Genomic DNA, 68,946 nt, shown 5'->3' with positions numbered 1-68,946 from the left:
AAGAAAGCCCAGAGATTGATTCTGACAAACTAACAGTTCTTCCCAGGAATGTGTGTTTATTTCTTCCCTCCTTCCTCTTCTCTAATCTCCTAGGGCAGGTGACAGTCTCTGAGGACCAGGTTTGTGAGACAAATCCTGACAAGCCACGAATCCGATCTGGGGCAAGTTGCTACCCTTTTCCGGGCCATCTTGCAGGCAGCCAGTGTTTTTCTGCCCTTAGGATGAGCTCTTTGAAGAACACTGAGTGGCACAAGGACCTAGTATCCTTCTGTGCCATATAACTTGACTATGTGGCTGGAAATCAGTGGAAGGGGCTAAATCTGAGGCTGCCACAGAGATGCCTAGAAGGTAGAGTAAGGCTTGGGCTGCAGGAGCTTTTGCCAAACAGGGGCTGTGGTGCAGTAGGTCTGTGCCTCCCCTGGGGTTTACTTGCCTTTGTACTTCAAGTGTGTCACAAAGTGCTGCTGCTAGGGCTGAGGCTTGCTTGGCCGGGGCTCAGAGCCCAATCTCAAACAGCTGACCGTTCAAGAACTTCTTGGAGCTCAAGGGCCTGGGGTAGTAATCTCCCCCACCCCCCATGGCCCAGGACATCCCCTTGGCCTTCATCATCCCTCACAAACATTTCACTGTCTTTGTGGACTACTGATAAGTATAGTTCTATTTCAAAAGAGAGAAATATTTTTAAGTTTCAATCTTTTTTTTTTTTTTGAGACAGAGTCTCACTCTTTTGCCCAGGCTAGAGTGAGTGCCGTGGCGTCAGCCTAGCTCACAGCAACCCCTGCCTCAGCCTCCCGAGTAGCTGGGACTACAGGCATGCGCCACCATGCCCGGCTAATTTTTTCTATATATTTTTAGTTGTCCGATTAATTTCTTTCTATTTTTAGTAGAGATGGGGTCTCGCTCTTGCTCAGGCTGGTCTCGAACTCCTGAGCTCAAACAATCCGCCCGCCTCGGCCTCCCAGAGTGCTAGGATTACAGGCATGAGCCACCGCTCCCGGCCTAAGTTTCAATCTTAAGGCGCAAAGAATAAATTATAAAATTTTAGTAGGATTGCATAAATAATTGCCTATCTCTCTGAACTCTAGCAGTGGTTTTACCTTTCTCATAGACATTACCATTTCATACTGTTTGTTACGATCAGTTGTGACGGGTCTCAATCTTTGAGTGCCAGTAAGTGGTGGAGGTGTGATTCTAACCCCAGAGCTCTGACTTCAGACCTATGTTCCTAACCACTATGCTGTCCTCTCTAGTCCCTTAAGATCTCTGAGGGCCCCTGTGATCTTCTGTGCCCTTTAGCACTCAGTGGTCCCTTGTGCAAATCCTTCAGGCAAGGCCTGGCCCAGAAGAGGTGCTCAACAAATGTTAGGGTTTGCAGATAACACCCATCCCTTTATTCATGGCTTGATCAACCTGAGGGATTTAAATCCCATCTCCCCGATTGTCCCCTGAATCCCTTGTCCTTAAGCATGGTCCCTGTGCTATGTAAGAAGTATTTTTTCTTCCTTTACAGCATCAACTCTGTTGACATCAGGGGAGAGACCTCTGTTACATTTCAGAGAAATCTCTTCTTTCTCTTTCTTCTCACTCTCCTCCGTTTTCTTTTTAGAGACAGAGTCTCACTATGTTGCCCAGGCTGGTCTGGAACTCCTGGCCTCAAGAGATCCTCCCTCTTTGGCCTCCCGTAGTGCTGGGATTAAATCTCACATTTATTATGCTGTTCACTTTTGTTCTTCTCCAGAGTGATCTTTTCGGAAAAATGAATCCGATCCTGTTCTCCTTTAGATTAAAACCAGTAGCTTACAGTTACTCAAAGGGTAGAAATGAATTCCTCCAGCCTTTACAAGGCTTTCCATGCACTGTGCCCGCAGCTCACTGCTTCGGATTCCTGTCGCTGCACAGCTTTTCTCCTGTCAGAGCTCCCTTTCTGGTTCCTAGTGGGTGTCACACCAGCCTGATCGTGCACCTTCGCATGTGTCGCCTCCTCCACTTGGAATAACCACCCCCACCCCCTCAATCACTGTTGTACGTTTCACAGCCCCGGTACTTGCCCAGCTCCATAGTACTTATCACAAATGTGATTAAGTTTTGCTTCTCTACTAGGCCCCACATCCTGGCTCACAGTAGGAATTCAAATAGCTGATAAATGAATTCAGGAGCTTTTAGCATTGGGAGGCTTCATGCAACTCTGAAATGGTCTATAACGAGAAACATGGTCTTCGTGAATAAAAGGAATTTTGTGCCCACAACGTGCAATTTCTCATGTAAGAAGGTGAAGTTTAGAAATAAATACATTTGTTTCTACTCAACAGTCTTCTTTCATTGGCTGAAAACTAACCCCTTTTCCAGTGTTTATCTACCTCGGAAGGGTGAAAGGATTTTTTATCTTTTATGTGATGGTGCAAGGCTTTTTCTCCTCATATAAGAAACTTACTTCACTATTAAACTGTGCTGTCCAATACAGTAGCTACTAGCCAAATGTGGCTAATCAAATTATAATTAAGTTAAAAAAATTTCGGTTTCTCAGATGCATTAGCCATATTCCAAGTACTCAATAGGCACGTGTGGCCAGTAGCTACAAACTGGACAGCACGGATAACACTTCATCACTGCCAAAAGTTTCATTGGGCAGTGTTGACACAGAACTCTCTCGCAGAATCAATCTAATTATTTTTGTTCTGCCAATGAGATAGAAAACAAGACACATTAAAAACTATGTTAAATTGTTCAGAACCTAGCACAGAGGCCCACCAGAGTCTCTGGTGAACCAGCAGACCTGCACATATTTATTTCTTGGCTCTGCCCAGTGGTTTGCAAATCAATCACAAGGAAATCTCAGTGGCTTTGCCTTATTTTCCCTTTTGTAAAACAGGGACAGTCCAGCCTCTCTGGGTAGTACTGAGCCTTGTGTATTTTAGCACTGGTTGGAATGTGTGCGTGGACAGGTTAACCTCTGTCGACTCTCATAGCCCATCCCCTCAAAAAGGGAAAATTTTTGCTTCACCTGTCAGGATTAAGGATAAAATATGTGGGGAAAGTACTATATAACTATAGGTAAAATTTCACATGTGGTCAGAATTTACATGTCAGTGTTTATAATAAAGCTTAAGTAAGGCCGAGTTCATTGTTTAATGTGCTTTATAAGGATCTAAACAATGATAACTGAAATATCCATAAATCTTTTTAAAAATTCTAGCAGACATACTTTACTGCAAAATGCTGTCACTGCTAATCAGTAATCAGTAATACCTTATCTGCTTCTGCTCAGAATACTATACTTCCCTTCTTTGAGCCAAAGTCTAATCCTAGCAGAGTATTAACACCTTGGGAAGAGAGACCTCTTTCAATAGCTCATAAGTGAATTTAAATGAATATTTTTTAAAAATTAAAAAAGGAATATTGGGGAAGGGAGCTAATTAAGCAAAAATGTACATTTTTTATACTTGCCAGAAAACTATTAAGTCAAATTGAATCAACCTGATAGGCCCTTCCAGCTATTCTGGCTCAGCCTTTTCCTGATGCGGGGCTTACTTTTATCACTACTAATCTGGGTTTGCGAGCCTTCAAACTTTTCTCTCAATAACTAGCAGCTCTAATTATTTAGCGAAAACGAGCCTGACTGCCAGCTGTAGCGTATTTAGCAGTGTCTCAAGATTCTGGCTAATTTCTCACCACCTATTACTGAAGCCATATTACCTCACTAAATCTTTCCTTCTCCACCTAAATTTCAGACATGCATTTGTTTGAATTTTGTAGCCTGAACACAACTGGGAAAGAATCAGAAGATGCCAGTTATAAAAATAACAGTCACACAAACACAAAAAGATACTTAAGTGTTAGAAACGTTTATTTGTCCAAAAAAAAAAAAAAATAAGTGGGAGGAGTGGAGTAAACAAGGCTAATTTCAGCTAATGCTGTACCACGATCACAGGTCAGACATAAAAGAAAACAAACAAAACAACAACAAAACCCCCAATGGTCCTAACAATTTCAGAAGATTAGCTTCAATGTTAGAGTCCAGAGCTAACAGAGAAGAGTAAAAGGCTGCTTGCCCACTACATGGTCGTTTTAAAGGGAAAGGAGATGCTGCCAGGTAGGCAGGGAGAAGGGTTCAACTCCTAGGGAAAGCAAGATGAGAGGGGTTCCACTGCACAGGAAGAAGGGGATGCCAGCGTAATCCTTACCTAGGGCTGCTCAGAGGCCGAGAATATAAGGAGCAGAGTGAAAAGCTACAAAGACTAGTATCAAGAAGAAAGAAAAGTCAACTTAGGAGAATTAAATTAAGAAAGAAAACATAGTTGGTCACAAACTCCTTTGTTTACTGAAACATGAAGCAATGGAAACATCCCGGCAAAGGGGACCGCGCGGAGCAAGTTCTCATATATGACCGCAGCCCGAGGGTTCAGTCCGCAATTATCCTACCTGAAAGAGAGCACAACACAAGAGGCTTACACAATGCCTGGAGAGCAGCCTGGCTCCGAGTACAGGGGCCCTGGTCTCGTCCTGTATTCCAGGGAGGGGGAAAAAAAGAACAAAACAACCAAGTCAGACTGGATCAAACTTATATTGCATGTAATTACCCCTAGGAGTCTACCAATAGCTATATACAGGAATCTACTTATAGCTAAATACAGGACAAGATGCAATCTACTTGGAGGATATTATGTTGGTGATAAATACATCTTTCTCATTTTCTTACCCATGTTTTAGGCCAACAAAGGGCACACACACATTATTAAGAACCACAATTTAGTTTTTGGGTCCAGGAAAAGCAGAAGATGCTGAGATCTCATATATGGCCAACTGCACTATTCTAAATGTATTTCATTTTAATCTTTCACAGTAAACAAGCTTTCAGAAATGACAGTCACAAAGGGTAGGGTATCAAGGAGCAGCTGATCATTCACCCATCACTAACACACCTATGTGTCACACTGTCACAGATTCAGAGTCACAGTTCCAGTGATTCCCCTAATTGACCAAATCTCCCTTGCCAAATCAAAAGAAAAAATCACTCCTAGAATTCTCTAATTCTTCAATTGATGGGAACTCCAGACACCAATGGCTGAGGGGAAAAGAAAGTTAACTCACACCAAGTTCCTCTACTTATTATAGACAAAGGGCCAAATCTTGGTCTTGATCTGTGCCAATCGACTTCAAAAGCTGTGACGTTCTTGGATCAGTTCTGCTAAGGTGAGACCCGAATTTGGATCCCCAATAGTTCTGGAGTATTTCATCCTGGCAGCCTCATTAACATCAGGCTCCTGGGACTGCAACCAACTCAGGGTTATTCAGTCCATTTGAGGTTCACACCTGGAAGGTAAGTTTCTTTAAAAGTCATCACTAAAAAGAGGTTAGTTGAACAACCACTGCTTGTAGTCAAAATTCACTTTAAAATGCCCTAGCAATACCTTTTAAAGACCACAATATACTAATTTAACTTTGAAACATATTTGAGAGAAATAGGTTATCTGACAGATTTATACCAGCTTACTTCAGGGCATATCCCACCGTATGGCAGATCCCGCTACATTAAAAGTAAAAATTAAGGATAAACTCCGCAAGTTGTAAGATTACCCACTACACACACACGAACACATGAACAAAGACTTGCTGCACAGTGGTCTCAGGAGATCCCAGCCTTGCTGACAGGGTCACATACAATATAACATCACAGGTTCATGCCATATGTGCTTCTCGGTTCACTTAAAAGAACAAATTCCATGGCTTTGCTTTCTTCTACATATATACCAAAGGGATAAGTGAGGAACACTTGGGTGCGCAGTGTAGCTCATTCAGATGATACTCAATTTCAAGGTACAAGGAAAACCATGAAAATATAAAGTAGTCACACTGCCATTTCCATTCCGATGAAGACATTTATCCATCTCTGGAATACTCCTAATTATTCTTGGCATTCCAGCACCTTTAGTACACACTTCCTAAGGTAGGAAACACTAAATTTTCATAGCCTATGGCATTGGCTTTCACCACCTATGGGATTTTATGCTATGCATGTTAGCAAATTACCTGTTTATCTAATTCCTTAAATGTTCCTCCCTTAAAAAAACAGAACAAAAATTGCTGGAAGAAATGGAAAATGTCAGGCTCTAAATGACAGCATCTCAGGCTATGAAGAATAGGGCTTACGTGCCCATATGGGACAAGATGCTCTGGATTACTAGTAAGAAAAGGACTCCATGGGACAGAGCATCAAAACATTCAGCTTTCAGGCAAATATTTTAGATGAAAACATTTAAAATGTATAGGACTTTATCTGGCATGTAGATATATTAGAAGGGTTCCCGGTTTCCTTTGATAAAGGATAATGACCCAAGAAGTAGTTTTATCAGCAAACTGGAAGCCTGAAGTTACAGTTCAAATCCTCACTGTGTTATTACTAACTCCTGAACCTGTACTCTCAGGCTACCACCACTGTACTTTTGTAGTGGCAAGAGCATGGGTTTTGGAGTCAGGTCTGAGTTTGAATTTTGACTCTACCTATCATTTACCAACTGACTTTGGGCAAAGTACTTAACCTCTCTCAGCCTTAGTTCCCCTTTCTGTAAAAGAGGAAAATAGCTCAAAAGCTTATTGTGTAGATGATACAATATACACAGAGGGCACATAACAAATGTTAGTTCTCTTAAATATTCTTCTGTAACCCAAATCTGCTCACAACTGATTAAAGAACAATATTCTCACTAACAAATGGAGTTTGTTGTTCTCTCAGAAGAAACAAGTTGGTTACAGTCACACACTAAAACCTCAGAAGGCCGAATGAACCTCTGGCCTAAGCTAAAGAAATACTGAAGACATGTAATTTGCACCTTTTAGATACTGTCCCAACAGCAAACAGGTGGCTCTCGCTGCCTCTATAAAGCATAGGTCTCTTTCGAGGGAACTTAAACAGAATTTCTTAACCACACCCACCCCACTCTCACCTCCAGTTTTTAAAAGGCTGAGTACCGTGCTCGGTCCACATACTGCTCCCGCTCATACCGGGCCATGTCATACAGAGAATTCCGTGCAGCTGCTGAAGCCTGAGACAACTCACTCTCTGGCCCATAGCCGTAGCCCTCTCCGACTGTGGGGAGCACAGCTGCAGCACGACGCAGTGGACTCCTGTCCCTACCATAATAGGACGAAGTGGTGGCAGCAGCAGCAGCCATAGCGGCTGAGGTGGCAGCAGCGCCAGAGTTCGGCAACAGGTGTCTGTCGTAGGGATCAACAGAGGTGGAGTTGAGGTGGCTGGTCACTGCTGTGTTTTGGACTTGAGGCAGATGGGACATGGTCTGATCTGCGTAGTTGTATGCGGAAGCTGCTGCCGCTGCCGCCACCGCCTCATAAGAGCGAACACGGTAACGCTTATAGTAGTCGAATGCTCCATATGCATCGTTGTAATACACGGATTCCCCGTAGCCCATGGTGTAAGGCGTGCGAACTGCTCCATACTGTTCATTATACTGCTCGGTAAAGTCCGCCACTCGACCTGTACGATCTACTGGGCACTCTTTGGACCAGTGCCCCTCTTTCCCGCACCGATAGCAGCCGCTCTGGTCTCCCATCCCAGGGGCAGTCCGAAGCCGGCTGGTGGACAACTGCACGTGCATTCTTTTGCCTTGAGGGAATAGATGTAAGAAGATTTATTATAACTCACTGGCATTCTTTATCCTCTCCTAAATGAAAGTAAACTAGTTGGCAGAAGACACATACACCTCCTGTGACCCTATTTCAGCAATCCCCTCAAAAAAGTAGTCGAAATGAAGTTTTAATACAGATGACAGCTAGAAAATGTGAGTCCTCAGAGCCAATTTGGGTTAATATTGTCTACTGAGACCAGCAGTAGAACAGACTCCTTCCCGCTTCTGTCTCCACACTTCCTTTTCCCCCAAACACAAAAACTGAAAAAGTTTCCACTTCTCACTGGTAAGAGTGTTACTAATTGTAATGATTCAAAACCTGCCAGTACTTCCAAATCAAATAATCTGGCATAACCTCAGTTATGCCAGATTTGGAAGGGATCTTGTCCACCTCTCACTGATTGACTCAGGGCCATGTAAGGCCTGAGCATTTACCATAGTTTAAAAACCACAGCAATCCTTTGTCCATCTGGTTTCCTCCAGCAGTTTTTGCAGGTGTCATCAGAAGGCTCCCTACGTTGGGTACACAGATCAACCCTGGCTCATCATCTGCTTCATCTCCAGTGCCTCTGGAAGTTATAAGACCCCCCAGATTTCAACCCACCCCCACTGTTTTCCCACAAAGGTGAATTCATGCTTACTGTGGAAAAGAAAACTACTTGTCCAGGGTCTCTCAACAGCAAGTATTAGAAAGATCTTGAAACAGTATGGGTTACTAAAGGACAATGTGTTTCCATGTAATGGAATGATGAGCATTTCATCCTACCAGGCAGCTTAAAATCCTTTGTAGGGGATTACCTACTTGTTAGAAAAATACAGCATTTGCCTAAAGGCCTCTGGGAACCCATACAAACGGGTCGCATCCATACTCCCAGGAAATGACCAACACTGAAGAACAGCTAAGAGACGAAACAATCTTTGCCCAGGGCTTGTGTACCACTAAACCCAGGGACCCTTACTGATGAAAACAGCTGAAGTCTTTAAAAGCAGTTTAGGAAAGAAGTAATTGTGGCAGTAATTTAGCCCCAAATTGCTTAAGATTTTTGGAGATCAAGTTAATGCTTTTCAAATTGTAGCCAAAAGAAATAGCAGCCAGTACACACGTAGAGAACAGGAGCTTCTCGTCACTCTTAAGGGCTGATCAGAACAATTCCCCCCTCCACGATCAGCAGTTATTCTCTCTTTAACAGACCTTGTTCTGGATGCAGCTATGCGATAGGCCTCGTGGCTCCACCATCCTGTTGGAAACAGCCAGATTCAGGACGGCAGCCAGAACAGCGCCATGCACTGCCCCTGAGAGGGGAGCGGGTTAGTGCAGTAATATCACTTTAGTCAAACTCAGTTCTGCCCACTGTCTAAGTTCTGCCCATTGTCCTACCACCCCAGTTTCTGGTATTTGCCACCTCCAACTTAAAACCCCTTCTTTCACATAAACAAAGGAGCTCAGGCTTTGTACCTCCAGCTGCTAGCAGACAGGCAGCATCCACCATCACCACTGATATAGCCAACAGATACCAAATGGCAATAATTCTCTGGAAGGTGCATTTAGACATCCCATTGTTTTCAGAGATTTAAACACTCCCATTCTAATTCTTAGAAGTTATTAAGGGCCACAATGCTAACTACACTGAGAGAGATTTCTGCTCCAATTTGTATCTCAAATGTAAAGTTCCCCATAATTTAGACTAAAGGATTACAAATTACTTGGCTTTCAGACATGCATGGTGACATTAAGCTGTGTGACAAGACACAAACTGCTCCAATTCTAAAGTCAGAGTAACCATGCCAATCTAAAAAGCAGCCAATCCAGAGACCTAGAAGTAACATTTTTAAAGGAAAAAAAAAAATCAATTAAAGTTGCACTTTTATAGATTCTGGGTTTTTTTTTTTTTCTTCTTTTCTTTCTTTCATCTAAAGATAGGCAATGAACAACTGGGTCTGTTTTTTTGAGAAACAAAACCTAGTTAATTTTACCTTGATGTTTCTGTTACTAAATCCAGTCTTCATTCCTGCTTTTTTTTAGAGGGTGGGAATGCAAGTTTATAAACATTTGTAGCAAAGTCCACCTCTGTGTAGTTGTGAAAAGGATGCAGATGAAGGTAACAATTTTTTAACCTAGAACTAAAAAATCTATAATAGAAGTGATGTGTTTTTATTTTTAAACAGTCTTTCCAACGGTTATAACTAGGCTTTTAATTTAAATCCTCTAAAGCTCTCATAATAATTGAAAAATACTGTGCTTCTCTACTACCTTACGGAACCAGGGCAAAGAAGATTGAAAGAAGATTAAATTCTTCCACTCTACTACACTTGGACAGGCCAAAAGCTTAAAGATTTTCTGAGACCTTCAAAAGTTACTGAAATCTGCTGCCAACATTTTCCAGAAAACCAGCCCAATAAAAGTATTTTCTTTTGAAAGCTGGAAGAACAAAGAATATTAAAATGCTGAGGTGAGAAACTTGGGGTCCTAATTTCTCGGGTCCTAATTTCTCGGTTCCTATCAAGCGCCAAGATTGGGAGAGGGATGGGGATGTAGCTGATACACAACAGTACTCTGACTTAATACTTGTTTACATATGGGGGAAAAAATGAGACACCTGAACTTTTATATATCCTTCCCAATTCAGCTGCCCGCGTTGTTACCTGGGAATAGCTTCTTTAGGGTCTCCCGATGCAAACTGTGTGTGTTAAGTGAACAGTGGTTCAGTTCAATGCTGTTTGTGAAGAGGAAACACGCCTGAAAGAGTCAGGTAAACTCGGATTCTGCTGCTTCCTTTTCGAAGTCATATCTAAAATGACTTGCACAGAAGCCTAAATGGCAGCCATTAACATAGAGAAATAAAGGTTCAAAAGATAGCTAATGTGGTACTTTTAACAGGCTACTTTCACTAGTAGATGACAGAAAAGGCGTCATTAGTAGATGACTGAAATGAAAAAATATGTCAAACTGGTATCTAGACTGTATTTTCTGTAAAATTGCAATCTTTTCCCCCACATCAGATGGGTAACATGCCCATGTCATAACAAAACTTGTAGAACAACTTGAGGGAGGCACATCTCACACATGCGCATGAACGCCCAATCATCACGCTTACGAACTACAAAGGGATCTAAAAGTGCAACTTATTATCCAACACTAAACTTTCCCTTGTCGTGTGGGGGAAAGAAAGCCAGAGCTAGTTACAAAAATGTCTATATGCAGCCCTCAGAGAAGAGGGCTCTCTCCAGAGGAGCCAGGCTGAGAACATGGAAACCAAATGAAGAATTTTTCTTTTTCAATTTATTTTATTGTCTACGCTTTCTAAGGAAGTGATGTTTTTAAAAATCTCATGGCTCCCCGAGTTATTCAGATACCCGCTTCCTAAAGTAATTACACCTGCCTTATTAAGACTACTCATCCTAAGCCAACTCCTCCCCAATTAACATATATGTGCCGCTTTCCTTTTATTCGGTCGTGTATTAAAAAGGCAAGGGCATGCTGTATTACGTGACTAGAATACCTCTGCAGAGTTTGTACCTGACTTTATATTCTTTTACATTTTGCTTGTTACCTGCCAAGAGAAAGCTCTTCCTTTCCCAGTCTCCCACCATGTTCTCCTCCCCCATCAAATGAAAATAATTAAGAATACTTTTTAAAGTTGAAATGCAACAGCATTCCAAAATAATTGAAGAAAATAACTAAAAAAGTAAATAAATAAGGAAAGCTTCACTGTCACATTTTAAATAACCAGAAGAGAAACACCATAGTTGCCAACAGCACTCACCTTTCACCATGTAGTGCTTTTACTGTCAAAACACTTTCACAGTTATTACCACATCTAGCCTCACTACCATCCTGCAAGAGAGGTATGGCAGGGATCATTCACTCTATTTTATAAGTGGGGAAGATGAAGCACAAAGAGGTTAAAACACTTGTCCAAGGTCATATGACTAGTTAATGGAATCAAGTATCTGCAACTTTGGCCCTATGCTTTAAAGAACAGTTAAAGGCCAAGGCTGAAGCCAGAGATGCTTTATGGTGTTCCACTACCCATCTCTACTATTTGCAAGCTTTCTTATCCTTTTCTGGTCAAGTTTTCTTCCTCTCCCATTATTTGTTTTCTCCTTCGGTTTTCTAGGTTTAGCAGAGGACCCTTAAGTACTTCATAACAACCGCATTAATGGCACTCAGGAAAAGGGGTGTTGACTTAGGAACCACAAAAGTGACTGTGAACATGCGTCCACAATGATACTGCTAACAAAAAACTTGTAGAACAACTTTAATCAAAAGGTCTCTCTATGATGATGGAAATGTTCTATATCTGCGCTAATATGGTAACCATTAGCCTCATAAGACTACTGAATGCTTGAAATGTGTCTGGTAGAACTGAAAAATGGATTTTAAAATTTTACTTAATTTCAATTAATTTAAATGTATTAACTGCATGTGGCTACCATATTAGACAGCACAGTTCTAGAGAATCTTCAGGCAACCTCTTTGTGATGTTAATGACAATGCATGTAACAATATTATTGGCATAAATAATATGACACGACCTATGATGCCCTTACTGGACTCTCTTCAGAAGCAGGACTATCATTCCCATTCAATCTGATACCTTTAGAAATTTCCTTTTTTTCCCATTCAGGTTAAATAATAGTAGGTGGAGCAGAATAGTCCATGGCATGTTTTTAGTTTTTTTTTTTTTTTTGACTCTGCTTGTTTAGTCCACAGACTGAACAAATTTGAGCACCCAAAAGAGACTCCCCCAAATCTATATTATAGAGATTTCTCTAAATGTCTTTTTTACTCTTTCCCACCACTACCCATCACCCAAAGCGGTAAAAAATATAAGTGCTAAACATTTAAAACCTCAAATATAAGGCTTCCAGGTCATAACAAAATAAGCAGGTAAGCCACAGACCTTTATCCTCCCATCTCCCATGAGGTACTCATTTGCCCAGGCAGATTAAACTTCTGACAGCACTCAAACAAAATGAATGAAGCCTGCAGGATAAAGTAACCCACAGTTTGTGATTCTACACAGTTGTTGAGGAACACCTTAGCAAACCTGAAAAGGAGAAGTGTTTGCTTCCCCCAAAGTAAATTATACTTAGGAATGGTAAATGTAACCTATTATTTCCATCTAAAGTAGAATGGAAGAGACCACCCTGCCAGTCCCATGGTCTTGTATTCTTGCCTGTCTTGAGCTAGACCCCACTCAATTCTGCCACCCAGGCCCCAGAGCAGTTCACCTTGAAACTCTGTGTTGTCAAGGCCCCTGATGGCCTCCACTGCATCCTCTGCCCGCTCCATGTGTACGAAGGCATAGTCTTTCACGATGTCACATTCGATGACTGGACCATACTCCTCAAACTTGGCCCGAAGTTCTTGGTTGGTACAAGTGGGACTGATGTTGCCCACATGCAACTTGGTTGAGGCTTTGCTCTTATTCTTGCTGGCTTCCACGTTGATGTTCACCCCATGAAGCTTGTAGTGGTGCAGGTTGCGTATGGCATCCTCGGCGGCTGTCTTGTCCTCTATGTGCACAAAGCCATAGTTCTTGATGATGTCACATTCCAGCACCTTCCCATACTGCTCAAAGAGTGAGCGGATCTCCTGCTCTGTGGCCTCCCGTGGCAGGTTTCCGATGAAAAGCTTCACCATCCTGACAAGAGCCTGGAAGAGAAAAACAAGATTTCAAAGTGGGGTGGGAAATTTCAGTGCACTGCAGCATTTTAGTTTAATCCTCCAAAGTTCTTGGCACGTTCAAGACCCTCACTCACATTGACGTTCATTATTCTTCCTCAATAGAGGAAGAACGGTTTGTTCTTAAGGGGAAGCGTTAGCCATGTGTGACATGCAAACAGGAGGTCGGGGGTCAGCACGCATAGCACAGTCCATCACCTCGGTGAAATGGAGCGCATTTAAGTAACAGGATTAGCTGTTTCCTGTCTTAAAATAGGGAGGAAAGAGAAAAGCCCAAGTAGAAGGCAAGAGGTATCTATCGGAGCGCCTGGTAACAAGATTTTGGAGGGAAATCTGTGTATCTCTCTTCCGGGCGATATCGCCTTTCAAGAGACTAAGAATAAAAAGGTCCCCTTCGCCCCAAACCCGGACCCTCCCCCGCCCAGCGGCCCAACCTCCAGCTCCTTGGCCCCAACAAAGACTCGACCCGACCCCTGCCCCGCCCCCTTCCGGAGACCCGGCCCCGCCTCCTCCCGTTGTCTTCCCCGGACCTCCCGCAGCGAGAGGAGAAACGCAAATGCTGGGCCCTCCCCGTCCGCGGGAGGCTCGGCTTGGCCTGCCCCCGGGCTCCCCAGACACACACACAAGACGCCCTCTCACCTCCGGGTGGCGGCGGCGGTGGCGGCGGCTCCCGCGTCAGAGAGAACCCTACAAAATGGCGACGGCCGCTCGAGCCTCGGCGCGACCGGGCCCTTCCTCGCGCGCCAGCTCACGCACGCGCGAGTGCGCGCTGCCTCCCTCCCCTCCCCCTCGCGGGAGCCGGGCGACCAATCCCGCGGCCGCAAACAAATGACTGCCCGCACGGGGGTGGGGCCAGCTGGTGACGGCGCTGCGGAGCGGAGGTCAGCCCGCCCCCAGCCCGGACTAGCCAATCACCACCCTGGAAGGGGGTGGCCACTCATGCGTCAGAAGGGCTCTGGACGTAGCCACCGTCCCGGGGCAATGGGGAGCCCGAGGTCGCTAGCCGTCACAATGGGACATGCTATTGGGCCAACCGGGGGCGGGGGCGAGGGGGGGCTGGTGACAAAGAGTTATCTCACTGGGCCCCTAAGAAGGGGCTTTCTCAGCGGGCCGGCCAGCCTCTATGCCAACTTGGGGCAACATTTCAAAAATACAGGCGCGCCACGTTCTAAGCAAACCTAGTCATTTTTTGTGTCTCTTTAAACATAATTTTTAAAATTTTCATTGCAAACGTGTTATTTATTGGTGAGAAAACTGAGAACCAAGGAGGAGAAAGATGATCTGGCAGAACTGGGACAGGTCTAAGGCATTTCTACCCAGGTCACGCTTAGTCATGTTTTGTTTGCTCATGTGTATACGTGGGCCGTTTCTCTCTAGCTAGAATAAAAGCTCTGATTGTGTGTCCATCACAGTTCCTGGTCTGTGGTGAGCACATCAAAGGAATACTTAGTGGAGAGGCCCAGAGAGGTTCCTTGTTTTGAGGTGGGTCAGGGTCTCCTCGTCCACACCAAGCTGCTGGAGGTCTAGGCAACTGCGAGTCTCCCGACGCTTTCTAGCGCTGAAAATTCAACTGTGGTCCAAGGGCACCTCCTCCTGGTGGCAAAAGGGAAGCTATTAGGTGGGATTACTCACTGTCACCCTCCAACAATGCATGGACGTTTATGGAGATGGATGGACTGAGTTTATCTCTAGGGTGGTTGTCAATCACCATTCCTCATTGTGGTGGCTCCATAGCAGCTTCTCTGATACCATCAGGCACAAATTCCCCAGGCTGCCCTCTTCCACTCCAGCTACTCGGATATGTTTCTTCACTGAATTCTTTTTGTTTCCCAGGCATTTCAGAGGAGGTAATTTTAATAACCAACATGCATGATTGTCTCCTACCTAATTCTGTCTACCTTTCCCCTTCTCCTCTTGGGCATTTTCAATATCTTTCTGCACTCAAGACACATGTAGATACCATCTTGACCATTTCTTTTACATTTTTATTTCTTTTTATTTCTTTTTTTCTTTTTGAGACAGAGTCTTGCTCCGTCGCCCAGGCTAGAGTGCCATGGGTCAGCCTAGCTCACAGCAACCTCAAACTCCTGGACTCAAGCGATCCTCCTGCTTCAGCCTCCTGAGTAGCTGGGACTACAGGCGTGCACCACCACCATCTTGACCATTTCTGACATTGTTTTCACTCAGCTTACCATTTTATAACTTAGGTTCCTTCAGTGTTCCAGGGCAGACTTCTCAAGCATAGTCTGAATTTATCACCCACCTTCATGCCCTGTGTTTGGATTCTATCCTCCTCTCCAATTCCCCAGATTTTCTGAGGTCTCCAAAATTAATGTCCTCTTAACAGTTTTCATCCTCCTAAAATTTCAATTCACCAACCTTTCCTCCTCCGTGTTTTTTTTTTTAATTCGAGACAGAGTCTCACTCTGTCACCCAGGTTAGAGTACAGTGGTGTGATCACAGCTCACTGCACCCTCAAATTGGGCTCAAACAATCCTCCTGCCTCAGCCTCCTAAGTAGCTGGACTACAGGACCATGTCACCACGCCCAGCTAATTTTTTTTTTTTTCGTAGAGATGGGGGATCTCACCATACTCATCAGGCTGGTCTCGAACTCCTGGCCTCAAGTGATCCTCCTATCTTGGCCACCCAAAGTGTTAGGATTACAGGTTTGAGCACCCAGCCACCTCTGTGTTTTATGCTGTTTCTTCTTATAGCTCTGACTGTACCATTCCATCTCCTTTCTCCCCTCCATTTACTTATTCCCTTTTACCTCTATTCTCTGTCCCTCATAGGTAGCCATTCTAATGAGTTCAGTGTGTATTATTTTGTCTGTCTTATTTTAAACATGTCTTTTAAAGGCAAGTTTCTTTTCTCCATTCTTAAAAACATTTTATTGTGGAAATTTTCCAAAAAGGCACAAATAAGGAGAAAATATGATAGTGAATTCCTATGTACCCTTTACCCAGCTTTGACATCAACATTTTGCTGACCTTATTTCATCTAGTCCCTCTACTTTTTAAATTTTTTGCTGGAGTATTTTAAAGCCAATCTCAGACAATGTCATTTTGTGTGTACTTCACTGTCTGTTTCTAATTTAAAACATCAGCACTGTGTTATATTAATATCATCATTTATGCTCAAATTTCTCCTATATTGTCACAGATATCTTTTTTAGTTGGTTTCTTCTAATCTGGACCTACCCACGGTCCACCCATTGTACATTTGTATAAATTATGTACATGATGTTTATTATGCTGTATAGCTCATAATTTTTTACTTTTTTCCACTAAGTGCTATGTTGCTGTGTGATATCTAACTACTGAGTAATTATGTGTGTACCCTAATTCTGTCTGAGAATTTAGGGATATATAAACCAGAAGTGGAATTGCAGGGTTGCTGGGTCATAGAGTATATGTAGCACTAACTTGTCTAAGTTGTGCAAAGTTGCTCTCTGGAAAACCTGTGCCAGCAAACTCTTCCACGTACAGCATAGGAGGGCCTTTGTATCTCTATGTCTTTGCCAAGGTTTAACATTATCCACTTTTCCAATTTTTGCCAGTCTAATAGGCATAAAATGATATTTCACTGTTGCTTTAATTTGTATCTCTTTGGTTACTAATGATTTTAAGCATCTCTTCTTGTTATTATTAAGTTTTTTTGGTTTACTCTTCTGTAAATTTCCCATTCATGTCTTTGCTCATCTTTCTTTGTTGGTTGCAGTCTTTTTGTTGTTGATTTATAGGACTCCCTTGTGTATTCTAGATATTAATCTCTTATTGGTTTCAAATATCTTCTCTCATTCTGCGAATTATTAACTTTGTCCATAGTGTCCTTCATTGAACAGAAATCCTTATTTTATATGCAATCAAATTAATCAGTTTTTTAATCTTAAAGCTTGTGCTTTTGAAATTTTGCATAAATTGTTCTTTTCTACCCCTGAGCCACAAAGATATTCTCCTACATTTTCCTCCATTAATATCGTAGTTCTCACCTTTTACATGCAGGTCTGGGGGCCATTTAGAGCAATTCTGTCCAATAGAGATAAGCTACATAGACAATTTAACAATTTCCAGCAAATGCATTAAAAAAGTAAAACAAACAGTTAAAATCCACTTTAATAACACTTTGAAACCCAATATATCTATCATCAACATGTAATCAATAAAAAAATTAAAAATTTTTTCCTTAGATACTTGACATCTGATAATTTATTTATATTTTTATTTTTCTTGGAGACAGAGTCTCACTCTGTTGCCCGGGCTAGAGTGCTGTGGCGTCAGCCTAGCTCACAGCAACCTCAAACTCCTGGGCTCAAGTGATCCTACTGCTTCAGCCTCCCAAGTAGCTGGGACTACAGGCGCACACCTCCATGCCTGGCTTAATTTTTTCTATTTTTAGTAGAGACAGGGTCTTGCTCTTGCTCAGGCTGGTCTTGAACTCCTGACCTCAAGCGATCCTCCTGCCTCGGCCTCCTAAAGTGCTAGGATTACAGGCGTGAGCCACCGCGCCCGGCAGACATCTGGTATTTTGTACTTACAGCACATCTCGATTTGGAAAGCCACATCTCAAGTGCTCAGCAGCCACATGTGGCCAGTGGCTGCCACGTTGGACAGCACAGAGCTAGGGTCAGTCCACTTTTGAAGGTGCCGTTTGTAAGAATGCAAATCGATTTTTCTCTAAGTAATTACCCCCTTTCTCTGTCCTCGTCTCCCGCGGGCCGGTGGCGCCTGCGCTTACCATATCTCTGCTCTGCCTCACTCCATACCCCTCACAGCCACGTCCCATCTGCTGTCTTTCCTGGAACTTCCCCTTTCTGCCCCCCACATCGGAAGGTGTTTCCCGAGACTTACTTCCTGACCCTGTGCTATCCTCTTCCATGTCCTGTCTTTAAGGAATCGTGCCCTACGGTGGCTTCGGCTGCCACGTGTCTCTCTTACCTCTCCCATCACACCTGCGGGACCGGGACCGCTCCAACTGGCTGCCTGCTTACGCTTAACATTAAAATGACCATTTCTCCACTAACTTCTCTCCCCCATTTACATTTCCTTCTAAAATGTCTAATTACTGACTTCCCACCAACCCCTCAGCTTGCCACCTGGGAGTGCAAACGCCCAGATTCCCCAAGCACCCGACAATGTATGGCTGTCGCGCCCTTCAAACAGGGGCGATGTCACAGTTGTGCTTGAAGAACAAGAGGTGTCTGTGTAGCGCTGATTTGTTACTCCATTTAGTCTCATGACACACCGCGCCACGTATCCACTGGATACTGCGGAATACGGAATCCACTCGTCTTAGCAGAAAGAATGATCCTGTGTGCTGCCTGGTCTACCAGATCTCCCGTCTGGAGTCCACTCCGGGCTGCACGTACCCGACACTGTCTCTGCCGCGACTGATGTTAGTCAGTACGGATCTGCTCAGTCGGGGCCCTTGGCCGATCACGCTAAAGATGGGGCTGCTTTCCTGGAAAGATGGTTGTTTGTGTGTGCGTGGAAAACAAAGCACACAGCTTTGCCTGTAGGAGGCCACCAGGGAGTGGTCACTTCCATTAACATCTGGAGCCAAACACCATTGCCCTGAAACCTCCAGTGAGTTCATCTTTAATACCTTACTGAATCTAGAATATATTCTACTGCGCTTTTGCACGTGTATCTATGTCCTTGGGCCTCCCAGGGTAACACCATTCCGTTGCTCAGTCTGGTGGGAACCTGCCACTTCTCCGACGCCTGTCTGAGCTCCCTGGATTCTACTGGGGAGGAGACAGAAAGTGGGAAGACTAATGACCCCCTATGTGCCTGACTCTTCCCCCGGGCTGGGCAGTGGCTGAGACTAGGTGGTGGCTGTGGCAATGCTCCCCAGCCTTCCATTTTTAAAAACGGTTTAGAGAATCGTGAGTGAAGAATGCTGAGCGCCAGGGCAGGAGTCCCTCGTTGCCTTTGAACGCGAACACTGCTTGTTGACATCATCCCAACCCACGGTGGTCTTCTTTGGTCTAAAAAGAGGCTTGGCAGCGGTCAGCCCGGCACAGCGCAGGGTGTTCTCACGGGCAAGGGAGAGCGAGGCGGGGAGGCTCGCGGCGGCGTGGTTCTTGCAGGGCTGGGGGCTGGGGGCAGAGTGGAAACCTGACGCGCAGGAGAAGGGGACCCAAGGAGCGAACACGCTCAGGCAGGGGGGCTGCGGTCAGGAAAGCAAACACACCCAGAGGCAGTGAATGAAGCTGAGCTGTTTAATCACCTCCTTGGCCAGACTCCAGGCTGTGGTTGCCCCTGAACGACTCACACCTGGAAGTCACTGAGAGCAGGCGGAGGTGGAGTGGCCACTCAAGTCAGAGGACGAGGAGGAACAGGAAGGGACAGCTTTGGTGCCTCTGACTCCAGCGTCTGGCATTCTCGCCCCCAGGTCCTGCGTCAGCTCTAAGAGGTTCCTGGCTAGTCCCGGGGGCAAGGAACCAGACGGCGGACGGCATGCCCTAGCTGTGGTGGGAGAATGACCCTGAGGCGGGCAGCCATTCCCCACATGGCCTGTGCTGAGGGCATGGCACTGTCCGCACTGTGGCGGGGACAGAGGCTAAGGCTGGGGAAGAGGGAGGAGGCGGGGGGAGTGGAATTGGGGGTTGCCTGGGTCCCACCACCAGTCTGGAATTAAATAGCAGAAGAGAGGGGTTGCCCTTGGGGACACCGACTTGTCCCCAGTGACAGTTTCTGGTGATGGGTTGACCGTGGCAACAGACCCTAGCAGCAGGCAGTTATCCTGACAAGAGGGTGGTCCCTGTCGACAGTCCCTGGCAGTTTCCTGAACAGAGGGAGGAGGGAGATGGCCTCGGAGTCTTGACCCCGACTACTTGTTCTTCTTGAAGAAACTAAAGCGTTTCTCTCGCTCTCGTTCTCTGCCGTCCTTGCTGCGAAGCACGACAGGCGCCTCAGCCCCAGCCGGCGCCACCGGGGGCATGGTCATGGCGCGGGTCATGCCCCGGGGGGCACCGGGCGCTGCTGGCTCCTCTGGCTCTCCAGAGGCGGAGGACGCAGTGGCAATGGCCGCATTCACCACCCGCAGCCATGAGCTCATCTCTGCCTGCAGGACAGAAAGACACCTGGTCAGCTTCAAGGACACCGCTGGGCCAGCGCGGTGGACAGCGGGGAAGTGCGAGAGGAGGAGGCAGAACACGACTTGACTATTTCATCTCATCAGAAGAAAAAGGACCCTTTAAGGTAGGAAACATGTCTTGGTGTGGCCTTCACAAACACCCAGCTGGCACACTGTGGGTTGTATTGTTACAGAGAAGGAAGGGGCAGCTGCAGCTGGAAGTTCTAAGAATGGCCTGGAGAGAGGGGGACACGGAGGAGAAGCGGTGGCTCACCTCATCCTTGGCCTGGAATAAATATTCTTTTCCATCCTGTAAGCTGTTGGGAGAGAGAAGCCACAGGCAGAGCTGAGAATCTCCCAGGTCAGTGCTGGTGAGAGCTCGATCCCAACCCAGAGGCCAGGCTCGGGGGACGTGCTGGCTGCAGGCCTCAGGCCGGACCAGACACGTTTTGCACATTCTTCCGATGCCCAGGACCGTGCAAGAGCAAGTCCTTTCCGACCGGCTGCGGAGGGCCAGGGCGCCTCGGCTGGGCGCTCGCTGGCGGGCAGGGGCAGGCCCACAGGCTGCTGGAGGCAGAGGAGTGCCAGACCCTGTCTTCAGACTTCCCACCGGGGAATCCTGCAGCTTGACATCAGCTGTCAGGCCTGGGTCTTGCTTCCCTGCTCCCCTTCATGTGGAATACGGCCACGATCCTCTGCCTCTCCCTTGTCTACATCTGTCCCCAAGCAGCTGGTCTGGTCACTCCGTTTCGGTGCCCCTCGCGGGGAACCCCACTCCCTCTGGGCCCAGCCCCTGGCTCACCCGTATCACTCCCGACTTCCCTCCCACCCCAAGAGCACCGCACGCTGTTCCTACCCCAGCTTGAAGACGTGTTTGCGCTTTCGATAATCAGAGGCAACGCTGCCCTGGGCCCTGGCCAGGCTGACAGGCACTTCTCCGTGGTATGGCACTCCCGTGCTGGCTGCCTTTGCATCCTTGTAGAAGCCCAGGCTCCCACGCCGCAGGACACAGTATATGTTCTGCCAGGACCTGGACAGGACACGGTGCAGCCGAGAGGTGAGACAGGCTGCCTGGCTGGCCTCGGTGGGGCCTGTGACCTGGGACTTCCAGCTCCACTCCTGTCCTTAGGCCCATCATCTTTGCGCCCTCCTGGCCCTCCCCCGAGGCCCTGCTCTGGTCCTGAGTCCTGTCCCTTTCCCAGAGGACGCAGTCTAACAGGCACCCTCCCTCTGTCTAGGAAGACGTTCCAGGGAAGCGTCCTCACAAGGCAGGGACCAGGAAGCCACGGGCACTGCACGGCCAGAGCCAGTACCTGTTGGCGGCCTTCTTGCCGAAGGCCTCCATCTCCTGCTTGCGGCAGAGCATGCCCTCCATCTGCTCCTGGGCAGAGGGCTCTGGGCCTCGAGGGGGCAAGGTGGCAACATGAGTGGACTCCGATGACCTGCTCTGGGGCATCGTCTGAGGGGCCGGGCCCCGTGTCCGCGTCTGCCTCTCTCCCCGTGGCCCACCGGCCTCTTCCCCTACACTGGGTCCCTGTGCGGAAAAGCAGTGTCAGTGTCAGAGGGCGAGATGAGAGACCCCCAGGCTTCCTCTGAGCCTCTGCCCTCTCTGCTCCCCAGGATCGTAGCCCCCGGCTTATGCCCCCTTTGGTCCCTGCATCTCCCAGCCATCGACACCCACACATCCAGGGAACTCACAGGCCCTTCTGGGAAGCTGCTCTGCTCAAGTCTCTGTTGTTCCAACAGGGGCTGCAAGGACAGGAAGCCGTAAGAGGGTTTGCAAGAGGGGCTACGATTCTGACGGGGTACACGGGGACTGCCGGGTTACCTGTGAGGCCTCTGCGTCCGTGCAGACTCCATTAATGCTGGGTGCTTGTGCCGATGGTGGCAGCCGTGGCTGGGTTCTGCAACAGCCAAAGGCAACACAGAATGATTAGTCTTTGGGTTGCCTGGGTTCAGCCTCATCCTCCCAGCCCAGGCGTCCCGGTGCTCACCCATCCCAGGTGGTGTCAGGAGCTGTCTGGCCGTCCACCAGGCCCCCCTGTGGCAGACTGGCCCTGGGTTCCGGGGCAGGGGGCTGTTTCCTCCGTTCCTCCTCTTCCCTCTTCCTTCTTTGCTCCTTCTCCCGCTCCTCCAGCTGTCAAAATATGCTGAGGTCAGAGTTAGACAGTCTCATTTATAAGGACCGGGGTGCTGGGGAAAGCTGAGATGTCTCAGTTCTAGTCTGCTGAAGTACGAAGGAAGGAGAATAGAATTCAAAGGGTGAGGTGGTGTGTCAGCATCGCCCGGGGAAACTGAGGACTCCTGAAGTTGTTATGACAACAGGGCACTCTCAGCTCACCCCTGGGAGATGCCAGTGCAGTGGGAACAGCAGGAGAGAGCACCGGCCGGGGCAGCAGGTTGGGGCAGGCGTCCCTGGGGTCCCGTAGCCCTCACCGCAGTGAGCTTTTCCAGCGCACTGAAACGCTCCTCCCAGGCCACCGCTGACTTCTGGAAGGCTTCGTGCCGCTTGATGAGGCTCTCCACTTCATCCACCGTGCAGCCCAGCTCGGCGCTTCGCACCAACGGCTCCTGGCTGCATAGCCAGGCCTCTGCCATCCCTGCATCTCTCCCAAACACGAGCACCTCCAAAACTGCCAGGATTGGGCATTGCAGAGAGAGGGCAGGTCAGAGTGGGCACTGGCAGGGCACAGTAAGAACAAGGATGCAGAGAAAGCCACTGCCCCAGAGCAGTGCCAGGTGGTCGGGCACCTGGCGTTCCACACCCAGGATTCCTGGACTCACACACTCTGGAAACACAGAGTGCGAGACACTCAGCCCCTCCTCCCAGGACCCGCCGCTCGCACGGCAGCTCACCAAGCTGGAGCCAATCCATCTTCTCCTGCCACTTGTCAGCTGTCTCCTGGCGCCGTGCTCGCAGCTGAGACAGCTTCTCGGAGATCTGGGGGGCAGAGATGAGAGTTAGCACCAACGGGGGCCTTTGCAGGGTCCCCTGGCCCTAACCCCGAATCACCCCAGAGGACTAGTGATTTCTGATGTTAAGAGGCAGACTGATTCTGGGGGAAAGACGGGATGTGGAAAATCTCTGAGCAATGCTGACGGGAGAGACAGTGACAGATTTCTTGCAAAGAAAGAGCGTGAGGAAGCAGCCAGACCCAGAGGGAAAATCAGCACTGAGTGCCATGCGTGAGAACGGCCTGGCCGCTTCAGGCCCCGCCCACCTCCTCGGCTGCATAGTGGCTCCTGGCAAGCAGCTCCTGCCCCATGTCGATGCAGGAGGAGAAGCGGTCCGCCCTGGCCTCTATCTCTGCCTTGATGCCCTGTTGGTTCTTGATGACCAGATCCGCGGAGGATACATCCCTAGCGGGTAGAGAAACAGTATCGCCCACTGCCCACAGCCCGTCATCCCCGTGACTCCAGCCACACCATCCACAAAAGCCCTGGGCACGGCAGGTCTCACCGGGGCCGCTCCTGGGCGTCCATCTGCAGGTTGACCCCGTCCATCCAGAGCATCAGCTCCCGCACGGCCTTGAAGAAGCGGAACTTGTCCGTGGTGTCCAACAGCAGCTGGCGGCGGGCGGCAGAGCTTCCTTGAAGCTGGGCCCAGGCCTCGGCCACGGCCTGCATGTGGCGGCCGATCTCCTCGGCCTTGTCTCCAGCATAGGCCTTCTGCAGCCGGTGGCCATCGTCCTGCACCTGCTGGACCTGCGGGGCCCCAGGTCAGGGTCAGGTGGAGCAAGGCGGCTCCTAGGAGCCGTAGCCAGTCTCAGTCCTGGCTGCCGCTGTCCACCTGCTGCCTGTTTCGCCAGCCAGAGAGGCAGGAGGAGGAGCCGTGGGGGCGGGGACCAGGAACGATGCAGGCAGGTGCCCTGCCAGACTCTGCCCTGTGAGGTCTCACGTGAGGGCCTGGGCTTACCAGAGGAAAGGAGGCTGTGAAACAGCCACTGGCCAGGACGTGAGGGTCCGTGAAGACTTTGAGACTGAAACATTTAGTCTAAAGAGGGGATATGGGGGCACTGACTGGGTTTAGAGGGTGGAAGGAAGGCCCCGTGCTTATTCTGTGTGGGTCTAGAGCTCAAGCCTGGGAGGCACCAGCAGGCAGATGTTCGTGTGGCATGAAGAGTCCTGTGGCCACTGGGGCCACCTGAAAAATGACATGGGCTTTCAAGGAGGCTTGTCATTAAAAATGTGAACACAGTGGCTGTCCCCTGGGCAGAGATGTTCTCCTGGAGCAATTCTAACCTCAGCCCTCAATGACCCCCCAGAGGATGCCATTCTCAGCACTTCTCAGATCTGCCTAGCTCTCAAGAACCCCACCCTCCACTGCCCACGAAGTCTCCTCTAAGCCTCCCCCACCTCCTCATGCTTGGCTCAGACCTGGGCGCTGAGGGCCTGGATGTCATGCTCGTAGGCACAGTGTCGGCGCTGCAGGGCCTCAGCGGCATTGAGGTCACGTCCGGTCCCATCTGGAAGTTGCTGCTGCTTGTGCTGCACCCGGGCCAGGGCCTGGCGCGCCCCATGCAGGAAGCGCTGCAGCTCATACGCGGCGGCCAGCACTTGACCCCGCGTGTCCAGCAGCTCGAGCAGGTCAGCCCAGGCCTCATTGAGACTGTCCTTCCACTCAGCCACGGTGGCCCGTGCAGCATGGCCCCCGGCGATGAGCCCATTGGCCAGCGCGTTGGCACTGTCTACGCGCTCCTGGCCGATGGTGCTCGTGTCCCGGGAGAACTCTCGGAATTTGTCCCGGAGCATCTGGCGGAGGAAGCAGTTGGCAGACAATGCTGTGACACTGGTGATGTGGTCCCGCCTGATGGGGTGAGGCCCCTGCCAAACTCAGAACCCGCTTCTCTCCCAGGGCCACTCGGGGCACAGCAGGTTTCATCGCTGGGGCTGAGTTACTGAGCAGATGCAGCCACTTTCCATTGACGCTGCATTCAGCTGACTCCCTCCACCCCTGGCCCAGGCGTCTGGAGGTGCTTGGAGCCTTCAGACCTCGGACAAGGACGCCCTGACTATGAGGATCCAAAGCCCCAAGCTATGGCGGGGGAATCCTACCCCATCTGTTGAGCTATGCTGGAAACAGCAATCGGATATTTCCTTTTTGCCCTTGCCCAGGCTCAGCCCCGTGTCCCCCTTGCTACACGGTTCCTCAGATTACACACCTGAGACCCAGGAGGACGGCGCCTGCTTAGCCTGGTCTCGGGCCCTGCCCCTGCCCCGCGGCGCTCTGCCCAGGACAAGGCCCTGGTCTCCCACTGGGTCCTCCCCGAACTCACAGTCACATGCTCGTAGTCCTGGCCCAGCTCGTGGGAGGCGGCCACCACCTCCCGCTCCTGGATCCACTGCTCCAGGTCATCCAGCTCTCGGCGGAGCTGGCACAGCCGGAGGTGCTCCTGCAGGCGCTCCCGCCGCTCTCCGGCCAGCTCCTTCAGGCTGGCGTACAGCTTGTCCACCTGGGCTTGGCGGATTGATATCCGGGTGCTGCAGGGGAGTGGCGGAGGCACCATGGGACTCAGGAGCCACTGCTCTGACCCCAGCCTGTTCTGTGGAGTCTTGTCCCTCTTAGTCTCTCAACAGATCCCCAAGTCCCTGTGTCTGCAGCTCTCTAGGTGGCTCTGCTCACACGGCACAGAAGGCTCCCAATCCCTGCGCCTGCCCTGGGCTTCCGTGCTCACCTCTCCGGGTGGTCGTGGTCAATCAGGTCTTGGCTGCTGGCTGCCAGCTGGTGGACGGTCCGCGCGTAGTTGGCCAAGGCTTGCTCCAGGACCTGGTGCTTCTTCACCTCTGCCTGGGCACTAGGCTCGTCCTGGGGAAGAGACAGTGGGCATCGGGCAGTGGGTCAGGGGGTGGGGTGAGGTGGAGTCAGCCACACGGACTGGGCTCCGCCCTGCCCTCACCTTGGCCTTCTCCTGGCCCATCATGTGTAACTCCTGCTCGCCCATCCAGGCCTCCGCCTCAGCAGCATCGCGGTAGAACTGCTGGGCCCGCAGGGCCTCCTCGAGTCGCTTCCCTCGAAGTTCCAGCTCACGGCCCAGGCGTTTCCACAATCCCTGCAGCTCAGCCAGCTCTGGGCCTGCGGCCGCCGCACCCAGAGCACGCTGCCGCGCCGTTAGGTCCGCAATCCGGGGCTCGTGGCCTTGCATCTCCTTCTGCAGGGTCTGCCCCGGCAGCAGAAGAGGAAACACGGACAGGCTTGCTGAGGGACCCCTACGCCACCTCCCTTAGACCTACTCAAGAGCAAGCCCTCTCCACACTCTCGCCTCTTGTCCTTCCCCAGCCCTCTCTGCAAGGCCCCCTTTCTTGGCCCAGGTACTCGATGTAATGCCCCTTCCATCCACGTGATCTGCTACTGAGAGAAGCCACCCTCCCAGTGAGGAAAGAGGACCGCTGAAGTCTAGGGTTACACGCAGCATGGAGCCTGGGCCAGAGAAGCACCAGGTCTTAAGAAACAAATGTCCAAGTCTGGGAAGGCCCCTGGGGACTTTGCCTTCAGCCTCTGCCTCACCTGATTTTTCTTCATGAGAAGCTGGACGCTGGGCAGGTCCTTGCCGTGTTCCACGGAGCTGGCCATGGGCAGTCGCTCTGTCACCCACAACTGGAAGAGAAAGAGGGGGTCAGCAGAGTTCCAGAGGGCAGAGCAAGCACTGGGGGGACAGTGGGGATGTCGAAGGCTACCGGGGTGTACGAGGAAGGGCCATCTCTGGTGCTAGGGTAAAGGGACCAAGAGGGCATCCCCAGGTCTCCCTGGAGGGGAGATTTTCAAGCCAAAGACGAGGGAACAGAGCACTGCTGGCCTCTGCCCAGCGTCCAGGCAGGAGGCTGGAGAGCCAGGTGGCACGGTGATCTGCTCAGATGAAGACTCCATCCCCCCTCGGCCCCAGTGACTCACGATCTCGTCCTCCACGTCCCGGTGGAACTGGTGCTGCTCGCGAGAAGCCTGCAGGCGCTGGCAGCGTTCCTGCATGGGCTGGTACAAGGCCCTGAACTTCTCCTCCACGGCCCTCGAGGTCCTCTCCACTTCCCCTGCGCCCTGGTCTTCCTGGGCCAGTGCTTTTGCCTGGGCCTGGATGGCCTCCACCTCCTTCTCCCGCACAGCCATCTCCCGCTCCAGCATCTGCACGTCGCAGGGAGGATGGACGCGTTAGCCCTGCATTTCCACCTTCAGACTCAGAGGAGACACTAGGCCACATCAAGCCAATCATGACTTGTCATCTCTGGGGCTCACCACAGGGACAGCATTCCCAGGGCCCGGACCAGTGGCTCCTAAACTTTAACACACATAAGGATCCGGGGGAGTGTGATGACCATGCCGCCCTAAATCCACCTCGGTTCCAAATCCATCTCTGCCCTCCTTTGACAGGGTACTAGACCCTATAAACATTTCTTTTGCCGGCTGTCACAATGCTTGGCCTTGTCAGTAGAGGGCGCTGGAGGAACAACAAAGGCACAGCAGGAAGGGGGTCTACGGTTCCAGTGTGCTCTTGCTCCTACAGCAACACTGCACAAGAGATCCCGTGGTCTCACCCTCCAGCACGGTTGCCGGCCAGCCTTGGCCTTCCAGCTGCAGGCCTGCCCTGGCCCATGATACCCCGGCAAATTTCTAGGCCATTCGCTGGGCCTCAGCCCTCTCCAAGGAGGTCCGAAACTCAGCCATCCGTTCCTTCCTTGGGTCCTCCCCGGCCCACAGGTCAGAGCTGCCCCCTACATTGGCTAGTCCTGTATTGTTTAGAGCAGGGCCAGCAAATCCAGCCCGCTGCCCGTTTTTTTAAAGTTTTACTGGAACACAGCCACACCTCCTCTTATGTGTGTTGTCTATGGCTGATTTTCCCTTACAAAGACAAAGTTGAATGGTTGTGACAGAGACCATATGACCCACAAAGCCCCATTTACTATCTGGCCCTTTACAGAAAAAAAGGGGTTTTTTGTTTGTTTTCGGTTTTTTGGGATAAGATCCTGCTCTGTTGTCCAGGCTGGTATCATTATGGCTCAGTGCAACCTCAGACTCCTGGGCTCAAGCGATCCTCCTCCCTCAGCCTCCTGAGTAGCTGGGACTACAGGCGTGTGCCACCATGCCCGGCTAATTTTTCTATTTTTAGTAGAGACAGGGTCTCACTCTTGCTCAGGCTGGTCTTGAACTCCTGGCCTCAAGAGATCCTCCCGCCTCGGCCTCCCAAAATGTTGGGATTACAAGCGTAAGCCACTGTGCCTGGCCAGAAAAAAGTTTTCTGACCCCCGTTGTAGAATTCTCTTTATCCCTTTTAACTACTTTCTACTAACTAATATGTCTTTTTACTAAAGGCTGCTGCTTCCAATTACTAGTAGGTCTCTATCTCCCGACTTTACCCCGACTGACACATCACCCTAGAGATTCCCACACCGGTGGCCGGTAGAAATCACTTCAAGAAGCACCAACGAAGATGTTATCTGCCAGGCCTCAGAATGGCCTCCCAAATCTCGAGATCTACAGCCTCCCTCCTTTCTTCCTCCCTTCGCCATCCCCACCAAAGGCCCACAGCCCACCTGCTGCTTCTTGAGCAGAATGTTGACGCTGGTGAGGTCCTTGCCGTAGTCATCGGAGTGCAGCTGGGCCTGCAGGCTCTCCAGCCAGCTCTCCAGGGCCGAGCAGCTTTGGGCGAACAGCTCGGCGCGGTTGGCATCGAACAGGCTGCGGGCCTTGGCTTGGGTGGTGGTCTCCAGCTCGTCCCAGCGCCTGTGCAGGTCCCCCAGCTTCTCCGACACCAGGGCTTTCAGCTCTGGCTTCTCAAGGGTCAGCTCTCGCCCTTCCTGGGAGGCAGGACAGAGTGTCAGTGCCAGAATTAGACACCACTGAACTTCGCAGGCGAGAGCAGACCAGGGACCTAAGAACAATGGAGACCTGACACGTGGGCAGTAATTCCAAGTCCTTGTGTGTTCTCGTGAGCACGCTCTTCCCGGAGGCTGCAGACCCCTCTGAGCTGCCCTGCCTTCCCCGCTGATCAAGCCGCTCCTCCTTCAAGGCCCAGCTCAAACCCCGTCTCAACTGAGAAGTGCTGCATCCTTCCTTAGCGTGGGCTCCCTGGCCCTTGTGGTTTCCAGTGTCACGCTGCACGTGCACTTGCCTCATTCACTGTCACCTCATGTTTCTCAGCTCGTCACCCCTCACCTGAACTGTGGCAAGTGCATCCCACCTGGTCCCCCACCTTCAGCCTTTCTGCTTGAGGACTGTTGTTTCTGAGGAGTGAGGGAAGTGTGCTCTCTTGAGCTGAGCGGAAGGTCAGTTAGAAGTGCCAGAGAGTTAATGCCCCCAGAAGCAGCCCTTAACCAATGACAGACAGAGAGTGGATGGAGAAAGTGTCCTGTGCTCTGGCTGTGACGACGCTGACGTGTGTTCCGCACTGTCTCCCACGGTGCCCACGCGGGGCTGACTGGCGTTACCGTGCACCTTCACTGACCTCAGCCCTCCTCCATCTCATCTCTCCACCCCCTGCCGGGGCCTCCTGGGACCACCTCCCATCTAAGTGGCCTGCACCAGGGTCACTGTTTCAGCGTCTGCTTCTTGGAGAAGGCAACCCAGGCACTGCCTTCAGGCTATTTCACACGTGGCTGTCACTGTCAGGATGAAGAACATCAGAGGCCAGCACTGCTTGGTAACTGCACAACCCTCAGCACAACCCACACTTCAAAGCACACTCCCCGCTGGGGATCAGGGCCGTTGGTGGCCTGGCCCTGCGCGCTTTCCCCACCGTTTCTTCCACGGCCTCACACACTCTGTGCTCTGCCGGACTGACGGACCCCTCTGCCTCCATGCCGGCACTCCCACAGCCTTGCTTTTCTGCTCACGCTGTTTTCTCTACCGAGAAACATCTTTCCCCCAATATCTCTGCTTGTCCAAACTCTGCTCGTGCCCCGTGGACTGCCCTGGGCGCTCTCAGAAGTCCCACGTCTCCTCTCTCCTCTGCCCTGGGCTTGACCAGGCTGTCTCGTGGCGCTCATCCTATTCTGCTGTGGATTTAACTTAGCTATTGGTGTATGTGTCTCCTGTCCTGGCTACAGTGTCGTTCCTTGAGAGTGGAGCCCACAATGGAATCATCTTTGTCCCCGACTCAGGGCCTCAGACAGTGCTTTGCACAGAGGAGCACCAAGTAAATATTTGCTGAACAAATGGAAAAACCAAAAACATGCTGGCCTCCTCTTCTCCCCAGCCATCATGCCCTAGAGGGGAGGAAACAGTCTTTTTATATACCTTGACCTAGCAGAGTGCTGAGCACACGCAACGTCCTCTAGGAATACTTGCTGAGTAGAAGTGAAGTTTTACCCGTCCTCAGCTCTTGAGGAAGAGCTGGGCGGGTGGGAGACCAAGTACCAGGAACAGAAAGACTCAAAAGCAAGGGCTGGTGAACTATGGCCCATGGGCCAAATCTGGCCTCCTGCCTGTTTTTATACACAAAGTTTTACTGCAACACAGCCACACTCATCCATTTACACATTCTCTACGGCTGCTTTCGCACCGCAAGAGCAGGGATGAGAACTGCAGCAGAAACTAAACAGTTACGACTAGCCGTTCGCAGAAAAGGTTTGCAGCTTCCTGCTGAAGGGTTTCATCCTGTTCCGGACCCAGGAAGAGTCACATTTAACCAAAGCTGCAGTTTGGCCCCCTACTAGTTTGTACTCTTGAAAAGTTCTGGAGTTACTGTCCCACAGCCCTAAGACATTTGTTCCCCAGGCCACAACTTTCCACGTTGGAGTTGTGGCACCAGAGGCCCCGTGATCTCTAACCCTGAAAGAAAACATCTCTTGGAGCCAGGCCCCTCCCCTGCGCCGCAGCGGGACCCTGACAGAGGCTGCCCTGAAGACTCACTTGGCGCCGCTCCTGTCACACTGCTCACCTTGTCCACCTTGTCCAGCCAGTCCTTGTTGGCGGCCAGCTCGGCCATGAACGCCTGGTGCTTCTGCCACTTGGTGTGCAGGTTGCGGGCCTCATCATAGGACACGTCCTGGGCTGTCAGCATCTTCTCGTCAATCCAGAGTTTCAGCTGGACCAGACGTGACGCAGGGACGGAGGGCAGAGGACGTTTCAGAGGGAGAGAGGAGTGGGGCACAATAGAGGGGCATGGGTGAGCCGGAGCAGCAGACTGGGGAAGAGGCGTGAAGGGGCCCACATGCTCCGGTGACACCGTGATGGACTTGTTCTAGGCTCAGAGTGGGAAAGGGATGGCTAGGGAATGTCACAGGAGACAACAGGGACTAGAGCCTCACCTCGTGACAATCTTGTAAGAAATGCTGCTGCTCTCGGTTGTCCCGAAGTCGGCCCAAAAGCTGCTGTGCTGCCTCCTGATTCTTCCTGTGTCTGTAACGACCCGAGTGAGACCCCTGAACTCGCTGTGAGAGGGTTATGACCCTGTGACTGACTCCGAGGCCTTCAGTCCTCCTAGTAGGGGGATGACGCCCTCCCGGAGCCCGACGCGACCACCCAGGAACCCCGGTTTCCAGGCCTGCTCCCAGGTAGACGTCACCCTGCCCTAGTGCAGGGGGAGGCAGAAGCTCCCAGCCCGTGGTGTGGTCCCTCTCCCAGCGCCTGGCTCTTCCTCTGCTCTTCCCCAGCCCCTGCCCCGTCTGTCAGTTCGCCTGTGCCACGTTCTCCACCTGTGAGGCCATCCCGTGTTCACTCCTTTCCCCGGGACCCCTCATCCGTCCACCGTCCCCCCATACCTCCGTTCGATGGAGTCCGCCTTGTCTCGGATCTTCTCGGCGTGGATGTTGCCCTCGGACACGAGCTGGCGCCCGGCCTCCAGGAGCCCGCGGATCCGCTCCCCGCTGGCGTCCATGGTGCTCATGAAGTCTTCCAGCTTTTTTATGGCAGCATCAGCTGCCTGGAGAGTCCCCGGCATCTCCGTGTGAGACAGAACATACTCCTGTGTGGGAGGGTGACACCGAGCTCACTTCTCACAGCACAATTCAACCCCTCAGAAGGGACGCCCCCAGGCACTCATCTGAGATGTAGGGGCCAATATCCCAGCCCCTGTGCCCACCCACCGTGCGTCTTCCAGTCTGCCCAGCGCTCACCTGGCTGCTGAGTACGCCCTCCGCCTGGCGAGCGTCCCGCAGGAAGCCCTGGAGGCCGTGGGCCTGGGCCAGGCGACCTTGCCGGCTCTCCCACATCCGGCCCAGCTCTTCCCAGCCGGTGCCCAGGGCTTCCAGTCGCTGCCGCAGGAAGAGGCACTGGGGATCCGCCTGGTCCCGGGTCACCTCCTCGCCCAAGGCCCGCAGCCGGCTATACTCGCTCTGGGCCCGCTCCACCTCTCCCCGCAGGGCTGCATGTTGGGCCAGGAGGGCCTCTGCCTCAGGCAGCGTGGCTGGCCCTTCTTCGGAGGCCACGGCGGTCTGAGTGCGGCCTAGCCAAGCCTGGAAGTCATCCAAGCTGCGCAGGAAGTCCTGCAGCCGCCGTGCCTCCCCCAACGACTCCTCTCGACGCCTCATGGTGGCCCTTAGATCCTCCCAGCCAGCTTGCACTTCTCCAAGCCGGGCGTTGATGGCAGGGGCCTGGGCCGGGTGGCCAGCGGCCAGGGCATTTGCCTCTCGAGTCAGTTCACCCACCCGGGCGGCAATGGCTTCCAGGTCCCGCTCAGTGCCGGCCAGCTTACGCTGCAGGGCCAACACCCCGGCCAGGTCGTTGCCCAGGCCCTGGGTGGACTCGATGACCTTGGTCTTCTCTCTCATCCAGGCCTGTGTCTCCGTGCACTCTAAGTGGTAGTTCTGGATGCTCAGGGCTGATGTCAGAGCTGCCTTCTTGCCATCCGCCAGGGACCGAAACTGCTGCCACCTGAGAGTGGGGGAGGGTTCAGCTTTCCTGCCCTGTCCAGATCTATTTGGAAGCTTCTTCCCAGCTTCTCCCTCCACGGGTATTTTCTGCTCACGTGCTCTGCTGGTCTAAGGCTGCTGCTCCCCGCTCATCTTCCCTGACTGCTTCTCTTCTTGACCCCTCTCGCCTCTCCATCTTTTCTCCTCCCCCGACACGGCCCTGACCTGTCTCCCTCCTCCTTTTTAACCACCTTCCACCCCTGACACACTCACTTCCCAGTGCCACCCCCATTCTTTCTCAGTCCCCTGTCCCGCCCTCCCCAAGCCCACCTGTGATTGAGCTGCTTCTGCGTGTTGACGATGCGGTCCTTGCCCGGAGGGTTGGCCTTCAGCAACTGCTCAGCAATGTCATTCACAGCAGTGATCCGTGCAGCAAGGGCGTTCATTTCGGGCTCCAAGGTCTCGAACCTGAACGAGTGGAAGAGCTGGGCGTGACCGGGTGAGGCCGCAATGCCGTGTGCCCAGCCCCTCCCTTAGACACCCACGAGAGCCCCTCTCCTTTACCACGGGGCCTATTTGTAGGCATCTCTGTGCCTCTCAGCCCACAAGGTTCATGGCACCTGTGGGTCAAGGCAGGAGCCCCCAACTGCCACAAAACAAGCATAAAAAGTATCATCTCTAGAGTTGCTCAAAAAGATGGTAAAAGGTGAAGATCAAGAACATCTGCACAAGCCAATCAGACCCTGGCGTAGGCCCAGCCTTCACCAGCCTCTCTCTTGGCCTGGGGCTCACCCCTTAGCTCCCTGCCTGGGTCTCATCCTACCAATATGTGTTCAAAAATGGCAGTAAAAACCAAAAACATTTGTCTAAGTCATAAAGGTGTGAAGTATAACTTCTCCCAGGGACATTTTATAGGGTAGGGCGTGAAAATATTTCTGTAAAGGCCAGGCAGTAAATCATTTAGGCTTTGTGAGCCGCATAGTCTCTGTCGCAGCTATTCTGCCCTGCTTTCGTGGCATGCAAGCTGCCACGGGCAGTACCTAAAGGAATGAGCATGTCTCTGTTCCAATAAAGCTTTATGTACAAAAACGGGCAGCAAGCTGGATTTGCCCAGGGGTTGTAGTTTGCCAACCCCTGTATTAATATGTCTTGAAAAGTAAAAAATCCTTAATCGTTTTTAAAACCCAGGAAATTTGATAATAGATTGAGATGTGGAATTGCTAATTTTGGTCTATATGATAATAGTATTGTGGTTCTTAAGAAAATTATCCTTTCTAAAGGATTTTAAGATTTACTATGTTGTAAACAAAGCTATTTCATGAGAGGTTAATCTGTCTAAAAGATTTGTATCTTCAAAGCCTCACCTATTTTAAGTCTATACACACAATTAAAAATAATGCACTGTATATAAAAATGCCTCCTCCTATTTCTTAAAGGATGCAGCCTGAAGAATGTAGGAGTGAAATGACAATATTGACGATTTGCTTTTTAAAAGGAAGGTGGATCAAATAGAGCAAGACGTTGACAATGACTGAGTTTGGGTGAGGAGCATGTAGGGGTTTGTTGCGAAATGTCCTCCACTTGTATGTTTAACATTTTTCATTAGAACTAAAAACAAACAGCCATTAAGACTCAAAGGGGCCGGGTGCGGTGGCTCACGCCTGTAATCCTAGCTCTCTGGGAGGCCAAGTCAGGAGGATCGTTTGTGATCAGGAGTTCGAGACCAGCCTGAGCAAGAGGGAGACCCCGTCTCTATTATAAATAGAAGGAAATTAGCTGGACAGCTAAAAATATATAGAAAAAATTAGCCGGGTGTGGTGGCGCATGCTTGTAGTCCCAGCTACTCAGGAGGCTGAGGCAGGAGGATCACTTGAGCTCAGGAGTTTGAGGTTGCTGTGAGCTAGGATGACGCCACGGCACTCTAGCCCAGGCAACAGAGTGAGACTGTGTCTCAAAAAAAAAAAAAAGACTCAAAGGGACAAAACAGGCAGTCTAGCAGACTGACAGCCCCACACTCTGGCCCCCCGCTGGGAGCCCTTGAGGCCTACCTCTGCTGCACGACCTCCAGGTCCTCCAGGCGCTCAGGCAGGGCCAGCCCGTTGAGCCACTGCTCCTTCTCCTCCACCCAGAGCCCACAGGCCCCAGCCTCGCTGAGCATGGTGTAGAGCGCCAGGGCTGCTTCCAGGGCCTGCGCACGCTCGCCTGCCTGGGCCTGCAGCGCCTGGTAGTGCCGCTCCAGGGTGGGCACCCTGCCCTGCACCTCGGGCGTTCGGCTCAGCGCGAGAGGCAGGGCTGCAGCCTGTTCTCTCAAGGCATCCAGTGTTGGCCGGTGGCCTCGGATCTCCTCCTCCAGGGCCCGATGCTGCCTGGCCAGGGCCTGTGTGGAGAACTCGTCATGCCCCAGCTCGGAGCTGGACACCAGGCGCAGCGCGTCCACCAACCAGGCCTCCATGTCGTTTGCATCTGCCTGGAACTGGTAGAGGCTGGCGGCCTGGGACAGCCGCTGAGCACGTTCCTCAGCCAGGGCCTCCAGGCGCTCCCACTGGGCTTGGAGCTCAGCTGCACGGGCAGCAGCCTGGCCCGCACCAGGGTGGCCCTCAGCCACCAACTGCTGGCCCTGCTCCAGGGTGAGCCTCAGGGGACCCAGCCTGCCGCTCATCTCGCCCCGCAGGGCTGTGTGCTTGTTGAGCAGGCGGAGGACGCCAGTCAGGTCCCGGCCGGTCTCAGCTGAGGCCAGGAGGTGCTGCTGCTCCCGCACCCAGGCCTCAGCCTCGCCCACCTCCCAGAGGAAACGCCAGAGGCGCCGTGACTCCTCCAGCCGGGCCCGCCGGGTTGCTGCCAACTTGCACAGTGCCTCGTAGCTCTGCTCCAGAGTGGCCACCCGCTCCGACACCAGCTGTGGGTCACAAGGTCTGTACTCTGAAAAAGTCACAGCAGAGAGTCAGGGCCGTAACCCAGCCCTCGGCTGCTCCCTGTCCACCCTGGTTACGGGTTCCTCACCCTACTCTCTCAGGCCTCCCTCCCCGGCTCTAGCTCTGTCACCCACTGCCCACCCACCAGCATTCCTGCCCACAGGTTTTCCCAGTCTTCTGCCTCAGCTCTTCAAGTTCTCCCTCTCAATGCCCCCCTTCCAGAATCTTCCCCTGGTTTTCACCTTTCTCCGGGTCGCAGAAGCGTAGAGCAGAGGCACTGACAGCCCGCACCCTCTCAGCCTGCACGGCGATGTCCGCTTCCACCAGCTCATGCAGCTGCAGCAGGTCCTCCACGCCGGCCAGGTGCTTGCCCAGGTCCTGAGACTGTAGCCGGCCCTGCCAGGCACACGCAGCTTGCCAGTGCCCGCCTCAGAGGTGCCCGGGTCCCCCCCAGCCAGGTACGCTTGTGCTAGCCTCGCTGTGTTTTCCTCTGGGTGGCTCCAGGTGTTGCAGCCAGGTGAGCACACCTGCTCACTCATGCACACAGGGACACCCCCGTTCTGCCAGGCACCCCATCCCCCTTATCCTCACCTCTCTCCCGTGGAACAACTTTCTCACTAAATCCTGCTGCTGGAAGCTTTGCTATGACTCATCTCAGCCTCGGAATCATTGACTCTCTCCTAGCATCACAGCTTCGCCCCCAGCACCTCAGCAGCCTCTGGCGTCTCTCTGGACCCCTCCCATGCCCGCCTCCTGCCCAGCGGACCGCACAGCGCTGCGGCTCTCTGTGCCGCTCCACCTCCCCACAGGTCTCCGCACACAGTAGCCAAAGCGGCCTTTTGAAAAGGCAGAATCCTGTCTCTCCCTTCCAAAACCTTCTAACCTAAAGGCTCCTTGTTACCTTGAATAAAATCCAAACCGCTTGACCAGGCCTGTAAGGCCCAGTGAGCTGGCCAGGCCCCCATCTCAGTCCATGTCCCCTCTCCTCACACTGACAGCCCTCAGGACGGCCCCTGATCTGGCACACGCTGCACTTGGACAGGTGAGGGCCTCTGCCCAGCTGCTGCAGCTGCCTGGAAAATTCTCTCCCCAGGTCTCCCTGTGCTGGCTCCTTGTGTCATTCGGGTCTTAGTGTAAATGGCAGCCTCTCCAGCGAGGCCATGCTGGCCACCCTGTTACACCACCTGCTCCAATGTCCTCATCGGGTTTCCGGCCACCTGCTCTTCTGTTTATGGAAAGGTCTGTGGGTTTTATCGCCAGTCTCCTCCCATTGGGCCATGAGCCCCACGGGGACAGGGCCCTGTCTGCTCTGCGCATCAGCGCTGGGGATGGCCCTGCACCAGTACACGCTATACAGAGACTGGCTGGGCAAACAAGCGACTGCACTGGTGGCCGTGCCCCTCGGTTCTTGATCATCTCAAGCCCCCAAGCGCGTCCCACTGGTACCTTCATCTCTTCCATCCAGTCCATGAGGTAGAACAGGTCCTGAAACACCTTCTGCAGCTCCAGGTTGAGGAGGAGCCGCTCCCGCCGGGCGGCCACCATCTGCCGCAAGAAGTCCCAGAGCCGCGCCACGTTGTGCTGCCGGGCTGCAATGCGCTTGATGTCGTGGTAGTGCTCGGCCGCCAGCTCCGCAGCCACGGCGTCCACTGCCTGCACCCGGCCGCTGTAGGCCACAATGTCCGTCTCAATGGCTTCGTGCTTCCGCACCGCTGCCTCAACTGCTGCCAACTCCAGCCCAAAGTTGTCCTGTGCAGGGGGCCGGGCGGGGAGGCTTGAGAACCAAGGGACAGCGCCTCTGCTCTCCCCTTCGTCCCCCAGAGCACTTCAGCTGCAGGATGCCAACTGCACGCAGTTGCGAAGTTTCCTCTCCATCCCTCCCATCCTGCCTCACCACCCCTCTCTCCGTTCAAACCTCTGGCCCTGGTCCATGGGTCTCTTGCTCTTTTTACCTGCGTGATGGGTTTCATGTTTCATCACCTCTCCTTATCCACCACTGTCTCTCTCCCAATTCTCCCAACCAGCCTGGATATCCCCAGAGCCCTGAGTCCTACCTGGGACACGAGGCGCTGGTTCTCACTGAGCCAGGTCTCCCGCATGGCGGCCTTGCGGTCGAAGCGGGCAGCCAGCTGCTCCAGCTTCTCTTGGCGGATCAGCTCTGTGCGCAGCGCCAGCTCTCGCTCGTGCTCAGCTTTCTCAAGCCGCTCCCAAGCCTGCGCGGTGGGGACAGATCAGTGAGAAAGGGCCAGGGCAGGGAGAGGTCAGGAGGCTGGGGACACATGGAAAGTCCCAGGGACGCTCAGTCCAGTGGACCCATGGAAGGCAGACGGTACGGTATCTGTGCAAGGAAGTACGAGAAACGGCTGCGTGAAAACTCTGCCTGCTCCTGCGCAAGGGCGGGAGGGAGCAGGAAGAATAGAAACTGATTTGTTTGTGGTGGCAGGACTGTGGGTGAGCATTACTTTTACTAATCTTGTAACACTGTGGGTAAAAATAAAATAAAAGTAGGGATGGTGAGTTGGGAACATGTTGAGTAAGATAATGGACTTGGGGTATAATTTCTTTATGTGACCTTGCATGGAGAGTAAGACAAGGGGGTGCCGATGTGCGTGGGGACTGGGGGCCACGTCTGGCGCTGTGGGGGCAGCCAGATGGAGCAGCTGAGTTCCAGGTTTCCCTGAGCCGCAGACCTTGTTGATGTCAGAGATGAGCCGGCCCTCGCGGGGGGTGTAGACCTTCTGGTTGTTGGCGCGCAGCTTGCTCTGGATGGTGAAGAGGAGCACCTCCAAGTTCCCCTTCTCAGTGAACCTGGGGCGGGGGGCCAGGTTGGGGTCAGAGTCAAAGGCCATGTGGGGCACAAGGACGCCTCACTCTTCAAAGTGGAGTGTCCTGTGTTATTTTTCTTCTCAGAAAAGCAACACATGCTCTTGGTGTGAAAGCCAGAAAATACTGGCAAACCATAAAGAATATCATTTTAAAGCCACCCAAACCATCCAGAAACCACCCCTCTGCGTGCACGTATTTGATGTCTGTTTCACACGGACGGGGTCAGAGTGCAGCCACAGCTAACATGTATCAAGGACTCGCTCACCGTGAGCTGGGCCCTGCTCCCAGAGCTTTACATGCGTTAACTCGCTTACTTGTCCCTGTTATCTACATTCTCTTACTATTATCTCCATTTTCCAGATGAGAAAACTAAGACAGAGAAAGGCTAAATAAGTTGCCCAACACCCACAGCTGCTAAGTGGCAGAGCCAGGATTTGAACTCAGGCACTTTGAACCTGGACGCTTAGGGCTTGGTTCTCTGCTGTCTACGGGAACTCTTTTGTAACCTGTTTCTTCACTTATTTTTCATGAATATCTTTCCACGTCAATAAATGTATCTTCAATATTATTTTCAGTGGCTGCCCCGCGACTTATTTTTCTTTCGTAAAAGTCACGTTGGTGATCATCCTTGAAGCTACATCTTTGTTTAATGGCCAGAGGAGGAGTTTCTGGGTCAAAGGGCACACCTCAAATCATTTCCTGGAAGCTAAAGGAACAGCTCTTTTCTGGCTAATACTAGTTTGGGGGATGACCTTTATTAACTCCAAAAGAGCTCAATAAACAGAAGTTCTAGCATGTACTGTATAGCATTGCTTGACAGCAATTCCACACTTGAAACAGTTAATCGCTAAAATACGTAGATGACAAGAGCCTCAACAATGGTCAGGTGACCAGCCACACCCTGTGCTGCAGCTGCCACCTGAAGATGCAGTCCCTATCCTGGGGTCGGTCGCTGCAATACCTCAACTTGTAATCTTATCTAAGGGATTGCACCGACTCAACCTACCACAGCAATACTTTCCACAGCATGATTTTTAGAAATGGCTAATCATTCAAAAAGATTATTTTGTAACAACTACGTTGTTTGGATGCTTCTGGTGCTTTAAGCCGGGGAACAAGCCTCCGCTGCATTTATGTGCTGCCAAACTTCCCTCCCGAAAGGCTGCCCTCATTTGGGTTTGCTCTCCCTCGAGCACAGCTCCGGGCAGGCGTGCCTCAGCAGGGTGGGGCCCAGGGACACCTACTTGGGCGGCTTCTCCACGGTGCGGTAGGAATTGAAGGACTGCAGCTGGTTCTGGACCCCGCTCAGGGAGTTGGCCAGCTGCCGGTCATTCAAGGTCACAATCATTTGCTCAATCCACTGAAGCAGCTCTGAGGCCAGGGACTCGTACTTCTCCACCAGGCGCTCTGCCTCCATGGCATGGTCTAGCACCTGCCGGACAGGAGGGATTTGGGGGTCCCACCCACAGGGCTCCGAGCCCAGTCCTGCAGCTCCCCCCGCCCCCCTTTAGGGCAGTAAGAGCCCGGGCCAGCCCTCCTCTGGCCTTTCTGCTACTGCTCCATGGCGGGGGTACCTTGCCAATTCTTTTGCCTTCCACGGCCAAGGCCTTCATCTTGGAGAAGTAGTGGTAGTATGTAGCCACGTACGTGATGATTGATTTCTCATCTGGCTGGTCCACATTCACATCTGAGAAGGAGGACCACTCAGGTCAGGCAGAGATTAGAAACCACCTCTCAGAAGTACACCCACAACTTGAATAGCGTACCCCTAGTCTGGGGCTCTCCTAGTCCTCCAAGGCCGACATCTTTGCAGCCCCTTTTAGACCAAAATGCCAACTCGACCATTTGAATTAAGAGGGCACAAAAACACCTCACTTTTTTTTTTCTTTCTCCTAGAAGTGAGAAGGGCCCTCCAAGCAGAGGACAGACCCCAGAAGCCCAAGGAGGCTTTTACTCAGTGTTCCCAGTGGAAACCAAAATTAGTTGTTTGGAGGAAGAAAAGCAAGAAAAGTCACAGCATTTCCACTTGGGGACGGACCATGGACTTTTAGGCCGGAAAGATGTCTAAGAAGTCAACAGATTCAGGGGCAGGGGGATGGAAGGCATGAACTCAGCAAGCCTCCTGAACCTAAGACGTTCAGAGTGACGGCCCCAGTGAGCCCCGGGCAGCACAACAGGGACAGAGGCCAGCTCTCAACACCGTCTCTGGGCCCAATCACCGCCATTTCTAACCTCAGTCCCAAAGCTCAGCCCAAAGAAGTAAGTGTCCTTTAAGCTGAAGTGACTTCCCCCACATGACCAAGGCTGACCATGACTTGAAATCCCTGGACTCTCTTAATTTAGCCAGACTTTATCCTACCTAAAGGTGTGACTATGACCAGAGGCCTCTTCACCATTTCTGGAAACACACAGGCAGGTGGGAGCCACTGCAGCCCTCTCAGGAAGTCACAGAATACTGAGCTTTACTTCTGTATTCTGCACTCCAGCTGTGCCTCTCGAACACTCTCCAAGGAACACTGTATCTAGCCTGCTTCCATCACTGCGTAGCTGATGTGTGTCATTCTGGACTCAGAAGGCACAGGAGATAGGGCGACAGGGAGATGGAAAACAGGGAGCAAATGGCCAAGACCACAGTGCCCCCAGGGAGTGTAGAAGGAGCACTTCCAACAGGGGAGTCACTTGGTCACTTGCTCCTTCTCTCCTCTCCTTTTCTGGCTGCACCAAGACTGCTCTTGGCTCCCCCAGAGGCAGCCGAGGAGACAGGCTCTGGCACTAGGCTGCCTGAATTCGAATCTCAGCTCCACCAGCCGTATGACCTTGGGCCAGTCACTGACCCTCTACAGGGCCCTGTCTTCTCTTCCGTAAATGAGGATAATGATGGTACAATTTCAAAGGGGTGTTGTGAGGATTAAATTAATCGAAGCATGTCGAGTGCAGAGCCAGGTACAAAATAAAAGCCCAAGGGCTGTTACTGATCCCATCAGCGTTCCAGTTAGAACCACAGGAGCCAACCGGCAGGGTCAGCTGACATCAGCCAGTCCTGGGTGAGACCTCAAGGTCGGGTAGCTTAATTCAGAATCCTAGAATTTTAGAATGAGAAGGGCCCTTAGAGACCTTGCAGACCAATCCTCTCATTTTAGAGATGAGGACCCTGAGCCACAGAGAGGCCGGGAGACTGGTGCTCAGTCACAGAGCTCCTCTGTGCCTGGGCTGAGATACGCCCACAGGCCGGGGCTCCTGCTGGCACAGGGCTGCCTTTCTTCCTGCAGCCTTTTTATTTTAAATTGAGATATACTTTCCATAACTATAGAATTGACCCTTTTAAAGTATGCAATTCGTGGTTTTCAGTATATTCACAAGGTTTGCAACCATCACCACTATCTAATTCCATAACATTTTTATCTCCCACCCTAAGAATCCCCCATACCTATTGGCAGTTACTCCCTGTCCTCCCCTGCCCTGGCCCCTGGCAACCACTGGTCCACCTTCTGTCTCTGTCCTACCACCTCTTCACAGAGCTCTGCCCCCACCTTCAGGGTCCAGCAGCTTGGTCAGTCCCAGCTCCTTCTCGGCCAGGTTGAACGCGTTCTGCAGATTGTAGTGTGCGTTACACTTCTTCAGGGACTCAAAATCCAGCAGGTCTGGCCTGGGTGGGGAGGGAAGGCAGAAGGCGTTGAAAGCACTTGAGGCTAAAGGGGAAGAGCAGACCCACTGCAACCTGTCCCTAAGCCACCGACTCGATTTTGTCCAGCAGCAGACATGCCACCCGCCCACCCCACCCTTGCTCCCATCCAGGTTCTCTGTGCAGCACGGCACCCGCACACTCTGCTCTGCTCCACGCTCATTCCTTACAACTGCTGTGTAGCTCGTCTCATGTCTTTGGCCACATGTGTGCGCACCCTGGGTCCTTAACCAGCCCTGCACCCCTGACGCGCCTGCAAGCCCCATCTCCTCACCGGTGTTTATGCACAATGGCGTTGAAGGCCAGTCCATCTCTCCAGCTGGTGGTGAAGTTGTGCACATTGACGTTGGGATACCTATACACAGAGACCAGGGAAAACAGTGAGTAGGGCCAAGCCCCGGCCTGTGACTCAGGGACAGTCACCAGCTCATGGTTCCCGGCGCCCCGTCCTTCCTTTACTGCACAGCCTCGGGGCAGCCGACCCTCCAGGGCCACGCTCCGGGGGCATCCTCACCCCGCAGTCTTCATCTGGCACCACAGCAGCAGGGCATCCTTGGCTGACTTCTTCTCCTTGTTGTCTTCTGTCTCCACACTGATGTCTTGGATCTAAGAAGGAAGCAAGCAGGGTCCTCACCCCCTGGACAAGGGCTCCTTGTGTTATCAGAGACTTAGATAAACATCAGGAAGTTGCTCTTTAGACTGCTGCAATAGGGGTTATCAGACAGAGCCTGGGGCCTTTCCAACCTGGGCTAGTAGCCAAGAAACACTGGCCCCAAGAGATTTGAGGCAGCAGATTGGGACAGGCCACCGGAAGAATGGAAGTGGCCCCGAGCTCCTCCAGGTGGGGACGGCAGGTGGGTGAGCGAACACTTTCTGAGAGCTGGCTTGCAAAGGTGAAACTGATGGAGCTCTGTTTAGGGCCAGAAGGAGCAAAAGGTTACCCCAGGGAGGAAGGGGATGATGAGGAACCTTGAGATAGCATTTGAACACTGGAGCATGAGAAGGCGCAGGGTGACTGTTATCCTGAGGGAGGCAGAGGAGTGGGGCCAGGACCAGACCCCTCATGTACTCCCGAACTCCCTGTGGTGAAGGACCAGTTTATAAAACTTCCAGTCCCTCGTGGACCAGTCCTACTGCAGGTGACCAGGCCACAGACCAGGCCACAGGGAATTTGCAGCAGTAGTGTGACAACACCCAAACTGGTTTTTACCCTGTTTAATGAGGCGAGTCCACTGATCTGGTGCTTGGATATTGCTGCAATGGAAAACTGCTATATAAGGTTCTAGACTCTGTTTTTGTATTTATGGTGTCACAGGCCAGCAGAACAGTCTGTGGTGCGGAACTGGTACATGAACCACACCCTGAGTCACCGTGTGCTGGGGTACCTGGAATCGAAGGATGATAGTCCAGACCAGCCCGAGGGTCAGGCGGTGGTTTCCGTCCACGATGTCATGGGAACCCATGTTTTCCAAGTGCACTTTCTGCTCCTTTAGGAACTGCAGCGCTTTGTCCACGTTCTCTAGGCAGTGGATCCGCATGCGACCCTTTGTGGGCTTCGGCTGTGAAGGGACAGGCCACAACGGCATGGGACCATGGGTCTCTCCTTTCTACCCAGCCTTCCCAGGGCCCTGCTTTGCACACTTTCCCCATGACCTCCCTCAGCAACACAGGGACAGCCCCAAGGCTGAGGTTACCGATGAGGCTTGGGCAGATTAAGATTCCCAAGGGAATTAAGTGCACCCACAGTGGGCGGGAAAAGAAATGTTTTCAATGGGGCCACTGTTCCTGTCTCCACGCAGCAATGCTCCTGTGTAATCCACGCAGCACAGCCCTCACAATGAGCCCGTCCTCTGAGCAGAGGGAGCCACTGCCTTCTGTCCTGTGCTGTCACTCTCTCTGAGGGCCATTCCTCCAGCTAGTCCCCTTGGCCACTGTTTCTGAGGCTTCTTCTTCCCTCCAAGACCACAGCTCACCAGTGTCTCTCCCGAGAGCACCTCGAGGAGCCTCAGGAGGTTGCGTCCATCCCGGAGGTCGCTGTACAGGTCTCCTACCCGGCATGTCACCCGGGCCAGGTGCGAGTTCACCCACTTGGTGAAGGTTTTCTTCTGCACAGCTTCTCGCTCATCTGCGACAGCAACATGGGGTCATTTCTGTCCTTTAAGTACAGCGCGCCCGCTTCTAAACACCATTGCTGGGTGGGGGTGTCTGAGAGATGGGAAGTGAGGTCTGGGGAGGAGGAGGGGAAGGAAGATGGCCAAGAGGAAAACCCATAACTTAAAAAGCCGGGAAATAAAGAAATTGAAATGAGCTCATAAGCAAGGTAAAGAACAAAAATGAGAGACAGAAAACAGGCTTCAGAAGGAAAGGATGAAAGACACGGGGAAGTACGGGACATGCAGAAGTTACTTCATCCACCAGAGCCCCGGTCCCCACTGTAAAATGGGCACGTTGCTTTCTCTTCAACAGGCCTCTGTGTTGACTAAATGAGACACTGTGGATAAAACACATAGTTGGCACCTGGCACAAAATGGCTCCTGGTGAATGGCTGTTACAGAGGCGCCCTCTGACCCCAGGGCGAGACAGAGAGTTGCTCAGGACCGGTAGGAGGTACGGCTGCTCTCTTTCGGGTGTGGACAAAGGAGAGGGCGTGCACTGAAATTACAGCAGCGGCTCTTCCTAGCGGTCATTAAGACTTGACAGTATAGAGGCCGCCGGCCTCCCGCGTTAGTTCGCTGTTCTCGGACAGTGTGAAGAAAGGATGGGCTGCACTCTGCTTCTGGGGTGGGCGCCTTCAGTGGGCTGAATGCAGACGCAGTTCCAGGACCCAAACATCCCAACGCTAAGAAAAACAAGAGCCTGAAAGTTGGGTCTGGGAAAACAGTGAGCCCAGGAAACAGCAGGGGGCGGGGGAGCCAGGCGGAGTCAGATGTCAATCTCCACAAAAGTTAGGAAATGCCCTGCGGCCTGGTCCACAGGGGGAGCTACTCAAGAGGCCATGCTGTTAGGTTCCACAGAAAAATAAAAATTAGAAATTTCACAGATGAAGAAGTGGAGGAAAAGGCTCAAGCCATCAGTGCCCTGGTCGGTAGGATTTCTGCCAGTTCCCACAGGGAGCCCAGGTTAAGGACCCCGTGCAAGCGGTCAGGGCCTGAAGAGTCACTTTTATTTCCGTCTCAGCACCAGCATCTCAGAAACCGAAAGCCTCATGCCTCAATCTCACATTCCTGTGCACCTACCTCGCCCATGAGCCGGCAACACACCCACATGCGTTCCGTCTCTTACCTCCAACCCCTGTGCCTGCGCCAGACCGGGGTCCTAATCACAGCGTGGGACGGTCCCATGTTCTGTAGCACCTGTGGAACCAGGGGTGTCCCCGGGCCTCCTTTCAGGGTCTACAGGCCCTGCCTGAGCTGGGGCTGGCCCGGATGACAGGCCACTGCTGCACTGGGGGACTGCCCTGACAGCAGGCACGCTGGGCGCGGCCACTTCGCACACAGGTGGAATACAAGGGGAAGACACAGAATAGTGGCAGCTGGGAGACAAATGGGCAAAGCCAAGTCCCAGAGACAGAGTGTAACGTCACAAAACTCCCACAACATCCCTAAACCCTTACACACACACACACCACAAAACAGCGACTGCCAGAAATACAGTTAAATATTTGTGCCAGGATGAACACGGGCCTGCTCCGACGTCCACCTGAGCCTACTTGCACAAGCCCTCTCCTTTGACACACTCTCCCGGTTTCCACACACACACGCTGCCTTCTCACACACTCGGCCCACTCAGGACCCCTGGGTGCTTCGGCCTCCGGCTCCCTCGCCTTCTCCTTCCCTAACTGTCCCATCACCAGACCCACGGAAAGGGCGCTGCCTTGGTGGGACTGCTGTGGCCTCCCTAGCAGCTGACGTGGAGCTCCACACTCCCTCCGTGGCCGGGCACCTCCGCCCCACGCAGCACCCAGCGGGCGCCTCGCGCTCACTCACCCACGCTGTCACACCCAGTCACCGTCAGGGGGTCCAAACCTTTCCCAATTCCCCCAACATCTGTGTATTTTCTGGCTACTTGCAATTATTCCCTCTAAACCCCGTCACGTTGCCTCCCGACACAAACACCTGAATCATGGAAAAGTGTCCTGCTCCGGGTGCTTTGCTCTGGCCGCTCTCCCCCACCTGGGTCCCCTCTGGCTGCCCCCACGGGGCTCCCCTCTGCCTCACCTTGGAGCTGCTTGAAGCGTCCTTCCAGCACGCTGGCGTACAGAGAGGGGTTGATGAAGGCGGCTGGCGAGAGCAGGAGGCCCCCGGGGTTCTGAGACCCCTCCAGCGCCTCATAGTAAAACTCGCCGGCCCCCTGCAGGCCGTTCCCGTGCACCCTGCCCACGCCGTTCCCATTCATGGTGCCCGCCCGCCGCCTGCTACAGAGCCCGCGGCCCAGAGTCCATGCTCCCGCGCCGGGCGCGCGGCCAGTCTCTGCCCCACTGGGGGTCCGGGGGACTCTAGGACGGTAGGAGTTTCAAGGAGAGGGAAAAAAGAGTTACGGGGTGTCTGACCACCTGGGATGAGCAAGCGGGCACACCTGGCTGTGGCGAGAGGAGACAGAAGCAGCTCTAGACAAACAGGTCGGACAGTGTCGGGGGAGGGGTGGGAGGCGGAGCGCGGCCGGCGGGGGCAGGGCCCGGCCCTGCGGGGGCGGAGGCAAGAACTGCCAGCGCCTTCAGACCCGCCCATCAGGCCCCTAGTTGCCTAAGAATACAGGAGACCGGGAGGGGCCCCCAAAACAAAGTCTTGCTTCCCAAAGTTTGCAGGCTCTGCAAGGATGGCCGCTCTTGGGGTGACTCTGGGAGGTCCTTCTCCAGGACGTGGGCAGGCTTTGATCCCCAGCTCAGAAACAGAGAAAGAAGAAGATCCTCCAAGAGGCAAAGCCAGGCACTGTGCTAGGTGTTTGCTTTTGTTCCCTCATCTGTGGAACAGGCATTTATTGTCCTGGACATTTGTTTGGTACCATCACCTCCAGCGCCAGCAGGGCCCTCCTCAGTCAGGCCCCAGAAACACCCCCATGCCGGGCACATCTCCCAGATGCCATTCCTAGCTCTTGCTGGGCTTCAGCTTTTGTCACTTGCAGCCTACACTTCATTCGTTCGCTATTTATTTGGTAATACTGGTCTGAGGCGCAGGGCTAGGCAATGCCCATGCAGGGACGCCTCTGCAGGACAGCCCAGTGTAGTGCTGGAGACAAACGAGAGCACGGAGTGACACATGTGTGCATAGACATGGTGGCAGTCCTGGGTGGCATGTGTCATATCTGTGCAGGTATGGTGACAGTCCTGTTCAGACATGGTGACAGTTTTGGATGGCATGTGGCATGTGTACAAAATGGTGACAGTCCTGGGTGGCATGTGTCACATCTGCACATACTGGCGACAGGTCTGGGTGGCACATGTACACACACAAATATCATGACAGTTCTATAGGCTACGTGAATCCAAAACCAGGGTACCAGGAAACCTTCCCCAAAGAGATGACATTCTCCATAACCCACATCTTCTCTCTTCTCTGGTCTACAGAGGCACTGACGTATTTCTCAAGACAGCCTGAAGATCCAACTGGAAGGACAGCAGCCCCGGAGAAAATGAGAAGGGGTCACCAAAAGCTATGGCCACCACATGGGGGTCCTCGAAATGGTGCCGAGTTGGCTCAAAAGAATTATTTGGGGAGTGTTTGAAAAGCCCTGAGTTCTGGATCATATGTTTAAAGATTCTAATTCACTATGTCCTGGGAGGGGATTGGGAACCTGCATCTGTAAAATAAGGTCCCTGGGTGATCCTGTAAAACATGTGGCCAGGTTCAGGAACCTCCCCTCTGAAACTCTTTTTCCAGGGGCCAACCCCACCCCCACTGGGAGCACCACCTCTCCTCAGGTGGGAGTAGCCGGGACCTCTCCCACTGAACTGGGCAGGGCGGCCTGCGGGTCAGTGGCAATGACAAGGGTGGGATGCAAGAGCAAAGCCAGACAGGATGGGTGGCCTTGGGGTGTGTGGGTGACTCAGCCCCACGCCAGCCGCTGGTGGTGTCAGGTGGCAGCCGCACTCTGATTGCCATGACAACTCCTCCCCCGAACGCAGGGAGGCTGTCGGACGGGTTTGTTTGTGCTCAGAGGAGCCGAAGGGGAGAGCCCTGGCTGCAGGGAGGGGCAGCGGCTGAGGCAGGCGGAGAACGAACCCGGGAGAATGGGCGGCTGTGGAAACCGGCTGCGGGCGGAGGGAACCTGCTTCAGGGAACAGGTAGATGAAATAATGGGAGTGACAGGCGGCAAGTGGAAGGAACAGGTGGGGAGGGAGCGGTGAGCATAATGGACAGGCAGGGAGAACAGGTGTGGGAAACAGCAATGGAAATCAAGCAAGGCACACAGGGGATGGAAGTTGAGGGAGAGGTGGGTGGAGACAGAAGTGACAGCAACAGTAAGTGCAAAAGGATGAAGGGACGTGACTCAGGGCTGAGGCCAGAGAAGGAAGCTGTTTTAGCCATCTGAGCCAGTCCAGGGGTCATTTCGGCTTCTCTATGCTTGGGGAGAGGGGCTGGAGAATGTTCTGGATTGCATGAAGTTTGTTCTTGAGGCTGGATTTGGGGACCAGGGGCTTGACAGGGTGCTGTGGGTCTCCCACTTTAGTGCAGCCACTTAGAAAGTTAGTCTTCCCAGAAAGTCACAGGGCTCTTCACAAGCCTCCTCTGCATCTCCCTTGGCCCTCCCCTGACCTCACCTGCCAGAGCCTTAATGCGAGACCTCTCAAAGAGGCGGGCCGAGCTGCTGTCATTGTCCCAGTCTGAGTCCGGCAGGTCCCAGCGGTTGTTGATGTCGCTGTACTGGCCCTGGATCTCTAAGCTGTCAAAGTCCGTGGGCGACAGAGTGCTGCTCATGGTGGTGGGTGGCTTTCTGCTCCTGCAAGGAGAATGTGGCTGGTGAGGGGCGTCTAGGGGCCACCAAGTCCTCCACTCACCAGGTCCTTCTATCTTCCTGCCCTCACTCTGCTCTGTTCTCCTTGTGGCCAGAGGTTGTGGTTGTTTTGGGGGGTTTTTTGTCAGTGTAAATCAGCCCCCAGTGGGAAGGGGGAAGCCACCGTGGGGAAGCCAAGGGACAGGAATACAACAGAAGCACACAGAAGAAAGAGAAATTCTGCCAGTGGCCTGATTTCTGCTGGAGCTTCCATATCAACTCTTCCCTGGGTCTCCAGCCTGCCCTCCTCCATAATCACATCATTATCCAGCTGTTAGAGGTGGCTGATCATCTGCAGAGAGGGGAACTGCTTGCTGCAATACTCCGAAACCAGTAAATTTATGGAAACAGTTTACCTTATAAGTTATATAATGTCTTTCCTACCTATTTATATACCTAACATAAGCAGGTACTCAACAAATACTTGTTGAATACCTGGCATAGAAAAAAAATAGGAGCACATGGAGTGATGCAGGAGGGCAGCCATGTCTCAGCAACTGGGGACAGGGAAGTGGGGTGGGGGCTGAAAGGGTGGCCGCTGGGCACTTCAAGACAGGAGTGTGTAGCCCAAGGCAATGGAGGCAGCAGACACTGGCCCCCTCGGGCAATAATGAGCAGAAATTGGTGTTCTTTCATTGCCCAGTTCGACAAGCTGTTCCGAGCCCCTACTCAGCCCAGACGGCCTCCTATACCTTGTAGGCAATTTGAGATGAAAAGACCCGGATTCTGCTCTTGAGCTAAAACAAATCTCATACACCAGGAAGACTGATGTGCTATGAGGCAAGTATGGATAAAGGGCCCAGGAGCTAAAAGGGGGACACGGTACGGTTCTCTGCCCTTTGTTTCTCTCTGTTTGCTACGAGGAATATTTAGTAAGTGCTCAACACATGTCAGCTGTGATGTGGCCCTGCCATTTACATGCATTGCCTCAACACATCCCCGCTATGGGGTTAGGGTCGACCGTTGTCCCCATTTCATAAATTTCATAGATGAGGAAGCTGCACCGAAGAAGTTAAACCGCTGGTTCAAGGTTACACAGCTGGAAGGAGCAGCACTGGGTTTTGAAGTAAAGCCCGTTTGGACTCTGGCAGACAAGTTCTTAATCACAGCCTCTCAGAGAACATGTACAAGTTCCTTGACCATCCTGGAGCCCTTTCGTGCTCCCCTGGAGGGATCCGCACCCAGTGCTCCCTTCTAGGGCCCGAGCTGAGGAAATACGGACCATGTACACTTGCCAGCACTACTTAGGACTCCAAGTTACGCAAACACACTCTGTCATCGAACTAACAAATAAGGTTCAGATTAGCTGCTGGGGATTTGGAAAACCTCTACCATCCAAAGTTCTTGTGTAATTCAGCATTCAGCAGCCATTCAAGGGAATGGGAGGCAGGGGTGGAGCTGGGTCTGTAACTTTTATAAAACCCCAAATTCTGCTTTTCTCATTTTCCCAGTACCCCTCAAATACAAAGACATTTTAATCCTGAGCACTACTCCCTAGGGCCAGGGCTGTGATCTTGGCAGTTTCTGGTTCTGGAAAGGAAGAAGGTGTGATGAGCTTCTTGTGTGGTTTGGGCAAGGAAGAAGGGATGCGTGGTGAGACCCAGGTAGGCAGGGAGGCGTGTTCCCATGGGCACACAAAGGCAGAACTCAGCTTCTCTCATTAACTGGTTCCGTGAAGCTGAACCTGACCAGCTTGAAGGCCAGGGTTGTCCACCCCTACCCTTTCTCCCAAAGAAAAAAATGCACACAAAGATTTTCCTGGGAATAGCATTAATGAGATGCAAGGGAGCTAAGGTGTAAGGTTCCTAGATTTGGGCTTTTATTCCCTGTAGTAGGAAAGGGAGCTTAATTTCCACTAGGCCTAGGACTCCTTTCTTGTTCAAAATCCACCATTTCCCCCAACAGATTCTCTGAATTTGTTCTGTAAATATTTACATAAAAATAAATTCTAGGGCAGAGTTGAATCACTCTGAGCAAAGAGTGCTGTGGGCAAGGCATGACCGTAAGTAAAGTTACCTAATACTCTCAGCTGCTAGACGGAAAAGCAGTCTGTGCCTCAGGACCAAGTCTAATTCCACTTGTCTCTGCCCTTCAGATTAGGGCGTCCTAACCAGCAGCCACACTCTTGCTTAGCTCTGGGATTGACATTTCCAGCACTCAAACTTCCTGTACTTCCTTTATTTTCCTCAGTAAAACTCCTACGTCCAATGTCCCCTGACCTTTGGTTCCATGACCCCTTTTTCTTTTACTAGGAGTCACAAACCTACTAAGGCCAGCCCCCAGGAGTGTTTTCTTTGGCCAACAAGCTGTTTTACAATAACTGCTTTTGGATGGGCCTGCGCTTCCTATTTCTCTACAGGCCCCACCATTCCCTTTCGTCTCCTACCCAGCCACTTCACATGTCTACGTTACCTGCCAGGCCCCTGAAGACCTCTGAGGTTTTCAAACCCTGCGTTATACCTTGGACTCCACACAGAGCAGAAAGGTAAGGCAGCCAACCGTCTGACCCTGCCCCCCAACTACTGTATCCCTGAGGCCCCCATAAGTTACACAGAACCCAAATATGTACTGCTTTGGCTTCTTTTTGGTGATCCACCTGGGGTCCAGGCATGGGATTCAGACCTTCCAGGGAGGTCCAGCCGTTAGAACCTCTCTGTGGAATCCTATAATTCCTGGGAGAAAGCATGGAGCTGGAACCTCCCCCTCCCCTAAATAAAATTCAGCCATTTAAATGCTGTTCTCACCGAATCAAGTTTGAGGCATATATGATATGCGTCCTGAGTTTCCAGGGATGCTGTGATATAGATAAGGAACCCAGATGGCACGTCTGTCCTTAAATCACAGACGTGGCCCCATAGGGCCATGATGTCATGATTCCAGGGGCTTTATTCCCATAGACTTCCATGTGAGTGGTGCTGACCATGGTCAGCACTGTGTCCTGTGCTTTGGTTTCCAAGCATTCCGGCTCTGCAGTTCCCTGGCCTTTTGGACAATATGCTGCGTTCTCCGTCTGTGTTCCCTGACGCCACCTCCAGATTCCTACCGTTTTGTATTTGAGTTTCTCCTACATAGATCCTGCCCTGGTTCCTTTTCACTGAGCAGATCACTGCTCACCTATGACCTGGGTCTCCGTGCTCACACTTCCTTAGTCTACCAGCAGCCTCCCAGCAAGTCTCCAGCCTCATGACTCCCGTCTCTCTCGATGCTGGAGAATCCTCAACCTTATTCTCCTCCGTGGATTCCTGAAGTATGGCAATAGGGTGGCGCGGTAGCTAATCCAGATTACAGTTTCACCACTACCTTATTCTTAGCCACTGACCTCAAGGCCAGGCCCAAGTAGCTTACAGAGTCAGTGCCAGAATAATGCCAACCCCACAAGCTGCAGGCCTGGGGTCCCACCATAATCTACACCCAAGTGCTGCCCAAGCACTGCCGGATGGGGACTCAGCTCAGCCACGTGCCATGCTGTGCTGATCCCCAAGGGCAGCTGCCCCCCTCCCCTTTCCTCCGTTTTAGCTGGGTAATAAGCTAGAAATCCTATCCCCCAGGCTAGAGGCTGTCTTGTACCCTGATTCCTCCTCTCACCACATCCTGCCCCTGATTAATTCTTTTCCTCCCTCAGAGAGAGTCGATCATGCCCTCCTCTGTGCTCCCACGGCACTTCGGCAGCAGCTAGTATTGCACTTATCGCATCGTATTAAGGTTAGCTGTTTATGTGTCTCTCTGCCCGCTCCACTTTTAACTCATTGAGGACAAGGGCTGTGTCTTACTCCTTTTTGTGTTTTCTGGGCCCAGTACAATAGGTATTCAATAAAGAGATACTGAGTGAATTGACCATAATTCATTTTTTGGCTGTCAAATTAATATCTTTCTTAGGGCTAAAGAGAAGCTCAAGGAAAGAATGAAAATGGGGGCAAAAAAGACCTGCTCCTGAGCTGGGGTACTTTTGAAGTTGAGCTCTAGAGCTCAGGACCAGAAATTCTTAAACTTGCATGAATCACAGTGACCTGGAGGGCTGTTAAATCAAAGATCACTGAGCCCTGTCCCCAGAGTTCGATTTAGTAGCTCTGGGGTGGTGTCTGGGAATTTGCATTTCTAACCCATTCCCAGGTGACACTAAAGCCACTGGTCTGGGGACTACACTTTGAGGGCCACCACTGTCCAAAGATGAGAAGCATATGGAATTGGTTACAGGAGCTATGAGGACTGATAAGACACAGGTTTCAGGGGTGAGTGTGACCCTGGGTTACCTTCTAGGTTTATGATTAAACTTAAATATCACTTGTCCTCAGGAGCCTCAGGTGATGACGGAGGAAGATGAAGGTGGAGTGGGCACTAGAGCTAATGAAAGAAACAGAGCTGATGCCCCAGAACAGTGAATCGCAGCTGATGGAAGATGTTGGGGCTGGAGAAGCTACGGGAAGACAGAGCTGAATAAATGACAGCAGGATGAAAGACAGATTAGAAGAAATGGGGACTTTGGCAAAGTAAAAATCTTACTTGCCTCAAAGTATAAATGGGTGGACTAGCGGAGAGATAAAAAGAAAAAGAAATCACAAATAAACTCAGAGCTCCTAGGAAGGCAAGAGAAAGATGCTCCCAGGGCAGAGAACAGGAGAAGGCAGGAAAAACAAAACCCCAACCAAGGCTCCGGCTATGTTCCTGATAAAGCACAGGACTCCCCTCCAAGGAATTTAGGAACAGGGCTGAAGAGGTGGATGAATTTTCCATTCTCTGCTTTAGAAACCTTCTCTTAGGGCAGAATTATTCTGACTAATTTTCACTGCCTTGCTACCTGACTTCCACCAGCCTAGGGTTACATCAGTTTCTCCCAAGGACAACTCTAAACTCCATCTTACTTTCTCTTTGCCTAATTCTTTGCTCTTCTGAATATGCCAAGAGGTTGCCCCACACCTCAAGCTAAGACACAGATTTGGAACTCACTCTGTCCTCCTCACCCTCAAGGAAACCAGGTTTGTGGATACCCTACCCCTGCCTGCACCCTCCCAGCTCTCCGCGCTGGAACTGTGGCTGTCCCGGAGTGGGCAGGCAGCCGAGAAACAGCCCACGTACGACACGCGGCGGGCTAAGCAGCGGCAAGCCTGCATGTCAGACGTGCAGCGTCATGGGGTTAACGGGGTAAAGCCGTTCCGAGGCGGAGCGGATGGTAAATACCAACTGTGCCGCCGGAGTTGGAACAGACACCCTACGAGCAGGCAGGAGTAGGCCTCGCTCCACAGGGGCGGACTCCACAGCCCGGTACACGTCCGGGCCACGGAAACACCTTACACAACGCCACCCGGCGCCCGGAGGGTCTTGGTTCACCCTCTGCCGGAGGTACGGCCACCACAGCCGAGCGCGTCTGCCTCTCGCACACACGAGGGAGCGGAAGGGACGGCGCGGCGCGGGCTACCGGAGGCGAGGGGAAGCCCACGCGGCTGCAGAGAGCTCCCAACGCGCTTGCAGGGGCCCGGCCGAAACAGCCGAGCGCGTCCCCAGCACCGGGACCGGCGCCGGCGGGTCCGCCGCGCAGCCCCAGCGACGCCACGGCCGGCGCTGTCAGACAGGCTCCCAGCCCGCGAGACCCGATCCGTCACGGCGCTTGTCAGCCCAACTCTTCCAGACTCTTCTCTCGGCCCCAGGAAGGCCCGCCTCCCCCAAGCCTCGACCCCCCACGGCCCTCACACTGGTACCTGGGAGGCTGGCACAGGACTCTCTCCACGCTGTCCCCGGGACCCGGTGGGAGCGAGGGCCGGGCGCCGCATCCTCCCTCTCCGGCTCACCCCGGCGGGCCCGGCCCCGACCCCGACCCCGACCCGGCGCCCGCACGCGGCTGCACAAAGCGCGCCGCCCAGCCGGCCGGGACAAAGCGGGCGGGGGCGCCGGCACCTACCTCGGTGCGGAGCGCCGGCCCGGCAGGCGGGAGCGCGGCAAGCGGGGGCGCACTGGTCGTCGCCGCGCCCGCAGCCCGGCAGTGAGGGGCGGTTGCGGGCGGCGGCGGGTGGCCGGGCGGCGGCGGGGCGCGTGGCGGCGGCGCGCGGGCGCGAGCGGCGGGACTGCGGCGCCGCGGAAGGAGGACAATAGCCTCCCCCTGCCACAGGCCGCCGGCTCCCGCGGGAGGCCGGGGACCATCTGGAGCCGGCGGCCCCGCGGGGCTCGGGGCGGGGCCTGCGTCACCCCTTCTCCGCCTGGCGCCATGGCAACCGCGGCCCCTCTCGGCTCTCCCCACAGCTCCCGGGGCCGGGGTCGCTGACATTCCCCGGGGCGAACGCGGCGGCAGCTCCGCGGCCCGCTCCCGACCCCCCACCACCTGCAGTGTGGCTTCCCACCATAACCCCGCCTTCCGGTCCTCACTAGCCCCGGGTCACCCCTTGGGCGCCTGGATGTACCCCCACAGCTTGCGGGGCTCGGTCTCCCTAGTCTGGACACCTCACCTTTGTCCACCTTTTCGTCCAAAATCTGTATCCCCGAGACACGCAATCCTTCCTTTAATGGCACTCACCGCCGAAAACGTTTCCCGAGGTTCAGCCTCTGTTTTCCTTTTCAAGATTTCCTCTTCAGGCACCTCCAGTCCCTCTCCCTTAAGCGTTTCTCTCATCCGTCCCCTCGCTCTCCGGGCCTCCTCCAGGCAGGTGGGCTGGTTCTCTTTCCCGAAGCGTCTCCATGGTACATGTGCAGATTCGCCGTCTCACAAACCAGATTCTCAGCTCCTCTCATTTATCAACCAGGAGAATTCCGGCCTAGTCACTGTCTTGAGGGGGGTGGGGGCGGGGATGGACATTTCTAGGCCTGGCACGGCTGGGTTTCTCCTTGGTTTATTAGCATCTGAGTGGTCTAAGTTCTAAAGTCATTAACCAAGGTGAACTCTCTGCTTAGGAGAGCAAGGAATTATGCTCCAATCATAACAAACTTGCGGAGTGCCAGGTGGGAGCTAAAAGTGCATTATCTCGTGTCCCCCCCACAGCACTCCAGCTGTGAGAGGTAGGTACTGTTTTCCAGACTAGAAAACTAAGCTCAGAGATGAGCTAGTCATAACAGGGTGGGCTTTGTAGAGAGCCGTTAGGTTATGTGCTGCCTCTGAAGATGGGGCCCATTCCTACCTGGGGAATGCCTGAAATGGCCAAGTCAGGACACTGGAAGAATGAGCTTTGAATGAATTATTGGGCTTAAGGTTTTATAACAGCTTTATGGGTAATTGAATTTAAGGATTTTGCTCCTTGTATGCATACTCAAACAGATATATGTAATTGAAGTACCTTCCAGATATGATTTTGGTGAGGTGAAATCACTTGTGTTAAATGCACTTGAAAACATTTTCAAGGTAAAAAAAAAAAAAAAAAGTCCTGCTACCAACCCTAACTAGTTGTGTCATCTCATCTACCTGGCTTCAGTTTTCCTAGTCTATAAAATGGGATGGGAAGAGGTTGGGGAGTTGCACTAAAAGATTACTGTGAAATTCTCTTCTAGGTCTGATATTTGTGTTTCTATCACTAAACTGTAATTCACCCTTCTGGGGTGCACCTCACAGTTAGCTATAATTAGGCTATTTATTATTATTTTAACAATTACTCTTTCAGGCAACAGAATCAAAGCAGCAGCGGCATAAGCTGCAACTCTTCCCAAGGCAGGAGTGTGTGTCGATAGGTTTGGGCAGAAGGAGGCACCAGTGTGTCCATAATGGTCCAGGGAGGCTTGGTCAGGGAACTTAAAGCTGATGGGATGAGAATCAGCTGATCTGCCAAGGGAACTGGAGCTACCAAACTGCTGCTGTTGTCCTGGCTATGGAACGAAGGGTCTCAGTGGCAGCTTATTAGATTATGACCCAATTAGAAGTCAAGGATATTAGGTCTTATGATTAGCATAATAATATCTTTCGTAGAGTCATTTTCCATATTCAGTACTTCATAATCCTTCGAAAAGCCCTGTAAGGTAAACATTCTCACTCTCATTTTATTGATGAGCAAACTGATGTTCAGGCACCTAAGTGAAAGCCCAAATTCACAGAGTTAGTTCATGATAGAACCTCCAGGTCTTCTGATTCCTGATATGTTCTTTCTCCTCTGCTAGAGAGAGAGTATAGCAGAATGGTTAAAAGCATTGATTTTGGAGTCAGACTCCCTAAGCTTAAAACCTAGTTCTGCCACCTGCTACACATAGTAAGCACTCAACTAGTCAGCCATTATTATTTTACCATATTATTATTTTGCCATGCTGCTTCCCAATTTGGAGAGGAAGCTCAATAAAGAGAACACTGAGATTGCTTGTCTCAGATCAGTGACTGCGTTGCTTTGGAAACTTATTATTTTGCTCTCTAGTGAATCAGTATAGTCAATGATGAAGAAAACGGCTGCTTCCTTTTTACTTGAGTTACAAAAGTGAATGGAATGATGTCCACCAAGTTTGCTAAGCTTCACAGAGAATCCAGATTTGCTGCTTGCATGACCAAGGTTCATGGGAAGGTCTTGGGTCCTGCCACCGAAGCTATAGGCGTAGCTGAATTTTCAGCACTTGTTTTTCTGCCAGGGAAGTGGTGTCCCTCCTTCCATCTGAGGTGGATTCTTCTGGCTCCTGCTGTAAGTCTCAGCCCCTCCCGCAGCCTCATGGCCCTCACTCCTGGTGAGCTCTCTCTCTGCTGGCTCCTTCCCAGAAGCACTTAAACATGCTCAAGTATCTGCCAACTTACAAAAATAAGTAAGAAATCCTGCTCCCCTCCACGTATTGCCCTTGCTCTTTATGCCCACAGTCTTCCTGAGTCATCTGCACTCATTGGTTCCACTTCCTTGTCTCCATTCAGTCATTCAAAAATGGAACGGCTTACTGTGTGCCAGGCACAGTGCTAGGATCTGGGGATATAATGACGAGTAAAATGGACACTGTCTCTGTTCTGGAAGAGCCTCTGGTGGGGGCGACAGACATTAATAAAGTAACCCCTCATATATATAACCACGAAGTATAATGAGTGTTATGAATGAAAAGTTCAGGATGCTATGAGAGAATCTGACAGAGCTGTAACCTGGGTAGGGAGTGGTGGGGGGAGACCTCCCTCAGATCATGTGAGCTGAGAGCTGAAATGTGAGAAGCATTAATCAGACAGAGAATGGGGAATAATAACAGCAGTTACTAACATTAGTTGGGGGCTATATTTCTAGCATTCTACACGTATCATTTTATTTAATTCGTATAACAACTCTGAGAGGTAAGTATTAACTCCATTTCACAGATAAGGAAATGGGTACATTGAGAGATTAAGTACCTTACCCAAATCATGGAACTAGGCAGGGGTGGAGCTGGGATTCTAACCCAATCTGACACTTGAGCCCAAGTTTTTTGCCACAGTGTGTGTGGATGCCAGGCCCGATGTTGCAGGATACATGGAGCATATATGACATGGAGAGAAGGCCAGTGTGCAGGGCACGAAGGGATGCATAGTGAATTGTGGCTGGGGAGACAGGCAAGGGCTAGATCATGCAGAGCTATGTCATTTAAGGAAATTCTATTTTCACCTTTAGGGCCCTGAGAGAGTATTGCGAGGTTGAAGCAAAGAAGTGAAATGATCAACTTTGTATTTTAAAAAGATTACTCTAGCTGCTGTGTGGGGAATAGGTTGGAGGGGTGTGCAAATTGACGTGAGAAACCAGTTAGGAGGCTACCAGTGTGGTTCAGGTGAGAAAGAAGAAGGGAGCTTGAATTCAGATGTTGGCAGTGGAGACAGGGCATGGGTAGAAAGCATTGACAAGATGTGGTGATTGGCTAGGAATAGGGGTGGTGGTGAGGGAAAAGGGTTTGTCACAGATGGCCTGTGTAACTGGAAGAACAGAGGCACTATTTGCTGAGATGAGGAATACTGGAGGAAGATCAGGTTTGGGTGGGTTTTGGAAACTGGGTTCAAAGATACCTTTGAACCAATTAAGTAGAGATATTGAGTAGTCAATTGTACATGAGTTTGGAGTTTAAAGGGGAGATCTGGACTTAAGATATCCATTTGGAAGATATCAGTGTAGAGATAGATGGTAATCGAAGGGGATAGATGAACATTGATACAATTGATTTAATCCAGTGCAACAGAACTTTCATTCCTCTAAGACTGATTTCAACAAGGTTGTCAATAATCCTATTGCTAAATCCAGTTGTTAATTTCCAAATGCTATCTTACTGTTCCTCTTGGCAGCAATTGACTCTAACCATGTCCTGCTTCTTAAAATTTTCTTCTTTCAGTTTAGGGTTGCCACACTCTTGGTTTTCCTTCAACCCTTGTGGTCCCTCCTTTTCTACTTGTCACTTAACTGCTGTTGGTGGTTATGTGTTGTCTAGGCCTTTTCTTATTCTATGCATTCTTCCTGGGCCACCTTATCCACTGTACAGCTAGAGTGGCCTCTTTAACACATCAATCTGACCGATCTTTCCTCTGCTGAAAACCCTTCAGTGGCTCCCTGTTGCCATGAGGATAAAGTCCAAAGTTCTTAACAAACTTTACGTGCCCCGCTCACCTCTTCCATCCTATCTCACCACGTTTGGCACTCTACACTCTATCTTAGCCATAGGAATCCCTTGAAGTTTTCCCAATGTTTGTAGGATTTTGAACATGCTCTTCCTTCTGATTGGAATCACTCTTCCTCTTCCATTCACCCAATATTTATTCATCCTGAAGGTCTCAGTTTAGATGTCACTTCCTCTGTCCAGGTCTCGGACCCAGGCCTTCTCGCCGTCCTCCATACTGGATCATCACTGCCCATTGGTTTTGTTCCCTCTTAGAGCTCCAAGAGGAAAGAGAACACATTTATTTCACAGTTGTATCCCCAACAGGGCAGATACGTAGATATCTGTGCAATAAACTAATGAATGACAGAAAAGACCTTGGGGGAGAAGGTGATTCTTTATTGTAAATAGATGAAACGAAATGTTTTCACATCAAATGATGTGTTCCCCATTTCTTTTACCCCAATCTATCATCTCCCATCACTTAAGCAGCGGCAAGCACTTTGTAGATGCACGGCGCTCTGCGTACGGGTGATACAGAGAGATCAGAGTTAAGTTCTTAGCTTGTGAACTCTTAACTAGACCTTTCAAAATCTATAGCAGAGACAATGTTCTTGAAATCTCCAGTTTTTAAATTGTAAAAGCCAGGTGATTGAGAGGATTTTTTTCCCTTCAGATGCTTCCCTTTAAATATCAAGCAACAGAAAAAGTAAGAAAAGTAGATAGTAAACCTAAAGCTCAGAGTTTGTGCCATCGTCTGTTGAACTGGGAAGAACATGTGAGTTTCCCCTCCACACAGATATAATCCTTTTGGGGCTTGGAGCAGAATTGAAAAGGATGGGGAGAGGAGAGCAAGAGTGTTTAGCTGCAACTGTGGGGCTCCTTTCTCTGTCCGCACCACCGAACACTAGCAGACAGAGAGCCTTATGCTTCATTTCGTTCTGGAATTCTGAGAAGGCACAGCCTTCCAAATGGCCCTTTGCTAACAAGGAGCAACTGCCACAGAATAGAAATGGCACTGTCACCTGTGTAGGCAAAGGAGGTCTGAGAAACTCCCCCCAACACACCACCCAAACTTCTTACCCCTTAAGCCTCAGTCTCCTTGGCTCCTTGACATTTGGAGGACATCTGAAGAGTTCCTTGGTGCTCACCACCTGAATGGTGTGTAAGAGAGAACTGAGAACTGAAAGTCAGGGTGCCTGTGAGGACTGCTGTGGAGTGGGGGTGAGAACCCCACAGTGGAGGCTGAGGGTAGACGGGCCAAGCCAGGGGTCAGATGGAGTTGAGCAGTACTGGGAAGAGCTGAGGCGGGACTTACTGGGCTCCCTATGAAGCCATTGCTGTACTTTATACCAAGACTACAGGTTCCAGCTCCCAGAGAGCTCTACAGCAGATCAGTGGCCGTAGGGCCAATGGCCAAGACCAAGTGAAGGAGGCTACACTTTATTGGTTAGGCAAAAGAGGTGGAAGATGGCACTTGGCCTTGGCGCTCCTTGCCTGATGTCAGAATGATATATAAACCCCAAACTGGAACATCATGTGGAGAAGGGGACTGGGAAGAGAATGCTGAGAGACTGAGCTTAAAACTTGCAATGATTGAGTTGTCCTGAATTGACGAGCTTTATTCTTTTTCAGCCAACAGCAGAAATGGGGGCTGAAGAGCTAATTTAAGAAGAAAAGAAAATTACATATTTCCTCACCCAAGTCCATGACTTGAATTTGTAAACAAGCCTGCCGCACAAGTGAAGGTCAGAAAGGTGGCCTTGCGAAGGGAGCTCTGTTCCTTACAAGGACTGATCTGATTTCCTGTGACTTCTTAAACCAGAATGCCAGCTTGGTCTTGGCCAGCGGGGGCCATGATTTGCAAAGGATGATCATGTTTTTCAAAGCAAAATGAGCCAAGATGAAGTCTCATATCAAATGGGGAATTCTAATAGGAGGAGGTAGGTGGAGGTGGGGCACGGAGGACAGAAGAGGGTCCTACCTTGAGCACCCTTATATAGTGTAGAAAATTCTGAGTTCCAGGAGCCCCAAGGGATGTGTACTGAGCTAAGCAATGCTGTGAGTGCACGCTGCTGTTGACTAAACTGGAGAGACTAGAACCGATTTGAGCACATAGAAATATTACATCCATTTATCTTTGTCAAGTTTGGATTCAGACCAGTACTTATTTATGGACTATCCCTCCCAAACTATTTTTAATTTGCAAACCTAAATGCCATTAAAAACTAGGCCCATTTGAATGATTCCAACCCATCTAGGAGCAGGCTGGGATCAACCATGATTCTCAATACCTTTGATTTTACTAGTCAGTAATGAACCACCTCTCTTTCTTTTTCTTTTTCTTTCTTTCTTCCTTCCTTCCTTTCTTCTTTCTTTCTTTCTTTTCTTTCTTTCATCTTGCTCTGTTGCCCTGGCTAGAGTGCAGTGGTGTCATCATAACTCACTGCAGCCTCAAACTCTTGGGCTCCAGCGATCCTCCTGTCTCAGCCTCCCAAGTAGCTGGGACTACAGGCACGTGCCACCATACCCACCTAATTTTCTATTTTTTGTAGAGACGGGGTCTCATTATGTTGCCCAGGCTGGTCTCGAACTCCTGACCTCAAGCAATCCTCCTGCCTCAGCCTCCCAGAATGATAGGATCATAGGCTAAGCCACTGCACCCAGCTCATGAACCACTTCCTTCTTCTAAGAAGCTCATGCCACTAATTTCTGAGAATACACAGACCCTTGAAAAAGTGTCTGATTACATCCATATGCTCAACATCAATTTTGGAAGCCTTTGTTTAATACTATTAATAATAGCTGAGGGGGAGCCTTTGGAGTTCCTTGATCAAATTGCACCGGAAACCGTGAGTTGTGCTGGAAAAACTACAGCCCAGAACCCAAAAAAAGAGTATGTTTTGTGTGTGCATTTGGAGCTGTTGACGTTTTAGGTCAGTTTTCTGTATCTTAACCTAGTTTACATGTGTTGTGGTACACAGCTAGTAGTCATTTCAACTGTTACTGGCTTCTGAAAGTTCAGGGTTAAGACATCAGACTCTGAACTCTGTGACCTTGTTTGAATTCTGGCCCATCACTTTCTAATTGTGTGACCTTAGACAAGGTATTTAACTTCTCTAAGCCTGAATTTCCTTATCTGTAAATAGGGGATAATTTTACAGAAGGAAGTTGTGGTGAGAACTTAAATAATGCATGTCAGGTGCATGACACCTAGTGCCATATTAGGGCTCAGTAAATGCTAGCTTTTGCTGTTATCATTATTTCACTTGCCTTGTATGTAGGCAAATCCTGCCTTAAGTAAAACATAATGTATGCAAATCTAGATTTGCATACAGGGTTAATGGGGGAGACTATTTGCATTACAAAAGGATCCTTCAGTTTATGAAAGAACTGATAACAGGGTTTCTTTTAAAGAGTCAACTTCCCAGTATGTCTAAAATGATTTGTTTCATATAAAACTTGGTTTATACAATGTTTTAGGAACACAGCTAGTGCACAAAGCACAGGATATCTGTAATACAATCATTCAGGCCAGGTCTGAGCCACTGTGACAAGTTAACAATGACCATCCTGGGTATTCTACACATGCTTTTATAAAGGGATTAGATGGATTCTCTGTGGTTTCAAAGGACAGATCTGGGACCAATGGATGGAAGATACGGGGTGGAAGGGAGGGGAGATTTTAGCTTGATATGATGAAAAACTCTCTACCGAACCATTGCTGTCCAAAGCTGGAATGCGCTGCCTCTGAGGTGGCAAATTTCCTAACGTGAGATATTCAAGTAAATGCTAGATATCAATTTGTTACAACTTGGAATGATTATTGCATGAAATAGGGAGGTAAAGTAGGTCAGTGTTTCCCAACCCTGAATACACCAAATATACTGTGCAAATTGGATCAATTCTCTATCTTGGACACCAGGTTGAGGAAGGAGGTAGGGAGAAGCTATTCAGGAGAAGGGGAGGGGATAAAGGAACTGAATTGGAAAAGACATTGCTTCTCTGGCTGGGAAATACTGGATTTTTAAGATTACTTCTAATTTAAATATTCTAAAACTCTCAAATTGTTTCATAGATGTTATTTTAACTGTATTCCTGGGAGAATTTTCCTATTTTAGTGTGGAAAACTGGAGCATAACACCTAAAGTAAGAAGTAAAATGGGAAAAAAATTCAGACATCCTGACCTTTTTAGATGTTTGCTCCCACAGCTTCTTTTCAACTGGTGAGAATGAAAGTTAGGGAAACCGAAGATAGAAGTGGTCTTAAAATTAGAACAGATGAAAATCAAGTCAACTTTAGAGACGGGTGAAAAATCAGCTCTCTAAGGTTCCAGATTACTAGCTTTAAAGACTACGTATACCAGCATTACTGGTAAAGTACTTCAGACAACTGTAATTACACAAAGACTGAACCAAGACTGAACATGTGGAGCCAATGTCCTCTTTACAGGGGTTCCTGGAGGAAGAATCTTTATCCCAATTAGCCTACTTGTCTTTCAAATAAAGTTGATCATCTGGCCTCTGGATCAATACATTTACTTGGCCAAATGTGACCAGATTGCACCGCTATTTCCATTCCCAAGACTTCTGGGCCACAAAGAGTCCTTGCCTTCCAGTGGACATCAGCTGGAGGGACAAACCAAGCCCTGCCTAGACAGAAGGTAAAAAGCCAGTTACCGAGGGCGGAACCACTTTGTGATAGAGATTTTATTAGTTATCTAAGCAGAGGAGAAACTGGACAGTAACAGGAAAGTAATGAAATCTCCTGGGCTGGCCCAGCACCTGCTACTGGTGGATGAGAAATCAGAGACTCTGTGTAAAGGGTGACTCGGCCAGGAAAACAGGAAGCTCACCAGTGTCACAGCCCATCATTCTAAGGAGGGTAGAAAACGGAATGGGAGTGAAGAAGAAAATACTTTAGTTATACAGACTTTGGTATTGCCCTGGGAAGAGACCCTTTCTTTTGCCCATAAGTCTTAGAAAGAGGAAGAATAGATGCTGCAGTCCAAGAATTGCACAAAAGTCAGCACCGCTATGGCCTCCAGTGCCTCCATAAGCTAACATTCCTCCATAAGAAGATCCCTGTCTGACCCCTGATAGGAAAGCAGAGGGAGGTGAGTGGTGAAGCTGCCCCAGATTCTGTGCTCCAGGTGGAGAAGGCCTCAAGAAGGTGAAGGGATGAGCTAATCTGAGCTTCATGGCCCCATTTCCAAGGATGTGATTAGTGGAGAGGCACCTGGGACCTGCTCCATTTCAGGAAACCCGGTTATGGGAACTGGTGGGGGACAGATTTTGCTCAGGACCCAGGAGAGGCAATTAACCCATTCCTATTGTCTGTATGGGAAATAGCCTCTTTTAATAGTTGCTTGATTTTTTTCCCCGGGGAGAAAGCCCTCGAACGTACTTCCTCTTGCATCAGCCTGGTAAGGGGGACCTCAGGGACATTTTCCACGAAGTTCCTAGGGTTAACCTCTTCAGGCATTTGAATGCTCTTGGGGGAGCCTGACAGCAAGGTAGGTTCTAAGAAGTGTCTAGGAATGATATACACAGAGAGGGCAGATCCAAAAGGGAAAGACAGCTCGACAGTCCCTAAAATGTCACTGTTCATCTGGCAGCATTCCCTAGGATATTCTGGTTCCACTCGAACCCTCGGTTTGGGTCAGAATCAATCTGGTGCTCTTTAGGTGGGGTCTCTTCCAGCCAGATGGGAGAGTTCTTCTCAGAATAAACGGGATATCCAAAGTGGACATGAAACGGTAATCCAAATCCTGAGGTGGGTAGAGAAGTGGAAGCAGAATTGATATGTCGCCCGGTCTAACGACTGGGAAAAACTGGCCCCCTGAAGACTCGCCCATAAGACCTGGAAGGCCAGGGCTGAGAACATTCAGTCATATCCAAAGGCTCTTTGGTTGACTAAGGTGACCTTAACTGTGGGTAGGTCATTGAATTTCTCTGGGTCTCTAATTCTCCATCTATTGAAGATAGATAACCTCTAAAGTCCCTTCTGGCTTTAACATTCTATTGCTCTGAGGGCGGGGTCTGAAAAAAATAGTTTTAACAATGTGGATTTCAATAGCATATTAGTTACTAGACCCCAAACAGGGTGGGGGCACACACTGATGGGTGAAAGGAGGACTGAGAGCTGTAGCTCGGTCAAGTCTTGGTTTGTGGGAGATGAGGGCATGTGAGTTCATTGGCTCCTTAGCTTTTGCACAGGGGTTCGTGTCTCACGGTAACGTTACTGTTCCCATACTACAGAACTGTCAAGGAGCTAGGCAGGTCACAACCACGTGGGAGATGCACTGGGTAGCTATGTGGGGGAGTAGAAAAGGGGTTTAAGAGATTTTTTATTTCAGATTCTGGCTCTGACATTTACAAACTGTCATACAGTTGACTTCACATAAACTCTTCTTGGATCCTCATTTTCATCATTTATAAAACAAGGGTAACAAAACCTCCCTTACAAGGTTGGGAGGATTATTAAGATAAATACGAAAAAGTGAAGAGTGCTTAGCACTTCACATTTGGTGGACACTCACCAAATGTCAAGCCTTCATCTAACCCCGGCTGATGACAAAGGTTCATGCTGTGGAAGCCCCGATGGCCGTCCTATCAAAGGCCACCTTCCGCACTGCCTAGATCCAGCAGGGAGGGCAGCTGGGGCCATGGCTACCTTTGATAGGCCTCCTCTTCCTCTAGGATGGTGTTGGGTGTTCCCCCAGGCTCACTCCAAGGACAAGGGCTGGAAGCCAGGAAGACCACCTTATCTGAAGTACTTTGCCACGGGCAACTATTCCTTCACCCTTCATCTCCAAAGCCATTCTCAAGGCAGAGCATTTTCTGCTGAGTCAACACTCTCGATGGGAAATAATTTAAAGAGCCATCCTCAGTACCTTGGTTTCTCACCCATCAAACAGGGATGATAACAATTATCTTACAAGAGAGTTGCGAGCATGACATAATTCACGTGAAAAGCCAGTGGTGTCTGAAAACAAGCAGTCATTCAGTAATGTTAGCTCCTTTCCCCCTGGCAACGCCTCTTCCTAAAGGGGATGAGAGCAGGGCAGTGGGTGGCGGTGGGGAGAGGAGAGAGTGAGAGGGAGAGGAAGACTCCAGTGATGCCCCAAATGTCAACTCTCTTATCAAATCTGATGGTTGTGATGAATTTTCCAGAAATAAAAGCTACCTTTCTCCAACAGGTCTACCTGCGAGCAACTGAGATGGGGAGGAGGGGCAAAGTGCTGAGCAGAGAGGGTGTAATTCAGGTCTCAGCAGACATGTTCTTTGGAGTAGTACCAAGGTTGTGTACTGGGCAGGTACTCTGCCAGCTCCCCAGCCTGTTCTATCCAATCCTGGCTTCTTGGAGCTGGGCTGGAAGAATTTTCCCTGAAGGAAAGCAGCCAACACCCTGTCCCACCCTTCTCCTTGGGCAACTCTTTGCCAGGCAGGAATCTTTCTCATCAGAGTTTTCTTTGGCTGCCAGAACATCAGCAGCTTATGCCATTACCAGCTTATGCCTCTCTCACCATGCCTCTCCTGCACCTACCAGAGTGCAGCAGCGGGCGTCTGCAGGACCACCTTCCTTCCTTCCAGCTGAGAACGCTCTTGGAAAACCCCAGAGCTTCTCCAGCCGTCTGGAGCCTGGGAAAGCAGGCTCCTGCCCTTGGCGCATTCAGTGCAGTCAAACGTGGGGCGGCGCCTGGGCGGGGCGGGGGTTGGGGGGCCGGCTGGGCTCCTACGACTAGGCTGGGGAGATGCTTGGGACTGGTTGCCAGATAAAATACAGGGCGTCTAGTTTTGAATTTCCGATTCACGAATACTCTTTTTAGTATACACTCCACATATTGATGAGTTATACGTATACTTATACAAAAATCATTGTTTATCTGAAATTCAATTTTAACTGGCCGCCCTTTATTTTTTCTTGTTTAAGCTGGGAACCAGAGGTTGGCCTAGGGCACTCAGGGCAGACCCCGCAGGTGAGGTTGTTTTGGGGCCAAGAATCAGTGTGGAATCCGGCACCAGGCACTAGCAGCTTGTCCCGGCTGAGCACAGGGGCCTGAGAAGCGCGGGGGGCGGTGAAAGCCCTCTGGAAAGGGCTACGGGCTGCACTTCGGCAGGACCGTGGGAACGTCTCTCGTAGAGGAGGGAGGAGTCGTGGCCGGGCCTCATTCCTGCTCGCCTGCAGCCGCAGCGGCTGCCCGCGGGCTCTCCCATGCCCGCGGCCCACCCACCCGCCGACCCACCCGCCCCGGCAGCTCCCGGGCACTCTGTGTGGCCGCTCGTGGCCCGGCGCCGGGCGGCGCAGAGTGCGCAGGCGCGGCGGGCGCGTGGGCGGGGCGTGGGCGGGCCGTGCGCGCGGGCGTGGGCCAAAGCGCGGGCTGAGGAGGCGGCGGCCGCGAGTGGGCAGCCTTCGTCTGGGTGTCGCTGGTTCTTCCGGCGCAGAATGGAGGGGACGGCCGTGGCCGTCTTCGAGGTGATGCCGGGAAGGGAGAGAAAGCAGAGAAGGACATTTTATGAGGAGACGGGCTTTGTGAGGAGACCGCGAAATCTGGGCGGGGGGGTCTGGCGTTGCCCGAGGTGCAGGAGGAAGGTTCGGGAATGCTGTGAATGGGTGGACGCAGCCCGCCTCCCACGGGTGTGAGGAGCAGATGGACCCCGGGACTTGGGGGCGCTGGGCAGTCACGTTAGCGGGCTTCTCTGTGAGGACCCGCTACTCAGTCGGGGGGAACGTCACCCTCACGTTTCAGTCCGGGGACGCCGGGGCTCAGGGGGCGGCGGCGTTTGCCCAGACCTGGGCGGGCACCCAGTCACAGCCTCAAGCCAGCCTGGGAGGTGGCCGGCCTTGATCCGGCACTTTCCTCACACC

At 51.4% G+C, this 68,946-nt stretch overlaps 2 protein-coding genes and 1 long non-coding RNA gene across 8 annotated transcripts; 1 reads left to right on the top strand and 2 right to left on the bottom strand.

Annotated features, from left to right (window-relative positions):
• Positions 1-3,826: 3,826 nt before the first annotated feature.
• RBM4B (RNA binding motif protein 4B) lies at positions 3,827-14,129 on the bottom strand. Of its 2 annotated transcripts, XR_001138361.1 has the most exons (5): positions 13,969-14,119; positions 12,876-13,299; positions 6,942-7,618; positions 5,089-5,310; positions 3,827-4,419 (listed from the first exon to the last, which is right to left on the bottom strand). XR_001138361.1 is itself a non-coding variant. In XM_012665485.1 (4 exons), the coding sequence occupies exons 2-3, from the start codon at positions 13,285-13,287 to the stop codon at positions 6,951-6,953; spliced, it is 1,080 nt and encodes a 359-aa protein (XP_012520939.1). In that variant the 5' UTR covers positions 13,288-13,299; positions 13,969-14,129; the 3' UTR covers positions 3,827-4,419; positions 6,942-6,950. The 2 variants fall into 2 exon arrangements, 1 of the variants encoding a protein (XP_012520939.1); XM_012665485.1 differs by lacking the exon at positions 5,089-5,310 and having other exon boundaries at positions 13,969-14,129.
• Positions 14,130-19,540: 5,411 nt separating this feature from the next.
• On the bottom strand, positions 19,541-55,546 carry SPTBN2 (spectrin, beta, non-erythrocytic 2). Of its 4 annotated transcripts, none has more exons than XM_012665638.1 (37): positions 55,492-55,546; positions 49,366-49,544; positions 44,582-44,733; positions 43,994-44,167; positions 43,123-43,214; positions 42,883-42,963; positions 42,457-42,572; positions 40,501-40,613; positions 40,171-40,358; positions 38,791-38,908; positions 38,155-38,313; positions 37,547-37,849; positions 36,343-36,496; positions 35,237-36,107; positions 33,519-33,656; positions 32,454-33,210; positions 32,100-32,302; positions 31,647-31,737; positions 31,277-31,423; positions 28,932-29,195; positions 27,301-27,525; positions 26,917-27,006; positions 26,309-26,569; positions 26,087-26,217; positions 25,688-25,892; positions 24,789-25,163; positions 23,872-24,116; positions 23,633-23,771; positions 23,268-23,352; positions 22,848-23,044; positions 22,406-22,548; positions 22,240-22,315; positions 22,110-22,160; positions 21,725-21,945; positions 21,268-21,441; positions 20,686-20,728; positions 19,541-20,399 (listed from the first exon to the last, which is right to left on the bottom strand). In XM_012665638.1, the coding sequence occupies exons 2-37, from the start codon at positions 49,520-49,522 to the stop codon at positions 20,166-20,168; spliced, it is 7,173 nt and encodes a 2,390-aa protein (XP_012521092.1). In that variant the 5' UTR covers positions 49,523-49,544; positions 55,492-55,546; the 3' UTR covers positions 19,541-20,165. The 4 variants fall into 4 exon arrangements, with proteins under 4 accessions (XP_012521092.1, XP_012521093.1, XP_012521091.1 ...); XM_012665639.1 differs by lacking the exon at positions 55,492-55,546 and adding an exon at positions 55,292-55,327; XM_012665637.1 differs by lacking the exons at positions 49,366-49,544; positions 55,492-55,546 and adding an exon at positions 46,826-47,203.
• On the top strand, positions 48,846-54,133 carry LOC105827451. 2 transcript variants are annotated; one of them, XR_001138364.1, is made up of 4 exons: positions 48,846-48,888; positions 51,989-52,083; positions 53,221-53,300; positions 53,891-54,133. It is a non-coding gene; the product is annotated as an uncharacterized LOC105827451 (long non-coding RNA). The 2 variants fall into 2 exon arrangements; XR_001138363.1 differs by lacking the exon at positions 48,846-48,888 and having other exon boundaries at positions 51,897-52,083.
• Positions 55,547-68,946: the final 13,400 nt, after the last annotated feature.

This window comes from Propithecus coquereli, unplaced genomic scaffold (assembly GCF_000956105.1).
Source record: "Propithecus coquereli isolate 6110/MARCELLA unplaced genomic scaffold, Pcoq_1.0 Scaffold120, whole genome shotgun sequence".
Taxonomy (NCBI): domain Eukaryota; kingdom Metazoa; phylum Chordata; class Mammalia; order Primates; family Indriidae; genus Propithecus; species Propithecus coquereli.
The sequence above is the reverse complement of the archived record's forward strand: the minus strand, read 5'-3'. Positions and strand labels throughout refer to the sequence as shown.

What these genes read in the sequence shown, in the direction of transcription:
- RBM4B (XM_012665485.1), bottom strand. Translation starts at nt 13,287, where the DNA reads ATGGTGAAGCTTTTCATCGGAAACCTGCCACGGGAGGCCACAGAGCAG. An exon ending in TGACAACACAGAGTTTCAAG is followed by an intron (nt 7,619 to 12,875) that starts GTGAACTGCTCT and finishes TATTCCCTCAAG; the next exon opens with GCAAAAGAATGCACGTGCAG.
- SPTBN2 (XM_012665637.1), bottom strand. Translation starts at nt 47,003, where the DNA reads ATGAATGGGAACGGCGTGGGCAGGGTGCACGGGAACGGCCTGCAGGGG. An exon ending in AGGGCGTACTCAGCAGCCAG is followed by an intron (nt 32,303 to 32,453) that starts GTGAGCGCTGGG and finishes CCTCCCACACAG; the next exon opens with GAGTATGTTCTGTCTCACAC. An exon ending in TATTCCAGGCCAAGGATGAG is followed by an intron (nt 20,400 to 20,685) that starts GTGAGCCACCGC and finishes TCTGTCCTGCAG; the next exon opens with GCAGAGATGAGCTCATGGCT.